General features: G+C 37.3%; 1 protein-coding gene and 1 pseudogene across 3 annotated transcripts; one reads left to right on the top strand and one right to left on the bottom strand.

Annotated features, from left to right (window-relative positions):
* Positions 1-36815: 36815 nt before the first annotated feature.
* Positions 36816-39536, bottom strand: LOC149155163 (uncharacterized). 3 transcript variants are annotated; one of them, XM_089445122.1, is made up of 2 exons: positions 39066-39536; positions 36816-37561 (listed from the first exon to the last, which is right to left on the bottom strand). In XM_089445122.1, the coding sequence occupies exons 1-2, from the start codon at positions 39250-39252 to the stop codon at positions 36855-36857; spliced, it is 894 nt and encodes a 297-aa protein (XP_089301248.1). In that variant the 5' UTR covers positions 39253-39536; the 3' UTR covers positions 36816-36854. The 3 variants fall into 3 exon arrangements, with proteins under 3 accessions (XP_089301248.1, XP_089301249.1, XP_089301250.1); XM_089445123.1 differs by having other exon boundaries at positions 36822-37561; positions 39150-39520; XM_089445124.1 differs by having other exon boundaries at positions 36827-37561; positions 39206-39510.
* Positions 39537-39600: 64 nt separating this feature from the next.
* On the top strand, positions 39601-40828 carry LOC149155164 (non-specific phospholipase C2 pseudogene; annotated as a pseudogene).
* The last annotated feature ends 31261 nt before the right edge of the window (positions 40829-72089 follow it).

A 72089-nucleotide genomic window follows, 5' to 3' on the forward strand; every position in this document is an offset into this window, starting at 1 on the left:
TTTTCTTACTATGCAATATTAATAAATTTGATGCATTTTGTTCATCATTATTTTCCGATCATCTTATATACACATACAAGACTAATGTTGGAGATAAATAATAAAGAGTGTCCATATGATAGAAAGATTTAATGACTTTTCTTTGAAGTTTTGAAATCATTATTATAACATGTTTAACTATACACATTAAAGATCACACACCGCACCAAAAAAAATTCTTACTAAGGTATGTTTACACCTTCATCTAACAATACAATACTTTATATGCAGGATCCCATTATGTTAAAAACAACACAATTGATTTGGGGTTAATTTGACTCTGGATGGGAACTACCACTTATTAAATTTAATCATTGATTATACAACATAACTTAAAGTCTAAGCTATCCTTTCTCTACCCCTTATGCCTTAACTACATGCCTCGATATGACTGAGGCTACTGACAGGAACCTTCCTGAAGGCCGCAACCTACCATTGTTGATCTCCTTGGGTACGAAGACTGGATAATGACATGTGCGAGGATCCTCACCGAGAATGCTAAGCTTCTAAATCCAATGATCAATATTCGATCAGTGCAGGTTAGGGTAACCATTCCCTATCCTATTCACCGCTCAACCCAGTCATTTGCGCTAAACGTTTCTTGGATTCGAGGTTTGGAACCATGATGACAGAGGTGGGTTTCAGGTGATTCTAGCAATAACAACGACCGCTCAGGTGAGACTAATCCTGAGACCATTGTTAATCAACCGGAGATACATAAATTGAATTGAGGTTTCCCTTTATTCAGGATAATATTTTGTGTTCTACCTTCAATGCTTAATTCACACTCGTTACTGTACCTTATTCTCATTCTTCTCTTGGTAGAATCTAGTGTAGGAGTAAGGGTTTTGTTTGAACTCTACACATTTGACCTACGACACATATACCCTTTGTCCTCTAATAATGAATCTAGGTATATGGACTAGTTCTTTGTTCAGTTCCTTTTCAACACTGTAGATGGTTCTCATGCAATTTTTGGATTATCATTCTCACAGGTATTACAAGTTTCGGCAAGTTCCAGAAAAAAGGATATGGCATTTGTTGCGTCTTTCGAGGAAATTGTTGGTGAGGGTTTTCACATTAGTCTTCCCAGACACAAGGTAACCACCTGGAAATTCACAACTCACCTCTTCTTAAACTGTAGAGTTTTACAAGGCTTCTTGAAAGAAATGTTGTTGAGCTCTTTTATGTTCTCATGTAGGTGGAGTACAACTTACAGTCAAATAGAAAGAATGTCGAGCGAACAACTCAGACCTATATCCTACCTAACATGCCCAAGTTGGAGAGTTCTATTTATTATTCCTCCCTATGGATTTGTAGTTATAAATACAAATGTAACTTTTTTCTCCGTACATGGGAGGAAAAATTGTTTGGTAATTTATAGTTGTAATTTAATGAACCGTATTTCCTCTCAACACTATTTTAAATTCAAGATTAAGGTGGTTCAATTTGTATTCCATATTTTAGAAGTTTTGGGCCTTCAGGCGTGCCTCATCCATTGATATGGCTCACTCTATAAGTTATTTTTTGAAACATTATGGTCCAGACATTTTGTATACTAATTTTTCCTTCCATGTATATGTGATGTCACAAAGGCAAACCATAAGTTACTTTAATTTAACTTTCCAGGGTTAATTCCTCTCAACGAGAGTTTATATTTCATTCTTGTTTAAGCTTATACTTCACGATGTTTTCCCATTTATATATATATATATATATATATATATATATATATATATATATATATATATACACACACACATATGACTATGTTACTAGGTTGGTGAAGGCTCAATAGGGGTCACTGAGTGGGACGGGACCATTTCAGTACCTACGTATCAAGAACCATGTTTACCTTGCTCATGTTTCTCTTTCATCTCTTAAGAAAGAACTACAAGATTTATGCTCGAAATAATAGTTTCTACAAAAAAAATAGTTGGAATATTTTAGTTTTGTTTTCTTCTTTTCTGCAAGCATTACCAAATTTTATAGTTTCTATTTTAAGGTGTTTTCACCCAGTTATCGTGTAACCGTCCTTTTGTTACTAATTCATCCAAAGGAAATGATTTCCTTCACACCACAATTACCAGTGTGAGAACTCTCCTTTAATCTCAAAGGTACCCTAACTCATGGTTATCCCCTACTCATTTCATGCGGAATGCTTCCCATGGAGAAGTTAACAAACCCCATCCGCATCTGGTACACTTGGGTTTTACATTACTTGGCAACTTGACTACCTAAACATATCCTTTATAGGGTTTTATATATATATATATATATATATATAGATAAGAAAAAAATAACTTTAGCAACCATACAATCATACCATTCCTCATGGTGCACAATGCTCCCTTAATCATTTATGTCTTAGGCGTATTACTAGGTTCCTCAATTAATTAGTTTTGCTTTAATTTCAATCTCATAACATTGTCTATCTCAGCAAAACTTAATAGGTCTTGCATAATTACAGTAAATCAATACAAAATTTATTTCCTATCAAAGCACCTACTGTATAACATTCTTTATAGTTCAACTTAAGAAAAATGAAGTATTTTCTTTTCCAACAAAATTAAAACTAGAACAAACAAATAGAATAGTCAAGCATCAAACACTTATCTGAAGAGTAGCTTATCCAAAGATTCAACAAGGCAAAGACCGTGCCACCCAACCTTGAGAAGGGAAATCATGTCAACTTCTCCCCCAAGCTTCCACTCCAAAATAGTAGACAACAATAGCTAACCTAGAGTCAGATAATAGGATTCAAGACACTATAGTCCAACTTAATACTTGTTCATCTTTGTCTGTACCAGAGTTCTCCACTAGCCCTAGTCCAACTCAAGCTTCACTCCTTGGCAGTGTCTTACCCAAATTCATAGACTTATTTTTCTTTTCCTTTCAGTAAATATCAAAAGAATAACCTCCTTCTTTCCACTGAGATCCTCCCTTATCTCCAGGGAAGAGGGGGGTAATTGTTTCTAAGTGTTTAGAGGTTGGAATCCATTTTAAGTGTTCCCTCTTGAATTCTAATGTTCTCATAAAAAAATAATATAAATATTTTTTTTTAAATATATAAAACAAAGGTTTCACTAAGCTTTCCCCAAACCCAGTTACTAAAGTCTTAAGTAATGAAAGTAATGTAAATTACAATTACATAAATATATCTCTCGGATGTTACATCTTCCCCCCCTTGCGTGGAACACCGTCCTCGGTGTTTACTCTTGCCCTTAGTATGGGTCAGCGTATACTTGTTCCATAAAAATTTAATCTTCCCAGGTGGCCTCTTCAGGGCTAAAGTGTATCCATTGCAATTTAACCTGGGTGATAGCTCGCCTTCAAAACATTGTTTCTCTCTTTTCGAGAATATGTAAAGGCTCTACCACGAACTCTCTATATGAACCTTTATATGGCTTGGAAGTGCAAGTTGGTATGCTACAGGCCCTACTCTTTGCAGAACCTGGAAAGGTCCATAATAGCGAGGTGCTACCTTTGCACAACTACCCCACCTTAAGGTACTTTTCTTGGGCGTTATTCGTACATAAACATGGTCCTCTATCTGGAATTATTTGTAGGTTCTTTTCTTATCTATGTACACTTTCTGCCTATCTTGGGAATCCTTTAAGTTATGTCGAACCCTTTTACCTCCTGCTCCATTTTTTCTAACATATTGAGTCCTAGGATTATCTTATCCTCATGATTATTGCAATTAGCAGGTGTTCTACACTTTCTACAATACAGTACCTCGTAGGGACTCATTTTTAATTACTCATGGTAGTTATTATTATAATAAAATTCAACCAGGTTAAGATATTCTTCCCATTTGGTTGGTTGTTGCATCATATACATCCTTAACATGTATTCTAACGCTTGATTCACCCAGTTAGTTTTTTCATCGGTTTGGGGGTGATATGTGGTCCTAAACTGAATTTGAGTTCCCAGCGCAGTAAAAAGAACTTTCCAAAATGTCGAGGTGAATTTCACATCCCTCTCTGAAATTACTATCTTTGGCATGTCATGCAACCAGAATATCTCTTTCATAAATATATTGGCAATTTCAAATATCTTGTAAGTATATTTAACAAGAATAAAATGAGCAGTTTTGCTTAATTTGTCAACCACTACCATGATGGAATCATGTTTCCTTCTATATTTTGGAAAACCTGTTATAAAATCCAATGTAATCATCTCCCATTTCCACTCAGGAATTGGGAGAGGATGGAGCAAGCTAACAGAGTGTTGGTGTTCAACTTTTACTTGCTGACACTCCAAACATTTGGCTAAATATCTACCAATATCCCTTCTCATACCATGCGAAAATTATTCCTTATTGATTGCGGAAATTATGTTTTGGTACCTAGGATGGATAGCATATGGACTACAGCGAAATTCATCTAGCATAAATTGTTTAATTTCCTACTGGTTAGGAACATAGATTATTCCTCTGAAGGTTAACAAATATTTATCATTTCTACTATATTCTTATGGTTTTCCAAAATTTTGCACTTTTTTAGCTTGCTTCCATAAGAATTCATATTTTGAATGCTTGAGAGCAACCTCAAGCTTTTCTCATACATCAAATTTAATGCTATTATAAAGGATTAGATATACACAATGCACTTTCCTACTTAAGGCATCAGTCACACGATTCCCATTTCCTTTAAGGTGCCTTATATCAAAGTAAAATTCACTTAGGAACATGGTCGACCTATCTTGTCGTGAATTTACATTAGGCTGCTTGAAGAAACAGGTTGAAATACTATGAGCTGTCATCAAGAAGAATTTATTTCCCAATAGATAATGTTTCCATACCTTCAGGTCATGAACCACTGTGGTTAGCTCTAAATCTCAAGCGAAATACCTCTATTCATGATCCCTTAACTTACTTGATTCATAAGCTATCAATTTACCATATTGCATCAAAACCCCTCCCACTCCTTCTTCACATGCGTCAATACAAGCAATGAATTCGTTTGATGGATTAGGAGCCTTTAGCACTGTGGCTCAAGTCAATCAATTTTTTAATTTCTCAAAACTGCGTTGGCACTCAACAGTCCATTTGAAGGTTCTCCAATTTTTTTTTTAGAGAAGTTATGGGGTAAGTGATACTAGAAAACCCCTCGATAAAATAACGATAATATTTAGATACTCCAATGAAAGATCTAATGTTTGCAACATTTACTAAATTTATCCTAGAGTTGATTTTTCCTTAAGGTTTGCAATACCATCAGAAGATGTTCTTATGCTCCCCCACATTTTTTGATAAATCAGAATATCATTAATAAAAATCAAAACGAACTTGTCTGGATAAGGGTGAAATTTTCCATTCATTAAGATAATAAAGGTTGCAGGGGCATTAGTCATATTTAATGGAAAAATAACAATTTTGTAATGGTTGTAGCGAGTTCTGAATGTTGTTTTACAGATATCCTCTTCCTTAATCCATATTTGATGATAGCACGATCGTAGGTTAATCTTAGAAAACACGGTGGCAACCATAACTTGATCGAATAAATTGACAATTCTTGGAAAAGGGTACTTATTTTTTATGGTTGGCTTATTTAACTACCTATAATAAATACATAATCGTAGTGTTTCATCTTTTTCTTTACAAACAACATCATCACCTTCCAAGGTGACACGCTTGGACGAATGTACCCTTTATCGAGTATGTCTTGCAACTACATCTTAAGTTCACTCATTTCAATTATACTCATATGATAAGGAGCTTTCAACATCGGGGGCACTCCTAGAACAAGTTATATGGTGAAATAAATACATCTTCTCGGTGGTAGTCCCGAAATTTCCTTTGGAAATACATCCACAAATTTCTGAATGATGGGTATATTTTCTAGGGTAGCTAACTTGTCCTTGGAGTTAGTATAACCCATTTGTACTGGATAAATTTGGCTTCCCTTTAGGATGCATGTAATGATCCTTAATAGTAATACAAGCGATAACAAGAAAATAATACATGCAGCAAATTACAAAAATGAAATATTCAGCAAACACCCATATAAAAGTTGTAAATGGAGAACTTCATAACCATTTTATTATCTTTATGCAAGTAAAATACAATAGATGATGGAATGGTGCACCTAGTCTTGTCTAAAAGGACAAGCAGGAACAACCCCAGGTAGGAAAATGGTTGAGTTGAAGGCTGCCCAGTTGCTGCACCAATCTGCATTGTGCAACAGAGAAACTACTACTTTGTTGAAGTTCGAATGGTTATATGGTGCATTGAAACTGCCTAGAAATTTATATGATTTTAACCCCGGACTCCTTGGCCAAAACCCACAAAAAATCATAAATGGTTTGGCCCGATTTGGACTTCCCAAAATTGACCCCTAAAGGCACAATTCAATCCCCAGCAATTCTACATTATCTGCTGCAAAGATATGACTTAAATCCCCACTCTGGTGCTCAGAAAATTATGAAACTTTATATTTGGGATCCTTGTCAAAATCCCGAAAAAACCTAGAAAGGATTTTGGCTAGTTTAGACTTCTGATTTTCGACCCCCTTGGAGCCTCACCTCAGCTCTAGCTCCCAATTTCGACTTGCTAGAAACTAACTTTAAATCCACCAAAAAACTTCTCGAAAATGTTGAGTTTACCCGTGCTATCCAAACTATGACTCCACGGATGATCTCTTGGGCTAACTTAGTTTCTCCCAAGTACCACGAAAATCTTTTGTGTGGCCTCAACGTTGTTTCCCAGCCCATCAGTTTGAATTGTTGGACTGTTGTCTCAGCTGGCTGTAAAACCCTGCAAGAATGTTGGCCTAATGATACTACCTGATCTCCCCAACTCCCGGAAAAGCAATTAGATTTCTCCTTGCCTCAGTCTCCCTCTACGTGTTTCCTGGCTACCTAGAAATACACAGTTCTTGCTCTGTGTTGGTTGGTGGTGCTATGTCACTACCCCAGAACTCTTAAAATCCTTGTATAACTACCTCTCTAGGGCAGGCATAGATGGTCCCCCCAAGTAGAGGTTGAATCTCCCTCTTGAGAGATTCGTGGCTAAATAGCCAGTTGACTCGGCTAAACAATAGAGTGAACAATGAAGTTATTTTGTTTGCAATATGTATGAATGAATCCCAAAATGAGAGTTGCTCCCTCCTTATAACTCCTTGGGCCTCCCTTGCCTCATGTGGGCTCCTCCATCCACCTATTCAAATTTCCCTCCAAGCTATTCGAATGGGCCAATTCGAATTCCCATGTGGGTGGCCCCCACATTCCACTAGCAACCAAATTAAGTCAAATTGCCTCCTAAGTCCCTACGTTGAAAATGATGGTTTATCTTCCTTAGCCAAGATTGTGCAAAATTGTGTAGCAGCACCTTGTTACAAATGTGTTTGAGAAGGGACATGATAGTCCTCCCCTCCCAATTATTGCTTGCCCTCAAGAAACCTCAAAGTTGGGTGCTCCAATATGTGCTCACCCTCCAAGGTGGCATCCTCATCCAACAAGTTCTTCCAGTGCTCCAAAAATCGCTTGTCCTCAAGCAATGCCTAAACGAGCATCCTCTCTAACTATTTCTCCCCACTATCACTGTAACATGTGCCAGGGTCCCACATGTGCCACTGAATCATCTCTAACCTCAACACTGTCCTGATATGACAGAAACCTTCAATACTAGGATCCCACGCCATCTTGTCCAACATGAAGCTCCCCTCGCTCCACTCACTCTCCTGCCCGGTGGAAGTGCCAGAAGTCCCTTGCTCCATCAATGACTCACTAAAGCCTAATGGAAGATCTGTATGATCTCCCCCTGCAGTAGCTAGCACATCCCTAAAGCTTATTGAGTTGTGAAGAGTTGTGATGCCCCAGTTCCCTGCTAGTTCGAGAGCGGTGGCACCGTGTTGATGCTGCGCTACGTTGTCTGTGTCATACTCCCCATCATGCGTAGAAAGTATCCTGCTCTCCTGGAACTTGATGGTTGAATACTGAAAGACGCGAGAAAGATCCTCCCTGGGCATCTCTATGGCACCAAGGCCTACCCATCCAAATCTAACTCTGAACCTATGAAGCAATAGAGAATCTCTACCTCCCCATATGATGAAACCCTCTGTTATCTCCCATGTGTCATCCTAAGAACGAACTATATCACTCTCTACCACAACATCACTCATCATTAGTGATATATCGATCAACTAAATCCCTGCATCTCATAGGGAGACCTGCTACAACATAGCCCTAACAATCGATGGAATCCCTTTGGCCCTCATCTCTAGTCCCTGCATGCCACCCATATATAGGCTCCATACATCATGAACTAATCTGAGGCATGTTAAGTTGTCTGGTGTCTGCCATTGTGTAGTACAAATGAGCACAGGAAACCATGTGTGCCAAATATCTACCCCCTCAATGCAACCAATAGATGTGTATCTGATATGCGCAATCGACTCAATGTATGTGGATCCATCCTGCTCCTACCAACCATCGCCACTGGTTCGTCTACCCGCCCCTTGGAGAATGTGTTGATACAATGTTGAGAACCCGAATACATACTAGAAAACTATCTCAGCTGCACATGGTACCCTCTCCTCATGCATGGTCTAGACATGCCCTGTGGAAAGAGTGAAACATGTATCCCCCGTGACCAGCTCCCCAAACATAGAATTAGTGATGAATGATATCCCATCCTTGTCAGTCATCACCTCATCCCTCGATCTGTGGCTATCAACTCACGCAGCGATTCGATGCCCCGCTGAGAATTCTCCCCTCTAACGCACCAAGTGTCATCCAAATATCTTGGGTGAGCTCCCCATCCCCTACTGTTCGTGCCCACAGTGTCAAAGGAAAAAAACGAGATTGATCGTTCCTATAAGTGACGTAGAAGAGGGTCAGGAGTGTGAGTCCCCTCGGATACCATCAAGTATCGCTCATTTGTGTCCCCAGCGATCCTAGGTGAACTACACCCAAAGGTATGCCCGGTATCTTCGTCCATGGGTGTTCCTAGGGGGAACACTCCAAGACCTTGTTGTGCAACACCATACTCCTCTACATGACACCGATCATCCCAGTACTCCTGGACATGCCACTGTACACTATGGCCAACCCCTATACACTTCTGGATACCGTCAGCTGCAGCTATTCCAACCAGTACTGTCCTACTTCCTACCTGTGTCACTACACCTGTCACTCCCTGCATGTACTCATTGCGATGTGAGGCACTCCCACTCCACAACACAGTGCAACACACTACAGGACACCACCATGCATCTTCATGCCCACCTGTAGACCACTGCTCAATGCTATATGCTCCCACATATCCCTGGATATGATGGCCTAGAGCTATGTTTGTACGTGTCAGGCCACACCCGATCGGTATCATCACCTCCACCATCACATCATTATCCCCGCCGATGAATGGATCGTCCCTCCAAATCCCCCCTAAGGGATTTGAGAAGTGACTCTCCCTATGTGTCAACAATGATGCCACCACTGCTCCGCTCCTCTGCGCCCCGCATAAAAGTGAAGAGCCCTCAACTCCATGCAAGGCACTGTTTGGTGGCCTGCCAATGCCACCTCCTCTGACAACCTCCTGCCAGAGTATGATGATCACCCAATGATCCCGTGTACAAATTCCATACCAAGAAAACCAAAAGAGTCTGTCCATAAACTGGTCTGCCATTGGTGTTGACCGAGGCTACCCTAACGAAAGTGCATGCTCACGTGCTAGGTCAACTGCACCATCCTGGTTGTAGTCAACCGACATACATGGTAAATGATTGGTAGTCCCTTCTGGATCCCAATACCAGTCGGGCTTCTAGCATCCCCAGTGCGTGGAAACTCCTTTTGAGCTCCAACTGGGTTCACTACCATCTCTAGAGTCCACTCCACTGGGTACCAACATAGAATATCTCGCCACCCAACCCTAAGAGAGGGATCAAATGCACAAACTCCCGCACATAGAACAACCCCACGATGAGGGTGTTGCACCTTGTGCAACTTAGTTCGTCTCATCTCACCATCCTGGTCAATACATACAATCCGACTAGGTAACTCTGTCTCCCTCTACCTAATGGGCCATGGTAACCTAATAGTACTGCCAGCCTCGTCTAGTATGTCCGAAGAGGGCTGCTCTCACGCTCCAACGTGCACTTTAGCTGCACCAGTAGGGAATCCAAATTCTCCTCAATGTGAGTCAATTTGGTCATTGACTCGGCACAAACTGCTCTCATGCCTTCCAACTCCTTATTCTGCTGCAGAATTTCCTTTCGCACTAACGCGACCTTCCTTTTTAATGCTAGAAGGTCATCGTGAAACTGATGGAATTGTCATGGGCATCTATCACCTGTAAACTCGGTCACAACTCCAGATACCTTAGAAGCTATTGGTATCTTGTCCAGGGATGGAACCCCCTCAACAATGGTTCTTTGTGAGTAGGCTCTACCCTCTCCACCACAGTGTCGACTAGGGCTATCAAAGAGGTCTCTAATAAAGGTGACTTCTTCACCACACCACGTATATCGATGTGCTCCTCACCATCCTGTGGGCTCTGAGCATCATGCTCAACCTCCTCCTTACGTTCCTGATATCTAAAGCCAGGTCTCCGCTAGCAAAAGCACCCCCTGGTCTCACCCTCTAGTCGTCTTTGTCCTGTCTGCTCCTTTTTAGGAGATCTGGTGCCCTAATCTTGTCTAATTTCCCCACAAGATGGAGATAGTTGCACCCCCACGACCTGATCACCTCTAACATATTTTTTGTAAGGGTGAGGATGGGTTTTGATTTGGATCTTGAGGGGAGGCCCCCAAGATTTGAAAAAAAAATAAGTGGATCTTGGGGGGTAGGTCCCCAAGATCTGAAAAATTGGAATTGCCAGAAGAAAAAGAGCAGAATGCCCAATAAACAAAACCACAAAGATTTTTTTATTAAAATAGATAATAACTATAAGGACTACATTGTGGTGGATAATGTATCCTTTTACAAAATGCGACTTGTTACTTATAGTCTTTTTCAGTTATAATACAACGGGTCAATTCCATGGGTGAATGAATACCATGGGTGGATGTCACAATACCATGGGTCAATTCCATGGGTGAATGAATATCATGGGTGGATGTTACAATACCATGGGCAAATACCATGGGTGAATGAATACCATGGGTGGATGTCACTTACAATACCATGGGTAAATTCCATTGGTGGATGAATAACATGGGTGGATGAATACCATGCGTTGATGTCATTTTCTATTCGGATCATTCCTCCCTCCCTAAGAAGAAATGGTCCCCATTGCGTGTAGTTCCCTCCTGCGAAGCCTTTGTTGAATATGAAGAGCTACTGAAGAGAAGGGTTTTATGTGGTTAACCCATAACCATGATGAACAAAGATCCGAGGATAGAGATACCCTGTAATGCTTGTGACCAACTTTGATGTTGATAATGTGCGGCCTAACAAATGGGCTTCGATGAAGTGTGGGTTTGTGGATCACCCATAACCATGATGAACAACGATCTGAGGATAGAGATACCCTGTAATGCTTGTGACCAACTGTGATACTAACAGTGTGCGGCCTAGAAAATGGACTTCGATGAAGTGTGGGTTTGTGGATGACCCATAACCATGACAAACGAAGATCCGAGGATAGAGATACCCTGTAATGCTTGTGAACAACTGTGACACTAACAGTGTGCGGCCTAGCGAATGGACTTCGATGACAAGGATTTTTTGTGGTTGACCCATAACCGTGATGTTGGTAGTTGATGAAGTAGTAGCTACCTACATAGCCCAAGGTGGGAGGGCACATCTCCAATGAACCCAAACGGAATGTTGCTATGGTGAAACTGATGAATGTGAAGCAGGTGCCTACTAAAACGGGGTGGGAGGGCACGTCTCCAAAGACAACCCACTCCGAATGCTGCTCAAGAATTAAAATGGACATAATTCGATCAATATAACTCAGAATATTTATTATAACCTATTTTTGGAAACAGAAGGAGTGTTTTGCATCTTGCCATGAGTTGGAAACCCTTATCTGGACACTATAGAATCTCATATTCACATGGCAACATTTCCACCATCATAATAATTTTGAAAAAAATAGTTTATTTTAAATCAATGATATCTCCCACATTCGAACTCCGATTCGACCCATTTTTTTTGAAATTGAGCGATTTTTTGAGAGGAGCTTAGATATAAAATCACTTTTATGAAATTCCACACCAAAATTGCAAAAATAGATAGGATATCCTCTGATGCGGGAGCATGTGACTCAGAGGGAAAAATCTTCCAAATTATTCCAAAAAAAAAAAAAAAAAAAAAATCTACAGGCAAGGGAGTGGGATCCTTTAGCCTGCAATTTCTATGCTTTCTTAGTTTAAAATAGAATAAATTCTAGCAATAAATCATTCCATTGTAATAAAGCCTTCAAGCTTTAAATCATTCTGAAAAGCATGCTTTTCTTTGTATCGGATAAGGACCGAGAGGGCCTATCCTTAGATAAAAATAAAAAGGCGGAAAAGCTCTCAAGGAGACAGAGGAGAGGGGCGAGTGCCATAGTATTATTTTTGAAAAATTGTTCTCTCGGTGTCTATTTTTATTAAAACGACTCTGTAATATGCATGTGTAGATTGTTGTGTGGCGCTTCAATAGTGTTGAATCAGTGATTGGGTTCCACATGCTATAGCACTGTAATTTAATCATTGAAATCACCTTCCTTTCCATTCAAGTTTATATATGCTTTAACTCTTATTTTACAGTTGCGCGTATATTCTAGTTATACCCAGAACTCTTGCAAATTCCCATTAAGTGGCTGTGGCGGGTTGAAACTTTACAACTGTAAGTTCTTACCATCTCAGTCCGAGGCTATATCGACGTCAGGAGATCATTGGAACTGTTGGTTGTGCGCTCAATTTACAAAGTCTTCGGTTTGAAGGGAACCATATCGCAACAGGGGTCGAGTTTCAAATTTGGGAGCCGAATTATATAGATATATATATCGAACCAAACAGCATAGGGAACGGAGATATATATTCGTCAGTCCATAGCGTCCGAGCCTTTGTCCATGATAAAGTCTCGCATATAACCATAGCCGGTGCGATATACATATACGAGCCTTTGTCCATTGTAAAATCCAGCCTATAACCGTCGCCGATGCCAAAGAGGAAGGGGAGAACATACTGTGGGTATATATAACGTGGATATACATATATATTGTGTGCGTAAGTCCACCAATGGGATAATTCTTTTAACAATTCTCCGAAGAACACTGTTTGTTAAATAAGGATGATAGTGGGTTTTCTTAAGAAATGAAATATTAGTTTAATGACTGATGCACCCAGAGCTGAAGAAAGGGAAGTTGATCAAGACATTGAAGATCTTGCTGGCAGATTAGGGACATTGTTTCTAACGCCTGCACCCTCACCGTCATCCTCCATCCACGAATTTTCGTCAGAAACATTTCTGCAACATAGCTGATTTTAAATTAGCGATGTCCCCCTCATCCGGACTCCGATTCGGCCGATTTGTTTTTTTAATTTGGGTATTTTACGAAGGAATCTAGATATGTTATTTGTTTTTGTAAATTTCATTCCAAAAAATTCATATCTGATCTGCAAACTCTCCGCCCCAAAACATATTTGCAAAAAAATGAAAAAAGAAAAATTATTTCCGCTTGGCCTAAGAGAATGCTCTATGAGGGACAAAGAACATGCCTGCAATTTGTTGAAAATTGCTGCAAAATTTGAAACTGAAATATACATCAAACCGTCTTTGCAATGGAACCATAACCTGCTCTGATACCATTGATCCAGATCTTAGGGGGAAGCCCCCAAGATCTAAAAGATTGAAATGGATCTTGTGGGGGAGGCCCCCAAGATCTGAAGAATTGCAATGTTAGAAAGAAAATGACAGAACACACATTAAATAAAACCACAAAGAAATTTTATTAAAGTAGATAATAACTATAAAGGCTATATTGTGGCGGACAATCTATCCTTTTACAAAATGTGACTTGTTACTTATAGCCTTTTTCAGTTACAATACCACGGGTCGATTCCATGGGTGAATGAATACATTGGGTGGATGTCACTTACAATACCATGGGTAAATAACATGGGTGGATGAATACCATGGGTTGATGCCATTTTCTATTCGAATCATTTGTCACCCTCCTCAACTGGTCCAACCTCTCATCGTCCCAATGAATTCTACCCCAGAATTTATGCATACTGGATTTTCCTTGAGCCATGGGTTTGTCTCTAGTTTCACCCATCACTATGCACTCATACCCAAAGCTTCCTTGATCTTTTTGCTAATTTTCCATAGCTAGGCCAATATCATGCTCTGATACCACTGTAATGATTCTTAATAGGAATATAAGCAATAACAAGCAAATAATACATGCAAAAAATTACAAAAACGAAATATTCGGCAAACACCAACATAAATGATGCAAATGGAAAACTTCTGAGCCATTTTATTATATTTATGCAAGTCAAATACAATAGATGATGGAATGGTGCACCTGGGCTTGTCTAAAATCACAAGTAGGACCAAACACAGGTAGGAAAATGGCTGAGTTAAATGCTGCCCAGTTGTTGCACAAATCTACACTGTGCTGCTGAGAAACTACTACTTTGTTGAAGTTCGAATGGCTATAAGGTGCACAGAAATTGCCCAGATATTTATATACTTGTAACCCCAGACTCCTTGGTCAAAACCCACAAAAACCTAGAAATAGTTTGGCTTGATTTGGACTTCCCAAAATCAACCCCCAAAGGCACTATTCAATCCCCAACAATTTTGCACTGTCTGCTACAAAGATAGGACTTAAAACACCACCTACGGTGCTCAAAAAATTATGAAACTTTATATTTGGGATCCTTGTCAAAAACCCAAAAAATTTTGCTTGTTTAGACTTTTGATTTTCGACCCCCTTGGAGCCTCACCTGAGCTCTAGCTACCAATTTTTACTTGCTAAAAACTTCCTGTAAATCACTTAAAAAATTCTCCAAAATGCTGAGTTCACGTGTGCTATCCAATCCCTGACTCCTCGGATGATCTCTTGGCCCAACTCAGTCGCTCCCAAGTACCATGAAATTCTATTGTGTGGCCTCTATGTTGTCTCCTAGCCCAGTAGTTTGCATTGTTGGAATGTTCGCTCAGTTGGCTATAAAACCCAGCAAGAATGTTGGTCTAATGCTGCTACCTGATCTCCCCAACTCCTGGACAAACAATCAAATCTCTGCTTGCCTCAATCTCCTTTTGTGTGTTTCCTCGCTGCCCAGAAATATGCACTGCTTGCTCTGCATTGGTTGGTGGCACTATGTCACTTCCCCGGAACTCCTGAAATCCTTATAGAACTGCCTCTCTAGGGCGGGCACGGATGGTCCCCAAAGTAGGGTTGAATCTCTCGCTTGAGATATTCGTGGCTAAACAACTTGTTGAATCAGCTAAACACAGAGTGAACAATGAAATGATTTTGTTTGCAAGATGTATGAATGAATCCTAAAATGAGAGCTACTCCCTCCTTATAACTCCTTGGGACTCCCTTGCCTCATGTGGGCCCCCCCATCCACCTATTTGACTTTCCCTCCAAGCTATTTGAATGGGAAAATTCAAATTCCCATGTTGGTGGCCCCCACATTCCACTAGAAACCAAATTAATTCAATTTTCCTCCTAAGTCCCTAAGTTGAAAATGATGGGTTCTCTTCCTTAGCCAAAATTGTCCAAAATCGTCTAGCAGCACCGTGTTACAGATGTGTTTGAGAAGGGACATGACAATGGAATTTTTCAATTTATTACCTATGATGGATCGTAGCTTATTGTCTCTTTTACTACCTTGAATCTCTTGTCTATCAACTTCTTTAGTGAGGAAGTTGACTGTTTTTCACAGTTTACTAGGAACCTATGTCCCTCCAACCAATCCATTCCTATCAACACATCATAAGATCATAGAGGTAATATATTTAAACTCATCGGTAATATATTCAAACTCACCTTAATCTGTTGTCCTCACATCTACATAGGGAAACCTTCCACCTTGGCTGTTACCTTTCGCTTTTCCCAAGTGGCCAATTGTACTAGCCAAGAATTTTTAAACTTGACACTTGGTAATTGACACAATTCAACTATTTTCATACTAACATAACTCAGACTCGCACATATATCAATTAAAATAGAAATGGGATGGTTAGCTATCTTACCTTCAAATTCTACCATTGTGGATTAGTATTCAACTTGATAATCTTCCAAGGCAACCTTAATTCTCATTATGCTTCTAGCCACCTCCCCAACTGTAGTGGCTTCTTGAATATTAGTAGTTGGCTCTGTTCTAACTTGGTGAGCAATTTTTTTGTAGTAATGGGTTTCGCCATAGCCACAACGCTGTAAGGGAGGTTTATGTGACTGACTAGGATCTAGATTACTTGATGGTCCAACTTGCTTAGATTCATCTATTGTTCTTATTCTTTGCTGACTCTTTCCCCGGGGTAAACTCATATGTTTTTTGTGTGCATATTTAACACCTACAGACATTGTGTTCTTATTATTCCTTTAGAACCTTTTATTTTGCTTTTCACTCAACTAGCCTCTACCAGTTTCCCCTTTCTCCTCATCTACTTATAACATATGCGGGCTTTTCTAATAGCTTCATCCATTGTCTTGGAATTATCAAATATCAGTTTTTCTTTCATGAAAGCTGGTAGGTTTCTAACAAAGTGTTACACCTTAGCATTCTCTTCCTATATATATGGAACATTTATTAACAGAGAGGTAAACATGGTTACAAACTCATTCGTGGACTATTGTCCTAATTCCAAACCATGAAATTCCTTTTCCTTCTCATCGTAAAACCTCTTGGTTACATATTTATCTTTAAAAGGTTTCTGAAAGGTGTCCTAAGCCACTTCTTGTGCATCAATACCTCGAATCATTTAATTTCTTCCCATCATAAGGTGGATTTATCTTGAAATTGATAGATTGCCAACTTGACCTTTAAATTATCATGATATTCATAGACATAAAAATACTTATTCATATTAATCAACCAGGCTTCAGCAGTTTCTTCCATTTCACCTTCAAATTGTGGGGGCTTACTTTTTTTGTACTCACCCTGTAATTCAGCCTTTGGCCTCTTGTCCCCCCTCCGATCGAAATTATTTCCAGACTCTTCCTCATTATCCATTCAACCTCCTTCAATTTTGGGGTGGTTGTCCCATTGTCGATGCATCTCAACTTTGTTCCCATTATCTAGTCTAGGATCTAGGTTCCTTTGGTTTTCTCTATCTGAGAGGATTTTCATAATCCTTTCTTGTTCCAATCTCAAACTCTCATTGTCAGCTCTTAAATTTCCCATCTGAGCTCACAACTATTGGATTGTTTCTAGTAGCGTAACATTAACATTCTGGGTTTCTTATCCTAAGTAAATAGACATCTCTGGATTGGAACCTACATGAGGAATAAATCCATATCACATTGACGGTCCTCTAGGTGGAATAACTCTAGTTCCCCTCCTCATCTTTCTTTAGCTACCTCTTTGCACCATTACCACTTTGGTTATTTAGAGATCAAGTCACAGTGTTGCAACTTGTGGCTTGGATACCAATTGTAACATTTTTAACTATACACATTAGAGATCACACACTAAACAAAAAAAGAATTCCTACTAAGGTAGTTTTACACCTTCATCTAACAATACAATAGTTTATATGCAGGATCCCATTATGTTAAAAACAACACAATTGATTTGGGGTTAATTCAAACGTGTATGGGAATTATAGCTTATTAAATTTAAACATTGATTATAAAACGTAACCTAAGGCTTAATCTATCATTTGCCTACTTCTTACGCCTTAACAAGATGCCTAGATATGACCGAGGCTATCAACAAGAACCTTCTCGAAGTCCGGAACCTAGAGTTGTCAATCTCCTTGGGTACAAAGATTGGGTAATGACATGTGAGAGGATCCTCACCCTGGATGCTAAGGTTCCAAATACAATGGTTGATTTTTTATCAGGGAAGGTTAGTGTAACCATTACCTACCATGGTCGCCACTCAGCCCATTCATTCGCATCAAATGTTTCTTGGATTCGAGCTTTACAACCAGGATGGGGCTGCCAGGTTTTAAGTGTTTCAAGCAGTAGGAACGACCACTCAGGTGAGACTAAGCGTGAAACCATTTTTAATCAAGTGAATATGCATAAATTGAATTAAGGTTTCCCTTTATTCAGGATAATATTTTGCGTTCTCCCTTAAACACTTAATTCACACTGGTTACTGTAACTTATTCTCATCTTTCTCTCGTCAGAATCAGGTGTAGCTACAATGGTTTTGTTTGAACACTACAAATTTGAACTGGGACACATATACCCTCTATCCTCTGATAATGAAGCTAGGTGTATGGACTGATTCTCTGGTCAGTTCCTTTTTAACAATGTCATTGATTCTCATATAATTTTTGGATTGTCATTGTCACAAGTATTAGAAGTTTCGCCAAGTTACAAAAAAAGGGATATGGTAGCTCCTTGGTCTTTCGATGAAATTGCTGGTGAGGGTTTTAACATTAGTCTTCCTAGGAATAAGCTAACCACCTGGTAATTCATAACTGACCTGCTCTCAAACCCTAAATTTTTACAAGGCTTCTCAAAAGAAATTTTGTTGATCTCTTTTTTGTTCACAGGTAGGTGGTGCATGGCTTACAGTCAAATGGCAAGAAGGTCGAGCAAGAAAACCAAACCTATATCCTACCTAACATGCCAAGGTGCAAGATTTCTATTTATTGTTCTTCCCTATGCATTTGCAGTTATGAATACAAATGTAACTTTTCTATCCCTTCTTGGGAGGAACAAGTGTCCGGTAATTCATAGTTTTAATTCAATGAACCATATTTCCTCTGAGCAGTAATTTAAAGTCAATATTAAGGTGGTTTAATTTCTATTACATATTTTAAAAGTGTTGGGCCTTGTGGCGTGCGTTGGCCATTAATAGGGCTCACTATATAAGTTATTTTTTGAAACATTATGTTCCAAACCTTTGGTATACTAATTTTTCCTTTTGTGTATATGTGATGTCGCAAAGGAAAAGTGTCAGTTCTTTTAGTTTAACATTCCAAGGTAGAATCCTCTCAGCAAGGCCTACATTTCATTCTTGTTTAAGCTTACATTTTACGGTGTTTTCCCTTATATATATATATATATCTATATATATATATATATATATATATATATATATATATATATATATATATATATATATATATATATATATAGAGATATAGAGAGAGAGAGAGAGAGAGAGAGAGAGAGAGAGAGAGAGAGAGAGAGATGCATACACACACATATGAATTTGTTACTAGGTTGGTGAAGGTTCCTTAGGGATCACTGAGTGGGACCAGCCCTGGCTGCTGGTTCCGTTTGGCGACCTGCATCTAAAGCCTTCTTGTACCTATGTACATAGAATCATGTTTGCCATGTTCATCTTTCTCTTTTAGCTCTTAACAGAGGCCCGAAGGGTTATGGTCGAAACAATAGTTTCTACAGAAATACACTTGGAATAATTTTAGGTATGTTTTCTTGTTCTCTATAGGTATTACCAGATTTTATAGTTTCTCTTTTAATGTGTTTTCACTCAGTTGTTGTGTAACCATCCTTTTGTTATTGATTCCTCCAAAGGAAATGATTTCCTTCATGCCACAATTACCATTGTGAGCAATCTCCTTTAGTCTCACAGGTACCCTAACTCATGGCTATCCCATACTGGTTCAATGAAGAATACTTCCCATGGGGGATTTAACAATCCCCACATCATTCAGTACACTTGGGTTATATGTTACTTGGGAACTTGACTACCTGAACGTATCCCCTCCATGGTTCAATATATATATATACATATATATATACATATCTATATATATATATATATATATATATATATATATATATATATATATATATATATATATATATATATATATATAAGAGAAATACAACTTTAGCAGCCATACAATCACACCATTCCTCATGGTGCACAAACCTCCCTTAATCATTTATGTCTTAGGAATATTATTATGCTCCTCAATTAAACAATTTTTTATTTAATTTCAATCTCATCACATTCTCTATATGAGCACAACTCAACATCCCTTCCATCATTACAGTAAATAAATACATTTTTGTTTCTTGTCAAGCACCTACTGCATAGCATTCTTTGCAATTCACCTTAAACAAAATGAGTTCTTTTTCTTTCCAACAGATTTAAAACTCAAACAAACACATATCATATTCAAGCAAAAAACACTTATCTGAAGAGAAACTTATCCAATAATTCAACAGGGCAAAGCGAGTTCCACCCATCCTTGAGAAGAAAGATTACGTCCACTTCTCCCCCCAAGCTTCCACTCTAGAACAATAGAAAAAAATAGCTAATTTAGAGTGAGATAATAAGGATCAAGACACTACAGTCCAACCTAATACTTGTTGATCTTTGTCTGTACCAAATTTATCCACTAGCCCTAGTCTAGCTCAAGGTTCACTCCTTGGTAGTGTCTTGCCTAAATTCACAAAATTCCTTTCTTTTCCTTTCAGTAAAGATAAAAAGCAGAACCCCCTTCTTCCCATTGAGATACTCTGTTATCTCCAAGGAAGAGAGGGGTAACTATTACTAATTGTCTCGAGGTTGGACTATGTTTTCGGTGTGTCCTATTGAATTCCATGTTTCTCATAACAAAATAATATAAATATCTTTTTTAAAATATTTATAACACAGGTTTCACTAGGCTTCCCCTAAGCCCCAATTTCTAAAGTGTTAAGTAATGAAAGTGACATAAATGAAAGTAACTTAAAATAACCCTAGGGTTTTCCAATTATGAATTTTAACTTTTAAAATTTTTGAAAATAAATAAATAAATTATATGCTAATTTTGAGATGAATATTCTCGCATTTTTTCCATATTGAATTTTACATAGTCCATTTTTTCCATATAGAATCGAATCTGAATCCGAATTTGAATTTGGTAACTATGATTTAAAGTATTTTGGATCTCTCCCCACTTAATACATCTAGATTAAGTTTGTTCATCTATAAATTTACTCCAACAACAATTTCCTAGTCCACATTTAATACATCTTGATTAAGTTACTTGGTATGTTGAGTTTGATCTCTCGAGAATTTATACATTTGGATGAAGTTGGGCTATGTTGGACCATAATGTTACACTTTGGAGATCAATCTCTACATAGTTAATACATTTAGATTAAGTTACTCGGCATGTGATCAAAACCCAACCACATTGATACACTTCTTGGTTTGTTTCGCAGCAATAAATACAACTAGATTAAGTTAGTTTCACTCTGATCCAAACCCAAGTTGCTGGTTTTTTATGGAAGTAGGCAAAATTTTCTTTCAATTTCTTAAATTCTAAATGGAAAACAAACTATTTCTTTGTTGAAGATTACCAAGTCTTTCCATGAAATGGGAAGTCATAATCTTGTTTAGCATCGAAAATTTAACATAGAATAAAAATTATACCAATTTTCTTTTGATGGATATAGCCAACTATTGCAACTATAAAATGAAAACTAGAAAAGAAACTTTAAAATTAAATAAAATGAAAGTAAATAAAAATCATTATCGAGGAGTCTGATTCCTCTTGTAAATAACTCTTTGTTGCTTCCCGGCCAACCACCTAGACATGAGAAGGAGGACTAAATGGGCTTCAATGCCTTGAAAACACCCATCATCAATCAATTATAGAGAGTTAAAGTGCATCTAACATAATGAGGATCTCCTTGAATTCATTATCATCAACCAGAATTTCCCCAAACAACATTTTAAATGCGAATAAATATGCACCATCCATTGTATAGATATGTTGACCAAAACCACCATAGTGGCCAACATCTAGACCTAATAAACAATTTCATTCACCACCCCAGTCTCAGTTAAGCAACAACGTTCCCTTATATTTTCGTGTTCATCCCCGCAATGTCATGTTAAATGTATTGGGTTGTATGAGAGCAGAAGAGCATCACTGAGAATTCCACCCTCTGGTGCGCTATTGAGCCAACTTGATCCTTGCAATTGATAACACTGCATCATCATTAGGCATGTAATAGTTTCTTTGTACTCGCCAACCCAAGAACCAAACGAAGAGCAAGATGAAAGGGGTTAGTGTAAGAAACAAAAGTTGAAGTCCCATATTTAGACAATAGGGCTAAGTTAGTGGACACTAGATAATGGATTGGGTGTGGGCAAAATAGGGCTAAGTGTGTGAACATTGTATTGCTTATTATATTGTGTTATTTATTTTCCATAATTCTCTCCATATTTGTTGCTTCAGCAACATAGTTTAGAATGACAAGTTTTGTCCTATAACTTTAGGATCTATCATGAACTGTTAAAGGTTTTGTTATGTATCTATGGGTAGTTGAGATAAAGCTTTTATATGTCATGGGAGGCAGAAAGGATAACATAGTGCAAAGGCTGATTCCATGATCTAAAAGATGAACCCCATGTGCATAGAGTATGGATACCAAATTAAAACTCCCCAAGTCTTTCCATGGCCCGGGCCTTTGGAGATTTCTGTATCAATGAATTTGGTGTTATCGTTTTCCCTAAAATTACATACAGACAACTAACCAACACAAATGAATTTATCGTGCATACAACTGATGGGGTAAAATCTTCTGCCATGTAATTTTTTTCTATAAAAAGAAAAAGGACTAATTTTATCCCCATATTGTCATTCTTACTCAACATATGCCCAATTTAGAACTACCAATTTTTCATTTGTCCATAAAATTTCATGTTGGTGAAAACATACATATACCATAGGATTAAAATTACATATACCATAGGATTAAAATTACATATACCATATGATTAAGCTTACATATACAAGAGATATTACAAGCAACACATTCAATGTTTACTTTTATCCCCACACATTTATTTTGTAGTGGATTCGAGGTTGACCCCTTATAGATGCATACAATCAAGCAAAACATACAATGCATCATTTTAATATAATATAGGAAAAACACCAAAAACAACTTACATGAGAAAATGAGGCTCTCTCTAGGTAGTCACATCCATCTAGATGGATTTATTGTAGGCTTGGACATGCTAGTTGAAAGTAGTAAACTATAATGACTTCTGAAAAATAATCCTTGAACAATGGTATAGGCAATCTTAGGACAAAAAAATGTTTCCATCCATATGTACACAATACATATATGTAGAGACAAAAGAAATCCAACTAGGACAACAAGACTGAGTTACAATGATGACTTATTTTCATTGTTACGGTGATGACTTGGTACATCTATTGCTTATATCCAAACCAAGTGTAACTCAACAATTCATAAGCCTTTGTATCAAATTCACAAGCTTGGGTATTGTATTAAAAAAGTGTCGAAAATTCGTAAATCAGGGGATATCAAACGTAACTTGGTGGTGCTTGTTGAGGATAACTTTTGCACAAAGGAGAAATTATTAGTAATAACAACACCAAAAGAAGTTGGTCCTTTCAAACTAGGGATTGCATCATCAACCATCAAAATAAATGCAAATTTCCTAGCATCAATGATCAAAGTACTCACCTTTGGTAAAAAGAAGGCATGAATCTTTTTTCTTCATCTAACATTTTTTTTCAAATGTATCCCTTTGTTTCTTGTCTAAAATGAAAAATTTACAATAACTCATGTTGAATTAGACGAAAAACATGAACCATATTAAATTTCTTTAAATGATCCATATTCTTGACCTAAGATATCCATAGATTTGATGCCATAGTTTATTTGTGGAGCCGTTTCCAGCAACCAATGCTTGTTTTCTTATTGTTGTAACTGTATATTTGTCAAGATCTCCTTCAACAACTTTTGCAACTGGTTTGTATTTTTTCCTCTTGAAACCCTTTCAATCATATTTTATATTAGAATGATGCTTTAGCATTTGTTGTCTATGGTTTCTTCTTTAGGCCCAGTATATACATACTCCACATCTTTAACACCTCCATCATGCACTATCATTGTGATTGCTCCTTTTCCTTTGACCATGTGTTCCTTATTATCTCTTGAAGCAATTGTCGCTTGGCGACTTTTATCATCATTCAATTACACAAACAACTCATTTTCTCATGTCATGTGGTCTATGTAATATCTCCTTAGCATATTTTTGGTCAATAGTGAGGTAATAGAGAATCTAAGATCTCTCTTCTCTTCAAACTTTTTCATGAGAAGATTCATACTTCATTTCTACAATTCTTTTGATAATGAGCAAGTTTTCCACAATAATAGAACTTGCATTCAATACCAGGGCTGAAGTTTCCTCTTCTTTATTATTTGAAGTTGTGATCTATTTGACATAGTCTCTTGTCTCTTTGGTGGCCAAAACTTTGTGTTCATTCCCCCTTGCTCTTTAACACAAAGGAATGTTTACAACTTTCTTCTTTGTCATATAGCTTATTTTTTTGCTCATCCGATAAGAGCAGTTGTCATAACTGATTAAATGTCAAGGGCATAGGTCATGTAGATGAGCTGAGACAAAATCTATTTCTTTATTTATGAGGCATTCACGTTGGTATAATTAGACAAGGTATTTAACTTGAATATAGGCATCATGATTTGTAAGGCTCAAGGAAGCATTATTGCAATAAGATTGCATTGTAGCATGGTCCTTGCCTTTTGTTGATATTTTTCTATCTTTCAACAATTGCCAAAGAAGCATAAATTGGCCTTACATCCTATCATCTTAAGGCATTTCCTTTGCAACATCTAGTGCAATTTCTAGTTATATATTTCCCTATATATCAAATGCTATACATACCACATTAAAATTTAAATTATTAAAAAAAACATGTAAAAGAAATACAAGAATATTATTGAGATATGAAATCTATATAAATATAAACAATTTTAATAAGAACCAACATAGAACCATCCTACAAAATAGAAATTTAGAAAGTAATTACTTTATATTGTTAAGTGTAAATTAACTGGAAAAACAAACCAACATAGATTCATCTTAGATCTAGATCTAAAAAGCCCCAAGACTAGTCAAATATCTCCAAGGTGTAAACATTTCCTTCGTCTTTGCTTCTGAGATATTTGATTCCTCTCAATGATTGGGATATATGGAGTTAAGATGGATCTAGGTTGGTTAAGCCTATAAACATGTGTATTTTGGAATAGGGCTTCTAGAATTTTAATTTATTTGTAGGAAATTATTAAGTAGATGGTAGAAACTTAACCTCCACAACATATTCTAAAATTTTCTTAATATATACACAGATCAAAAAATGACATTTTTTTTTCAAAATAAATAATTATAATTTTTTCTCTTTCAATTAAATTCATGAATTAAAAAATATGAAATAAACAAATATCAAATAATATTAATAATTCATAATATTTACCTATAATATTATAACAAACCTATTAATAATTTAATATATATAACTTCATTCGTTACCATATTCCATTACCAACTTTGACACCTAAATTTATCTAAAATATTATAAAACAATAATATAACTTCACTCGTTACCATATTCCATTACCAACTTTGACACCTAAATTTATCTAAAATATTATAAAACAATTCTATTCGTCACTCTATGGCATCTTTTTGCAGGGATGATTTAAGATAATATATTTTATATTTGCAATCTCCAAAGCAACGTGGTAGTCTTTGATTTTTTCGTCAGTCCACTGATTTCTCGCGGGGGAATTTAATATTTTTATATTGTACTTTTTAGTTTTTGCGAGATAAAGGGTTCTCGATTTGATCCCTAGTGAATAGAAATCAAGAGTGACAGCTTCAAAAGCTGAATAATATATATTCCCTTTCCACCAATATTCACTCCCGTGATTTGAGAAGGAAAGGATGAGTAGCCAAGTTGCATCACTAAATTGGAATCTTCATAGTTTCTATTTATCTCATCATGCATCCAGCCAAGAATCTACACGATGTTTTTAACATTTTTTTATTGATATGTTTTTAAGGTATTTTGGATGTCTCCACACTTAATACATCTAGATTAAGTCGGTTGGTCTGTAAATTTACCCGCACAGCTACTTCCTGTGCACAGTTAATACATCTCATTTAAGTTACTTGGTATGTCGAGTTTCATCTCTCCGGAATTAATACATTTGGATGAAGTTGGGCTGTGTCGGACCGCAATGTTACTTTGGAGATTGATCTCTCCACAGTTAACACATTTAAATTTTTTTTGGGAGTAGGCAGATCTTTTCCACTTAATTTCTTAAATTCTAACAGGAAAACATACTATTTCTTAATTGAAGAATACAAGGTCTTTCACTGAAATGAGAAATCAGAAGTCTGAAAAAACCAGAGCTTTTCAGCATCCAAAATTTAACATGAAATCAAAATTATCTAAATTTTCGTTTGAGGGATATAGCCTGCTATTGCAACAATAAACTGAAAACTAAAAAAGCCACTTTTAAATTAAATAAAAGGAAAGTAAATAAAAATCATCATCGGGGACTCTGATTCCTCTTGCAAATAGCTCTCTGTTTCTTCCCGGCCAGCAGCCTAGAACCGAGGAGGCTCAAATGAGCTTCAATTCCTTGCATTCACCTAACATAGAGTTGGAGTTCATCTAACATAAGAGGATCTCCTCGACTTCATTACCGTCCAGCAGAAGTTTCCCGAACAGAACAGCATTTTAAGTGCCAATAGATATCCACCATCCACTGTATACATAGATTGACTAAAACCATCGTAGCTGTGGCAAACATCTAGAATCAATCTAGCTCCAATCAACAATTTCATTCGCCACCTCAGTCTCAGTTAATCAGCCACGTTCCCTTGTATTTTCGTGTTCATCCTCCACAATTTCGTCTTGAATGGATTGGGGTGTATGAGAGCAGAAGAGCCTCACTGAGAATTCCACCCTCTGCTGGGCTCTTGAGCCAACTTGATCCCTGGAACATGCAACACTAAGAGCCAACTTGATCCTTGCAACACTGTATCAGCTTTAGGCATGTTACAGTTGTTTTGCACCCGCGAACCCAAGAACCAAACTAAGAGCAAGATGCAAGAGGTAATGTAAGAAACAAAAGTTGAAGTCGTGGATTTGGGCAATAGAGCTAAGTGAGTGGGCACTGGATAATGGAGTCGGTGGGGGGGGCAGCTGTGGGAATAGGGCTAAGTGAGTGGACACTGGTTAATGGAGTCATTGGGGGTCGAGAAAGCAGGTCACAAGGAGAGTACTTGAGTTACCAGGAGAAGGAGAAGGACAAGGCTTTACATCTAGACACTAGTCATAAAGGTTCAATAGAGCCAGGAAGGAGGAGAGGGCGAGAATGGTCGGGCAGGGGAAGACTATGTAGTCAGAAACGAAAATGGAAAAGCAATAAAAGACAAGACTGGAAAGAAACTTAGCCGGTTGATCAGAAACCAGAGAGAAAAACTTGTTCCAAAAGGAAACAATCAAATAGAACGAACAAGCATGGAGATGAAGTGAATTTATCTGCAGTGTTGCCCATTTTCTACAGTAAGCTGATGTCTCTAGAGAGCGTCGCCCGCCACTAGTAGTACATAGTGAGACGGTTGCCATACGCCCTCACCTGGCTAGCACCCCATCCGGCTGGGAACCCATGTTTGGCTTACTTAATTGGGTCGTGCTCCATGCTTTCGGAAGCAGTTTCTCACAAAAGAGAAATGAAATCAACAATATTAAAATGGGCATAATGCTAATTTCAACATTGTTTTCACTCAGAAAGATAGATTTCTCAGAGGTCGCTTCCCACTGGATCGCTGAATTTTGCAAGTATACAGTAATAGGTTCAAGGGTCAGGAAAACAACGAACTTTAAGCCGTAAGTCAATTTTTGATAAATATTGCGGTGCTCTTTATTATAATTATTATATACATAGAACCGTGGATTAAGATAAATACAATGCAGTACACACTCAAGTTTGTATATTTTCAAAATTAATATCAAATAAAAATGAAGAAAAACGTTTTATATGAGATGAAAATATTATGATTTTTTCCTATAAAAGTTTAAATTTCAATTAGAATAGTATTTCGTTTTAAATATTGATTAAGTGGTATTTTAAATTTTAAATTTCAATTAGAATAGTATTTCTTTTTAAATATTGATTAAGGGGTATTTTAAATAATATATTTCAGGTGAAACCTTTTAATAATGATTGTAAATGATATTATTTTTATTTTTATTAATATTATTAATGTGTTTATTTTTTTATTTTGTAATATAACAAAATTGACTTAAAATTCAGTAAACATTTATAATGAAAGTAACAAAATATTTTATGAGAAAAAAATATTTTCTTTTTATTAACATTATTCATGCGTTTATTTTCTTATTTTGTAATATAACAAAATTGACTTAAAATTCGGTAAACATTTACAATGAAAATAACAAAATATTTTATAATGGAAAAAATATTTTCACAATATAACGTTATATTAAACTATATTTAAAAATTAAAAATAAATTAAATAAAAAAATAAATAATATATATGTATATATATATTATAGTATTTTAAAATTTAAATTATTTTATATTTTTTTTAAATATATATCTATTAAATAACTATAAAAGTCAAATTTTGATGTTTGGTACTTAATAGGTTATGATTTTTTATCAATAACAACAATTAATTAACTTTATTTTGAATAATACTACATAATTGTTATATTTATTATTAATAAAGAATTAAATTATAAAAATTAGGAAAAATTTGCACATATAATTCCCGTTAATGTTTTAATAGTGATGAATAAGTGTAATTTGTTTTGTTTAAATTACAATTATGTTTTTAATGAGAGATATTTCCAACTATCTTTGAAAAGAATAGTAATAATAAGAAAAAATTAACTTTTCTCTTTTTTCCTTTAATGATTGAATTTTTATGGTATAATTATTTTGTTATGAATAAAATTTATCCATATTCTAACATCATTAATTTCTCAATCTTTGAAGACACCTACTTGACAATGCATAAATTAGAAAACAACCTTAAAAATAACTACTATCATTAATTTCTTAATCTTTCAAGACACCAATCTCACAATGCATAAATTAGAAAACAATGTTATAAATATAGGAAGAGACAAATTTCTTCAACCACCATGAAATAAATTTAAAGAAACTTAACATAAATATCATAAATCTGAAATACATATAAGTTTAAATAATATATATGCAAATAAATTTATTTATATCTTATTGTTTATTTATATATTTTAATATATTTTTTAATTAAAATAATTTTATCATTTTAATAGAACTTTATTTAATATTATTATAACAATATCTACGTATTATAATAACTAATTACAAAAGTGTAAATTTAACAGCCACCCCTGAAATTAAAAAAAGACATAAAAATTCTTAACATGCGTTGCCTTTAACTTTTTTAATATCTTAATCTATTTACTTTTGGTTCGCTTGGTTGTCATCTCAGCCCAAGTGGGATGAAGTACATTGGATTGAGCCCTAAATTGGATTAAGTACACTGGTTTGAGCCCATGAGAGTGGGGATTTCTGACAAATCATTAAAAAAGTGGGTTTAGACTAATTCAAAGATGGCTCTTCTTTAGAGTTTCCTAATTCCGAGCACCTTTGGCCTGTGGGCGTCTGAATCCTCAAGTAAAAGGGGTGTCGTAACTTAACTTCTTATCACTGTATCATAAACGTAATCTTTTTAGAGAGACTATTTAGATTTAGATTAAGAATCTTTAGATTGATTTAAATTTCTTAGTTGGAACAACAGAGACTATTAGAATCCACCCTACTTAAGCTTCTTCTAGGTTAGTCTCTATGCCCCAGCCAAACTCTGTCTATCAACACGTCTAACTCTTGTCTAGCCTTGTTAATCAAGCTTAGTTGTACTGCTGGTAGTCCATAGTGTAGGTTCCATTGAGTAAGTGAAAGCCTTAAGCAAGACATGGTAACGCTCCCTTTCCTTATATATTCGATTATTTATGAGAATTAGTTGGGCTTGCGGACCCGGAAAGCTGCGGCTAAAGGGGCGAATCACGTCGTAAATGTAGACTTCGTAGATTTTTGACAAACCATAAAAAAGATGGGTTTACTCTAATTTAAACATGGCTGGCCGGGCTGTGATCTCAGCCCAAATCCGATGAAGTACATCGAATTGAGTCCTCCAAATTGGGGATTTTTGACAAATCATCAAAAAAAAAAGAAGAAATGGGTTTGCACTAATTTAAACATGGCTCTTCTTTAAACATGGTTCTTCTTGAAAAATCATAAATGTAGATCTCGTAGATTTTTTACCAATCATAAAACATGGGTTTACACTAATTTAAACGTGGCTCTTCGTATACATTGATAGAAGTGGTTAGCGTTTAACTTTTTTCAGCTGTGGTTGAGACTGAATTCGAATCGTACGACCACCCATAATAAATTCAAAACAATCAAGAAAAAAAGTAAGTAACGACAATATGCATTACATCAACTTGCACTTAAACATACACGAACCCTATGGACTACATATGACAAACTATTTTCCCTTTTCTTTATCCTGCAGCTTCGGACATACCAGGGTCATATAAAATATATCGTAGTTTTCAGTAGAATACTGTTGGAATTTTCTGATAAATCCCATAACAAACAGACAAAAATCGCACTCTGTTTTTACACAGAAAAACAGAAAAATTCACTTGCTGGAAACTGTGTTTCAGCAACACAGTTTTTTTGTTCAGTTGCTGAAACAGGTGTTTCAGCAACGGTGTTTCAGCAACACAGTTTTTTTTCAGTTGCTGAAACAGGTGTTTCAGCAACGGTGTTTCAGCAACGTAAAAATTTTGATGTCAAGTATTTTGAGTTACGAGCTGTTTCAGCAACGCTGATCGTCGTGTTTCAGCAACGGTGACGGTGTAACAGCAACAGGAAAAATAACTTGCGTTTATTAAAAGTAAACTAACTGTTACAGGAATTTCATAAGAGATTGTGCTTAAAAAACGCTGTTGTTTTACACAAATAAGATCTGTATTCTCTCTTAGTAAACAAACATAAAACAAATTACATACAAATCTGCACTGCTGTGCATTTTTGCCTTTCCGCTCTCTGCTACACTGTTGCGTTTACACTGCTGTGCACTGCCGTGCCTTTCTGGAAGAATTTATCTTCACGCTGCTGCGTGCTCTTCTCTGCTGTGTATCACTCTACTGCTGTAGCTGCTGCTTCTTCTCTCTAACCTTAAAAACAGAACTGCTGTGCGGTATTTATATGCTGAAAAATATCTGATTAAAACAATAAACTATTACAAAATATCTTCTAATGTTTATCTCAGAATTTATTGCAGCAAGGCGGTGATGCCTTTATCAAAATCAAGTCGGCTGTCTGCAGGGGAAATCAGCTGAAACTTTAATGCATATTTATGTGCAAAAATATCAAAGGCGACTTGGCTGCACCGAACACCTTTAACATTTACTGCAAATCAGATTCATGTACAGCTGTTCATTGTTGCAGTTGGAATTAAATTCCAACACTCCCCCTTAATTTCAACTGCTGCATACCCAGACATTTTCTGAAATGATCAAAACCTTTCTTTGCTAATGGTTTTGTCAAGATGTCTGCAAGCTGATCCTCTGTTCTGCAGTGCTGCAAAACAATCTCACCATTGTTAACCAATTCACGTATGAAGTGATATTTGGTGTCTATGTGCTTTGTTCTTTTATGAAAAACAGAGTTTTTAGACAATGCTATTGCTGAGCTATTGTCACAGTAAATGGTTGTGCCATTTTCTTGTTCATGACACAAATCTTTGAGAACTCTTCTCAGCCATACTGCTTGGCATGCTGCTGCTGTTGCTGCCACATACTCTGCCTCTGCTGTTGATAAAGCCACAACTGGTTGCTTCTTGGAAGCCCATGAGATGGCTCCCGATCCCATATGAAACACATATCCCGATGTGCTTTTCCTATCATCAACACTTCCAGCCCAGTCACTGTCAGTGTAACCTGTCAACATGAAACTTTCAGAAGAGGAGTATAAAATACCAAACCCCTTCGTTCCATTCACATACCTTAGAATTCTCTTGGCTGCCTGCCAATGAGTCTCTTTCGGTCTTTCCATAAATCTGGAGATTAAACTCACAGCGTGCATAATGTCCGGTCTAGTTGTAGTCAAGTACATAAGGCTGCCAACTATGCTCTTGTACAATTTTGGATCAAAATATTTGCTGCTGTCTTCTTTGGTTAATTTCACCCCCACTACTGTTGGAGTCACAGCAGCCTTGTTGTTCTGCATGTTAAATCTCTTCAAAACAGCTTCTACATATTTATCTTGAGAAATGAAAACACCATTTTCACTTTGGTCTACTTCAATTCCAAGAAAATATCTTAAGAAGCCTAAGTCAGTCATTTCAAATTCACTCTTCATGACTGCTTTAAAATCAGCAATGAGAGAAGCATCATTGCTAGTAAAAATCAGATCATCTACATATAAAACAACAATAATAATCTTACCGTCATTCTGCTTTATGTAGAGTGTGGGTTCACCATCACACTTAGCAAACCCATTCTCAATCAGATAAGCATCAATTCTGCTGTACCATGCTCTTGGAGCTTGCTTCAGCCCATAAAGAGCCTTCTTCAGTTTACAAACTTTATGCTCTTGTCCTTCAACTTCATAGCCCGGAGGTTGATCAACATAAACCTCTTCTTTTAACACTCCATTCAGGAATGCAGATTTAACATCCATCTGATAAATCTTCCATTTGTGTTGTGCTGCAATAGACAACACTGTTCTCACTGTTTCCATCCTTGCTACTGGTGCAAAGGTTTCATCATAGTCTATGCCTTGTTGCTGCTTGTAGCCTTTCACAACAAGCCTTGCTTTGTGCCTGTCAATCTTACCTTCGGCATTACTCTTGGTCTTATAAACCCACTTAACTCCAATGGCATCTTTGCCTTTAGGGAGATCCACTAACTCCCATGTTTTACTCTTCTCAATTGCACCAATTTCTTCATTCATTGCTTCAATCCATTTATCTTCATTTACAGCATCTTCAAAATGGATTGGGTCATCAATATGACAATACAAAGCGAATAATGAATTCAGACCGGTATTGTTACTTACCTCTCCTTGTTCATAAATCTCACTCAGATTTCTGAATCTTGGTCTTCTTGGTGTGCTTGGAGTTCCATCCGAACTTGAGGGTGTATTTGATCCCTGTGCTGTTTCAGCAGTTGCTGTTTCAGCAGTTGCTGTTTCAGCAGTTGCTGTTTGTGGTGTAACAGCAACTGTTCTTCCTTGACTTCTCAAGGCTGTTCGGATTCCAGCTTGTGGTGTGGTTTGTTGTACTTGCTGTGGTGTAGGAGGAGCCACCAAGGAAGGATTATTTGCTGCTGTCCCTTCCTCTTCTTCTTCATGAGACACTATTGTCTTCACATTCACTGTTTTATCCAAGCTTCCATCCCAAGCTTCATCTTCAATGAACTGCACATCTCTGCTTACTATTAACTTCTTGGTGGATGGATTATAGAGTTTGTATGCCTTTGACTCATCACAATAGCCAATAAAGACACACTTCTCCCCCTTACTATCAAGCTTTTTCCTTAGCTGATCCGGTATATGTGCATATGCCACACAACCGAATACTCTCATGTGAGTGACAGTTTGCTTTTGACCACTCCATGCCTCTTCTGGTATTCTGTTCATAACAGCTTTAGTTGGGCATCTATTCAAGATGTAAACTGCGCAAGTAACAGCTTCTGCCCAATACTCATACGGCAAATGTTTTGCCTTCAGCATACTTCTGACCATGTCAAGAATGATCCTATTCTTTCTTTCAGCAACACCGTTTTGCTTAGGTGTATACCTTGCTGTGAACTGCTTTTGTATGCCATTTTCTCTGCAAAAACGCAGAAATTCTTGGGAGATGTACTCTCCTCCTCTATCTGTTCTGAGCACTTTGATATAATGCCCACTCTGCTTTTCAACAAGAGTTTTGAAGTGGCGGAATTTCTCAAACACTTCACTCTTCTGTTTCAGCATATACACCCATGTCTTTCTGGTGTAATCATCAATAAAAGTTAAAACATATCTATTTCCAGCAAATGATGGTATTTGCATCGGTCCACACACATCAGAGTGAACTATTTCCAAGGGTGCTTTTGCCCTTATACTCTTTCCTGCTGGAAAGCTTTCTTTATGTTGCTTGCCCAAGATGCAGCCTTCACAAAGGCTGTCCGGTTTCTCAATCAATGGCAATCCCTTTACCATGCCCTTTCTGTGCAACAGATTCAAGCCTCCGAAATTGAGATGTCCAAATCTCAAATGCCACAACCAATTCACATCTTTCACCTGTTCTTGAAAGACTTCTTGTGTTACAGCCGCAATAGTTCTGCCTTCCTTCAAATCTGCCCTGAGTTTGAGAGGAAACATTCTATTGCTGGTCATTTGCACCTGTGCAATGATCTTTTTACTTGGAGGTATGTCTCTGATAGTACACAAATCATCTTTGAAGAACACGTTGTAACCTTTGTTCATGAGCTGTCTAATGCTCAAAAGATTACATTTCAGACCAGGTACATAGTATACAGCTTGCACAGTCATATGTTCTCCATTTTTTGCTCGAATATTGACACTGCCCTTACCTTTGACAGTTATCTTATCATCAGTCCCTGTTGTTACCTCAGATTTCACATTTTCATCCAGATTGGCAAACATTGCAATATTTCCAGTCATGTGATTACTACAACCTGAGTCTAAGAACCAAAAATCATCTTGTTTGTCTTGTGCTATGTTACATGTTAACAGCACATTCTTTGGGTTCTTATCTTCTTCATTTGCAAAATTAACATTCTGCCTATTGTTCATGTCATTTTGTTTTTTCTTGCATTCATTGGCATAGTGTCCAAATTTTTTACAATAATGACATTGGACTTGGGATTTGTCATACCTTTGTCCATGAGCTTGCTGTTTGCTTGAACCTTCAGCTTGGTTCTGATTGCAGCTCCTTCCGCTTGTGCTAGCAGGGTAATTTCTGCCTCTGTTTTGGCTTCTTCCACGACCTCTGTAATTTGCTCTGCCTCTACCTCTTCTTTGGCCAAAAGACATCTGAGTCTTGAATGCTTGCTCAAAAGAGGAATCTGTTCCTCTACTCAGTCTGTGTTCATGAGACAACAGAGAAGCACTCAGCTCATCTACCGTGAACTGTGAGAGATCTTTTGTTTCTTCTATTGCCACCACAATAGATTCAAACCTTGAGGGTAAACATCTCAAGATTTTCTCTACAATCCTTCTATCTTCAAGAATCTCACCATGAGACCTTATCTGGGTTATCAAGCCAATAACCTGAGTGAAGAATGAATCTATTGTATCAGATTCCTTCATGCTGAGATTTTCAAAGTCTCTCCTCAACATCTGCAACTTTACAGTCTTCACCTTCTCCATGCCTTGATAGACAGTTTGGAGAATATCCCATGCCTCTTTGGACTTTTTTGCTGCTGCAATCCGCGGAAAAACACTTTCATGTACTGATTGGAAGAGGAAAAAGAGGGCTTTGGCATCCTTCTTTCTGTCACCCTTCAATTGGTCTCTTTCTGCTGCTGTCAAAGCAGCCAGTGCTGTTGCATCTGCAGGTTCAGCATAACCTGTTTCAACCAGCTCCCATACTCCTTGAGAAGCAAACAATGCTTTCATTGTTATGGACCAATAACTGTAATTTTTTCCATTAAATTGAGGCAGTTGGGGATTTGTCAAACCTGTTCTAGTATCTGCCATCTTAACCTGTACTGGTAAAGAAAAGATACTGACTGTATTTTTAAAAAACAAGCAAAAACTTTCTCTGCTGAAAAATCTGCTCAACAAACTTCTTACAGCTCCTACAGTGAAAAACAATCTCTGTTTTTGACTCACTGAGTGCCTAGACTAGCTCTGATACCATGTTGGAATTTTCTGATAAATCCCATAACAAACAGACAAAAATCGCACTCTGTTTTTACACAGAAAAACAGAAAAATTCACTTGCTGGAAACTGTGTTTCAGCGACACAGTTTTTTTGTTGAGTTGCTGAAACAGGTGTTTCAGCAACGGTGTTTCAGCAACACAGTTTTTTTTCAGTTGCTGAAACAGGTGTTTCAGCAACGGTGTTTCAGCAACGTAAAAATTTTGACGTCAAGTATTTTGAGTTACGAGCTGTTTCAGCAACGCTGATCGTCGTGTTTCAGCAACGGTGACGGTGTAACAGCAACAGGAAAAATAACTTGCGTTTATTAAAAGTAAACTAACTGTTACAGGAATTTCATAAGAGATTGTGCTTAAAAAACGCTGCTGTTTTACACAAATAAGATCTGTATTCTCTCTTAGTAAACAAACATAAAACAAATTACATACAAATCTGCACTGCTGTGCATTTTTGCCTTTCCGCTCTCTGCTACACTGTTGCGTTTACACTGCTGTGCACTGCCGTGCCTTTCTGGAAGAATTTATCTTCACGCTGCTGCGTGCTCTTCTCTGCTGTGTATCACTCTACTGCTGTAGCTGCTGCTTCTTCTCTCTAACCTTAAAAACAGAACTGCTGTGCGGTATTTATATGCTGAAAAATATCTGATTAAAACAATAAACTATTACAAAATATCTTCTAATGTTTATCTCAGAATTTATTGCAGCAAGGCGGTGATGCCTTTATCAAAATCAAGTCGGCTGTCTGCAGGGGAAATCAGCTGAAACTTTAATGCATATTTATGTGCAAAAATATCAAAGGCGACTTGGCTGCACCGAACACCTTTAACATTTACTGCAAATCAGATTCATGTACAGCTGTTCATTGTTGCAGTTGGAATTAAATTCCAACAAATACGTTCATGATACGACTGTTTCTGCTTTCACTGGAATACCCCTCTTGTTACTGCCCCTCCTGTGCCCCTCCTGTTACATTTACTGCCCCTCCTGTTACTGCCCCTCCTGTTAATACACCTCCTATTACTACCGTTCCTCTTACTTCCCTTCCTGTTACTGCCTCTCCTGCCCCTCCTTTTACTGCCCCTCCTGTTACCGCCCCTCCTGTTAATACCCCTCCTGTTACTAGCCATCTTGTTACTGCCGCTCCTGTTGCATTTACTGCCCCTGCCGTTACTGTTACTGCCCCTGCTGTTACATTTACTGCCCCTCCTGTTACTGTCCCTCCTATTGCATTTACTGCCCCTCCTGTTGCATTTACTGCCACTACTGTTACATTTACTGCCCCTCCTGTTACTGTTACTGCCCCTCCTGTTAATACCCCTTCTGTTTCTGCTTTCACTGGAATACCCCTCCTGTTACCAGGCTCAAGCTCTGACGGATCTGTTGCCATTTTGTCTAAATATTCCTGAGGTTTCACGCGGAAAGATACCGGTACACAGAAGTATAAGAAGATTAAACAGAGAGGCGAAACAGCTAACAAGAGGTAGAACATTCTACGCACAGTCATTGCTTTGGAAATGCTGAGAAATGTCTTTGAGACCACCCCACTCATGCCTCGTTCAACGGACACCCCAAGGCTGGCCGCCTTGGCCCGGAGTCTAAGAGGGAAAATCTTGGCTCCCAGCACCCAGTTAACAGGCCCCATTCCAACTGAGAATATCAAGAAGTAATTATATTTAGTATAGTTCAGAAATGCAAATTGATCATCCAAAAAAATGTTGAAAGAAAAAGACGAGTTTCATGCCGGTTGGAAAGCCAGAGGAGGAAAGAACAAATAAACACAAAATGGTTAGCTGCTGCTTAATCACTCTTGATTCTCCCATACTTGATTCATTCACATACATCTACTTACTGGGCTAGTTTTTTCTTGTTTTTTATTACAATGACCCAGTTACAAATATATAAATACCAAATTTAGTAAATATGAAATTATGCATACTCTAACTATGCCGGACTCTTCTGCACCGACTACTTCATACAAACTCACACTCTTAACTATTAACCTTTATTCTCTTGGCTGTTAACCTTTACCCTTTACCCTGGATAATATGTTAAAGTTTATTGAACTCGGAAAAATCGATCACAGTAACTCATAATATATTTTCTTAAAAACGACTATACACCAGCTTTAAACCTAAAACGACTCTACGCCAGCTTTAATCCTAATTTGTTTCTATGGCAACGCCCTTGCCTCCATCCATCCTAAATTCAAAAACGTGTGAAAAATAAAAAAGTAGGAACAATATACACGGGAGAAATACAAAAGAAAATGGTCTAGCTGAAAGCATGGAAACAGTTGAAATTCACATTTTCTCTACACACAAAGGGCTTTGCATCAACTTTGAATCTAAGCCGTTACAGTAGTAACCTTGCCAACCACTTATTCGAATTCGAAAAAATCGTAAATATATTTATGAAAAAAATTAACAAAAAAAATTTAGACTCAAGAAAATATGTTAACTGCTGAAGATTTAGAGGTATTTGGCAGCCCTGACTGCTGAAGATTTAGAGGTATTTGACAGTCTTGACAACTTTTCTCCTGATAGACTCTTAGTTGGTAATTACAGGTGGAGTCGTTAACAAAAAAAATTTAGACTCAAGAAAATATGTTAACTGTTGAGAGGTATTTAGCAGCCCTGACTGCTGAAGATTTAGAGGTATTTGACAGTCTTTTTTGCTTTTCTCTTTATAGACTCTCTTAGCTGGTAATTACAGGTAGAATGGTTTTCCTTGAATAAAAGTGATGAGCCAGCATATATTCTCAAATAATGTTCAATAATAATTATCGCATGCTTATTTGAAAACTAAATCATAATTTTTTTTTTCCAAAACATACTTAATGCACAGAAGAAATATAAAGGAAAACTACCAAACTGGGAATATTAAAATGAGTATTAACGGTATACGTACATAAAAGACAAAATAAGGCTTAAGAAATGAGTATTGACAGTATACATAGAATATATACAAAGAAGGCTGAAGAAATGAGCATCGAAAGTATGTACTATATATGAACCAGAACAAACAGAGCAGGAAAAACTCTTATGGGACAAGTACAGCAACAACAGAAGTAAACTGCCGAAATAAGTTCAGTATGCACAGAATAAAAATGCAAAGAGCCTGATGAAATAAATATTGACAGTTATATACACACAATAAATACTGTAAAAGTTGCCAAACTTGTCATATCCAGACCATCTGATCGGTCGTCTATTCCAATCAAGTACTCCAAACATACCATAGCCGAACAGAATTGAGATGGTGGAGGCCAAAACTGCATATGCAATCACAAACCTGTTTCTGGGAATCTTCTTCGTTGGCTTCGAACTATCCATATCCATGGCCTCTTGCCCTTTCCCACCCTCAGGAATCTAGAGCTCCAGCAGCTGACACCATTGTTGCTGTCTGTGTTTGCACTCTAGAGGATGGGGGATCCTTGATTTATATTCTTATCGCGCACCTCTGGGAGTTGAATCCAAGATCAAAATTTGGTTTTGTGGGGATAGATATTGACTCGGTTAACTGAAGTCTTCCCACAAGATGACAACATGCGGTGGCAAGGCCTATTGCCACCTCTATAGCCCCATTAATACACCCTCTAAGGACGCTTTTGGAGAAGGACTGTGACATCAGTTTTGACTGTCAATTCGTGGATATAATTTCTCCGGCAAATACTTTCCGGGCTTTCCGGGGATTGGGTTGATGTCTTTGTAAATCATCCATCCATGACTTATGCCAATGCCAGATGCCTCATCCCCATGTGCATGATACATGTGAACTGATCCATGACTTATGCTAATGCTAGATGCATCATCCCCATGCGCATGATACATGTGAATTGAATTAATTTAAACCACTACCCAGATTTGAATTTTCCCAATAAGTTTTGAAATTTTCCCACCCACATTATTTGAATTTGGCCATGGATGAAGCGACTCAATCCACAAATCGATGCCCGCCCACATTATTTTGAATTTGGCCGTGAATGAAGCCGCTGAATCCACAAATCGATGGGGTTACAGGCCAGGAGTCGAATCCCATATCCACCACTGATCCCAATTCTACGAATCTTTTCTTCAAAGACGAGGCAGAGTATGTGGATCCGGATCAGGGGCACTCATTTCAGGCCATACGAGAACAGATTTTTGGCTCCGAGAACACCTACAGAGATCCTGCACCCATGAACAGATTCGCCAGCAGGCAACTTCCTTGGGGGCTCCCAACATGTCTCAGATTGTCATGAATGGCTTCAGACCCGAGGTTGTTCCCGTATATAACACTCTCGTAAGTGAGTTCGCAGTGTTCGATCGGTGGTTTTCTTCGGTACCAGCCTTGACTCAATCCAACAGACTCTACGTTCATTCTACAACTTCCCATGGAGCCACCAGCAATATCCCCAAGCTGTTGGCCAACGGATACGGACAGAAAACCGTCTTTGAATCAATAGTCGAGTCGGGTTTCTCGTTCGGGATTTATTACCAGAAGGTCCCGACCACTCTGTTCTACAGAAATCTCAGAAAACTCAAGTATATTGGTGATTTCCACTCCTACTCGGCTCAATTCAAGGCCCATGCCAGGAATGGGAAGTTGCCCAATTATGTAGTTGTGGAGCAGCGCTACATGGATTCCAAGCTCTTCCCCGCCAACGATGACCATCCTTCGCACGATGTAGCCGAAGGCCAGAAATTCATGAAGGAGGTGTACGAGATGCTCAGATCCAGCTGTAACGCCCTGGCGTTTTGGGCAGGGCGCGCTCCACACTTCACACGGCGGAGGCTTGACCCGCGGGCAAAACGGGCAGGTCGACTCGTGCACGGTGACCCGACGGGCGGTTGGCGGACAGCGGTTGGGCGAGGCTTGGTACGCAGGTGCGGTCACCCGACTGAGCAAACAAACGCACGGGACAAGTTCGGGTAGACAAACGAAGGACCGGGCGACATATTGGTTGGGCGATCCAAGGGCGCACCGCACACGAAGGGCGGGCGACCCATGGGCGACCCACGCCGAAGGACGAGACGACCGGGCGATGACACACAACTGTGTGAAGGGCGCGGGCAGAGTTCGATGAGGCGCGACAGTACATACGGGCGGAAGTTTGTATAGCGGGCAAGCCGGGTGGGCGTCCCGTCATGTGACAGAAGAACGAAACAAAACAGCGGGCGGAAGTTTGTATAGCGGGCGAGTCGGGTGGGCATCCCGCCATGCGACGGACGAACGAATGGAACAGCGGATGCGGGCATGCAACGAGGACGTGTGGCGGGCGATGTGAACAGGCAACAATGCGACGAAGGGACGAGCCAACAGCGACGTAACGTGTGCGCTCATACACTTAACAGAATAATGCGATGACAGTCCGAAGGTTTATAAGGGGCGAGGGCGGCCTTGCCTTAAGGCAAGGGCCGACCTGCCCATAAATTATTAAAGGGCTTCAACGCACAAATTCGGGGGTCGGCTTGGGTGTTGACACCCCTCAAGCAAATGAGCAAGGAAGCGTATATATAAGTGAACGCTGAGGTTCATTTGGACAACCAACGATCAACGCACTTCGCTCTCTTGGTGCTCGCTCTAGAGACAAGAGAACAGTAAGTGCGCACTTCTCATGCGCATTTGGTGAATAAGGTGCGCAGTTCAGCCGAGATCAATTCGGAGGTCGAAGAGGTCACGGTAAACGGTTTGGTGCAGAAAATAACGTGGTGGAGTTTGGGAGCTCGGGTGAGCTCGTGTCTACCGTGGGTATCTTTGTATTGGACTGTTGTAACGGCAATCTTGCCTTGATTGTAATCTTTTAAGTGTTGGCCATGGGTTCTAGCCCGGCACACTTGTAAATTGAAGATCTTCATATATATAATATATTGGGCGGACTCTACCGGGAGTTGCCCCTCCCGTTCTAAATTATTGTTGCAATTGTCTCTCGGTTTTAAATTGCATATAATGATGTTATGAATGGATATGAAGTTTTATGAAGATTAATATTTACGGTTATAAGTGAAGGCATGTTTATATCGGTTTAAGGTTGGTGATATTGGTTAAGGCGTAGTCCATAAACGGGAACTTGTTAAAAAGTGAACGTTCGGTGGTGCCGCACCCCGCCGGGAACGGAAAAAAATTAACCGTAGACTTGGGGGCGTGACAGGTGGTATCAGAGCTCGGTCTAGAGCTGGTGAGCGGGGTTGCTCACACACTTGGAAGTTGGCAGTGGACAAGGTTCTTGCAGGTGACTTGGGGGAAGCCGATGAATGGTCAATACAAGGTCACAAAAGAAGATGGCCACTAACTCTCAAGCCGGGTCTAGCCATACAATGAAGGATCCCGCAAAAGATCCTCATCTTGAGTTCATGGAGAAAGTGATGGAAAAGATGGAGACTTTAGAGTCTTCTTGGCACCAAGACGTGGATTCACTTACAAAGGAACGTGAAGTTGTCTTGAAGGTCAGAGAAGAACTTGTAGAACTCCGCACACGACATGAGGAGCTCAAGACACAATATGAATACACAGATCTTCTGTGTACACAATTGGAAGAAAGGCTCAAGGAAGTCGAAGATTCGAGATACCAAGGCCTTGCAGAAATCACAAACTTGAAAAAGACTCTTGACAAGGTGAATAAGAGTCTTGATCAAGCCCAGGACGAGATTGCGGTATTGAAGAAAGCCATGAGGCATAACTCAGGTGGAGGAGTACCTCATGTAAAGGTCAAAGAACCGGAATCATATGATGGTACAAGAAGTGCGAAGACTCTTGGTAACTTCTTATGGGACATGGAGCAGTACTTGGAACGATTGAATCTACCTGATGGAGAGACACAAGTCAAGGTAGCCGCTCAATTCCTAACAAATGATGCCAAGATGTGGTGGCGAAGAAGGGTGGATCAGATTATCAATGGTAATGCTGAAGACATCACTTCGTGGGGAGACATGAAGAAAGCTTTGCAAACCCATTTCAGTCCTCAAGATGAAACATGGGAAGCAAGGACAAAGATCAAGTTCATCAAACAAACCGGGAGCTTACAAGCATATTTACGAGAGTTCTCAAGTGCAGCTTTGGAACTTCCCGACATGGCTGAAAGGGACAAGGTGTTCAACTTTATTATTGGGTTGAAGCCTTGGGCACGCAATGAGGTGAAGAGGCAAAAAATTAGAACACTTGAGGAGGCTTTTGCTGCGGTTGACAGGTTGGTGGACCACTATGATGAGACTTCTAATAAGGAAAAGAAGCCCGACAAGCCGAAAGACAAGAAGAAGGAGGAGACTCCGAAACCAGATGATGGTGCAAAGATGAAGAAGCCTTTGAAGTGTTGGTTATGCGAAGGACCACACACGGTGAAAAATTGTCCATCTAAACCAAAAGTGACCGCTGTCACACAACCTGCTGAGGAGGATGACAATGCTTCTGTAGGGATGATGCAGATACTTGGTGCAGCTGCTACTACGGAAGTAGCTTCTAGAAGAGATCCGGAAAGAAACAGGTTGGAATATGTTCAAATGAAGATTGGTGGAGCTGATGTACTTACTATGGTTGATAGTGGGGCTTCACATAACTTCATGAGTGAAGACACCGCAAGGAGACTTGGACTGAAATTTGTACCTGTGAAGGCACAAATGAAGACAGTGAATGCTCCTCCTATGGCAATCATTGGTATGGCCGAAAAGGTAGACACTACACTTGGTGAATGGGCCGGAAAGGTGGACTTCACCATAGTGCGGATTGATGACTATGAGGCAGTATTGGGGATGGAGTTTATGAAGCAGTTTGAAGCTATGGTTGTGCCACATTTGAGGAAGCTCTTCATTTATGATGGAAGAGGTGATGTACCCATTGGTGTTCCAACCATTGGTGTGACAAAACCTGATCATAAGTTAGGAGGAATGCAGATGGAGGACGAGATAAAGGTAGACAAGCGGTTGTCTACGATGGAGGCAAAGGTTGCAGAACAATCCGAGGTCATCCGTGCACTTTCAGATAGCATCTTGGACTTATCAAGAAGGCTAGAGTTGGTGGAGGACGACGATGATGATGATGAGCTGTTTGTGAGGCCGAATGTCCGAAAGGAAGATCGAGAAGCATATCTACAAAGGATGGAAGTGGAGGATCCCGATAGGTGGATCGAACTGATTAGTGAGAAAGAGCTTCCAGGCTCTTCTCGCTCCAAATTTTTCTAGATAACATGGAGGAAGGGGCTCATTGTTAAGCTGCTCATGGCAGTGAGCCCTCAACTTGGTTGAGCAGGTATGGTGATTCTAAACATGCTGCAGAAAGATGGGGTTTCCATGGACCTGGGCATGGAACCATGGAGATAAGCGTTGACACATGGTTAGGATGTGTGGCACTTGTCATGCATGGGCAGATTGACTCTTGAAGATGTCTTGGTGAAGGAGTCACTAAGACGGAAGGTTGTCGGGATGACAACGTCTTCAGGTGGAGGAGAGTGTAACGCCCTGGCGTTTTGGGCAGGGCGCGCTCCACACTTCACACGGCGGAGGCTTGACCCGCGGGCGAAACGGGCAGGTCGACCCGTGCACGGTGACCCGACGGGCGGTTGGCGGACAGCGGTTGGGCGAGGCTTGGTACGCGGGTGCGGTCACCCGACCGGGCAAACAAACGCACGGGACAAGTTCGGGTAGACAAACGAAGGACCGGGCGACATATTGGTTGGGCGACCCAAGGGCGCACCGCACACGATGGGCGGGCGACCCATGGGCGACCCGCGCCGAAGGACGAGACGACCGGGCGATGACACACGACTGTGTGAAGGGCGCGGGCAGAGTTCGGTGAGGCGCGACAGAACATACGGGCGGAAGTTTGTATAGCGGGCGAGCCGGGTGGGCGTCCCGCCATGCGACAGACGAACGAAACAAAACAGCGGGCGGAAGTTTGTATAGCGGGCGAGCCGGGTGGGCGTCCCGCCATGCGACGGACGAACGAATGGAACAGCGGATGCGGGCGTGCAGCGAGGACGTGCGGCGGGCGATGTGAACAGGCAGCAATGCGACGAAGGGACGAGCCAGCAGCGACGTAACGTGCGCGCTCATACACTTAACAAAATAATGCGATGACAGTCCGAAGGTTTATAAGGGGCGAGGGCGGCCTTGCCTTAAGGCAAGGGCCGACCTGCCCATAAATTATTAAAGGGCTTCAACGCACAAATTCGGGGGTCGGCTTGGGTGTTGACACCCCTCAAGCAAATGAGCAAGGAAGCGTATATATAAGTGAACGCTGAGGTTCATTTGGACAACCAATGATCAACGCACTTCGCTCTCTTGGTGCTCGCTCTAGAGACAAGAGAACAGTAAGTGCGCACTTCTCATGCGCATTTGGTGAATAAGGTGCACAGTTCAGTCGAGATCAATTCGGAGGTCGAAGAGGTCACGGTAAACGGTTTGGTGCAGAAAATAATGTGGTGGAGTTTGGGAGCTCGGGTGAGCTCGTGTCTACCGTGGGTATCTTTGTATTGGACTGTTGTAACGGAAATCTTGCCTTGATTGTAATCTTTTAAGTGTTTGTCGTGGGTTCTAGCCCGGCACACTTGTAAATTGAAGATCTTCATATATATAATATATTGGGCGGACTCTAACGGGAGTTGCCCCTCCCGTTCTAAATTATTGTTGCAATTGTCTCTCAGTTTTAAATTGCATATAATGATGTTATGAATGGATATGAAGTTTTATGAAGATTAATATTTACGGTTATAAGTGAAGGCATGTTTATATCGGTTTAAGGTTGGTGATATTGGTTAAGGCATAGTCCATAAACGGGAACTTGTTAAAAAGTGATCGTTCGGTGGTGCCGCACCCCGCCAGGCATGGAAAAAAAATTAACCGTAGACTCGGGGGCGTGACACCAGCCCTCAGTGGAATGAGACGCTATTCCTTGTAACTTATGACGAGCACGTCGTATTCTTCGATCACATTCCCACACCTGTGAAGGACATTTCCACACCTGTGAAGGACATGCCTAGCCCCGACAACATTATCGGCCTCGACCCCTTCTTTTTCAAATTCGATAGGTTAGGGGTTCGAGTCCCCACTATCGTGATTTCGCCATGCATTGATAAAGGAACAGGTTTTGACTCTCTTGGCGCTATCTTCTTCCCTTCATCCATAATTCGATTATTTTCCATAACATTGAGTATTATATTAAATAAATTATTGTTGTAGTGGTACATGGGGCTAACGGACCATATCCATCGTCTCAGTTTGAGCATTCATCCATTGCTGTAACACTCAAGAAGTTATTCACTCTACAGTTCGATTTCCTGAGTTTGATAAAAAATAATAATCTATCCAATAAACTATCTTTCACCTCGTAAAAATTAAAATAATTTTATTTCTTTCTTTTCTCTTCCCGGCTTTTATGCATTCTACCTTTAAAATTCATCCATCCTACATGAATCTTTGCACCGAACATGAATTTTACACGTTAAAGTGGGTTGCGGCCAGTTATGCCTGCCCTCTTTTCTTTCAAGATATGCGTTATTGAGAACAACATTAATTTAATACCACTAACCCTAATTTTGGTTAAGATTTATACGTTAAACGTTATTTTCATAAATAGTGTCATTGAGGGAAGGGAATGGGAATGCCATAGCGAATTTTATTAATTAATTTTATATCAAAGGAATAGGAATTATGTGGAGTTAGTATGCGATGCAAGAAGTTAAACCATCACTAGATGCTTGGAAAAGATTCACTACGTTGATTAATATCTTCTCAAGATTTATTGTGCTAATTAATATCTTTTATAATGGGGATATATTTCAAGCTTAGATTGTATGTGAGTTAAGAAAGCAAACAATTACTGGAAGCTTTGTAAGGATTCATTACGTTGACTAATAGATTCTCAAAATTTATTATGCTCATTAATATTTTTAATTTATAAAAAAGGTTTGGGATTATATTGCAAGCTTAGATTTATTACTCTGATTAATGTTTCAAGATTAATATATTTTAAATTTGCTTTATATGGTTGACCAGTTTTATTGGTTTTATATGTTTGATAAATTTTATTTTAATTAGTTATATGGAAAATTGTTTACACTTTTTGTATTTTAAGGTTTTCCAAGATAAAGTATGAATGATATTTTGTCTCAATTTTTTTTTTACATAGATGTGAATTTCAATATTTATATTTAATTTATTTATATTTTTAATAAAAATGTAAAAACAATATTGTATGGTTATAAGGAATACGCCTTGCTATTTTGAACTATTATTAAAAAAAAAATAATAAATTAATTAATTAATAAAAATGTATATTATTATCAAGCAACAAATAAAATTTGTGTGTGAGAATAAAATATCAATCTACTCATATTCATTTATGGGGATTTTTGAACTCTAGGCTATTTAACCTTATATGGTGCCACAAACATTTTTTTAGCCTTGAATACTTTACTACGAGGTACCGACTACTACAAACATTGTTCTACCTCATATCATCATTCTTACTGTATTGAAATTCCTTGCTTTATATTTCAATAGCTATTTCATTAAACGTAGAAATTATGAATGCAACTACTAAATTAAATTCTCTTTAATGTGAAAACATAAACATGAAATCCTATAAATATGAAGTTCAATTAGAATGGATTCCAAAGTAAAAGAAGTAAAAGTTGCAATAATTTAGCAGGAATTTTACAAAAATATTTTGAAAGATCACAAAGGGAGAAGAGATGTATTTGTAAAGGATATTTAACAATGTTAAAGTTTTTGGTATCATGGGTATGCATGTGGGAGGAATGAAGGAATGGAGGCAAGTCCCGAATTGAATCCTCAACACCATTTCTTTGCCAATTTTATAATATGCTTTTAATTATTTTTTTCTTCAGCAAACTCAGGAAATGCCCAAAAATTTACTTAGAAGTTGGATTGAACCATTGTGATGGTTGATGTTTCAATGTAGCCCCTTAAAAATGAAGGTTGTGATGAAGAAGTGGGGCATTTAAAAAGGAGGAGAAAATGAAGAAAGAAAATAACAAAGATGAGAGAAGGAAGCAGTATGCTTGATGATCATAATAGAATAAGACATTGACTTGGTTCCATAATGAGACAAGATTTTTTTTAAGCCATAGTCATCTGCAAATTTCCTACCAGTGAGTAATATTACACCCAATCTGTGTACAACCCACCCTTTTCTAATCAATTCCTTCATAATAAAATCTCCATAAAATCTGGTTTTTCCATTTGGGCTTTACATGGATAAAAATGCTCTATGTTTATGGTTCATTGAAAATCTATGTGGTCAACGAATTACTAAGACTAAGTGTTATGTTCCTATAATTTAAAACATATGTCATCACGTATTTTTATTCAATGGAATAGATGGAAGAAACCCATAGCTCAATCCTCCAATTGCTTGATTGGTGGAATGGAGAGAATAATTAAGTGTTGTGCTACTAGGTCACTAGAAACATTAGTAAAGAAGCACTATTGGTACTAGATGTTATTCCATGTTAATAATCAACAAGTTGTTCTAGGTTGTGTGAACCTTATGAACTAATCCCCATAGTTCAGTCACTAAAAGTGTTTGACTTTTGAGTTGCTAAAAACCTACAAGACTTTCCCTCATTCCTTCATTCAATGGATTCAAAGTTGAATTAATAATGCACTAACTCTTGTCCTTTCTTATGATTTGTGCGTTAATTCTTGGTTTAAATGTTGTATAAATGCATTACAAAATAAATTTCTACTTCCATACTATATATATTTCCCTAGTTAAGAATTTCCTTATTCTATCCATTCAAGGCATGGACATTACCTACAACCATTGTGTTGGACAATCGAATTTACCAACAACAAAGTGATTTTAAATTAGTGATTATGTGTTATTTCATGATCGTGATGAGTTCAATTATAATAAGAAGAGTATAACATCTTACATTTTGTTGGGATGTATAGTGATTGAAAAAAATATATTGTCAATAGAAAAAGATGGAATTTAAAATTTTTAATGTTAATTAAATGAATTTAATAAATAAATATTTTTAATCTTTAATTAGTTTTATTTAGATATAGCAATGTATAATTGTAACATCCCTTGGTTGATCTTTCATGTAAATAAAAATAACACCAACTTCATGGGATATGTATTCCAAATTGAATAGTGATTAACATCATAATGGGCATCACTTGCAACTTATTAATGGCTATGAAAATTGGCAAAGGCATTGGAAAAGACAAAGAGACAATAAATGGCATTTAATTATGAAAATAAAGGAAAATAGGAGAAAAAAAGATGAAGAGACAAAGATTTGCATGCAAGAGAAATTAAAGGAAAATGAAAAAAAGGAGACATCAATGATAAAAAGGTGTCAAAGAATCAACTCATGGCTTCTACACAACTTTTGTCAGTTTAGCATTTGGCTCTCTTACACTCTTGCACAATTAGAGCATTATTGGAGCACTCTAGCATTCACTTGAAAATGGAGAAGCAAGAAAGGGAAAGCAAGCAAGTGCAAGGAGACAGTTGGATCAACAACTACAACAGGCTTACTTTGCAGGTAACAAGTTGCATGTGTGATCTCCTTATTGATTTTTGGATGCATGGTATATGCATGTGCTTCCTCAGTTATGTGTTGTCATTGGCATGGAGATTTTCCTAGATTGAACGTGGTTTCAGCCTTGCCTTGTCATTTCCTGGATAGCTATGGTGTTGTGGGTTTTCCACTTGTTTTTCTGATTGGTTATTAGGTTCCCTATGGTTGTGGATTGGAACAAATTCTTTGGAACCCTAGAACAACTTGGGTTGAGTTACTAGTTCCTGGAGCCTATAGGTTAGGACAAATTCTCTAGAGCCTTGGGGTTTGAGTTACTAGTCATTGGAGTCACAAGTTGGAACAAACACTCTGGAGCCCTCATTTAGCTATGGGTTGAGTTACTAGTTCTTGGAACCTTGGACAGCTTGGGTAGAGACCGATGTGGTTGATCTTAGTGATTTTGGGACCGTATAGGTGATATCACTATGGTTGTGGGTTGAGGTGGTTTGGCTTCTAGAAGTCCTAGTTGATTTTGGTTTGATTTATCCCTTATGCTCCCACATTCATGCTTGGAATGTGGCACAGGGGTGATTGGATGAAAGAGAGATTTCGTTCAACTAAATCTATGGTCTGGTGGTACGTGGAAGTCCCTGACTTGGTTAACATTTTTATACGTTAGTATGAGATATTTTCCTATTGTGATCTATGAGCACTATAATGATTATGTTGGTGATTTTATGGTTGATTTTCCATGGTTTTCATTTTGTTTATATGTTGGTTATATGATATATTCTATCTATGTCTCTTGACACGTTTTGATAAGTTGCTAGATGGTTGATGAATGCATGGAATAACAAGTGTTATTACAACTATGTTGAGAGGGTATTAGACCTTCTTGGTGATTCTCGATGAAGTGCAAACTCTTATGATTAGATATGCATTCATGACATGTAGCTTCTATGTTTACTATATGTTTGATGAAATGTATATCATGGATTAGGCATGTTTGGGTCAAGTTATTGCTTGAGACTTGATTGGTTGCCCTTGTCATCATCTTGTTTTTGTTTTTGGAATGTTACAAGTAGTTTTGTGTAGTGGTCTAGAGGCTAGCCTAAATAAGTGGATAAGATCTTAGAACCATTGACAAAAAACTAGAGTTTTTGGGTCATAACTACATGGAAGCAGGTCTATGCGTGTAATTGGGACCTCATAAATGCACTGATGTTGTGTTGTGCGTGTTGTTGGGGAGTTACCCTTGTGAAAATAACTCTATCTCAGGGATTGATCACCTGGGGTGGTTTCCAAGCTCCTGGGTGGTTTGTAGTCCATAAGGAATGTCTGTAAGTTGTCAGTGTGTCAGCCCCACTTCCATAATTGGAAATTGGAGGTCAGGTCATATCATAGTGACATTATTTTCATGTTTACCTTGCCAAGCTGGTAAAAGTGGGTAGACGTGGGAGGAGGCGTTACAAATTGGTATCAAAGCGAGGTTGTAGCACTAGACCTTAGAGTAAAAGTAGATAATCATAAAGGTTTGTGTGTTGGGCATGCAAGTATGATGGTGAATGGTTTTTATATGCATCGAAGTTATATGCATACCTTTCATTCTATTATTGTTGTGGATACATGCATGATAGATGTTATTTGATTAGTGCAGTCATATGCAAGTGCATCTGCTAGTCATGCATGATAGTTAACTTGTTGTTATATGCATTGTAGTCATATGTATGATGATTATTGTCATTGTGGTTAAGTTCTTGATATTATTATGTATCATGCTAATTTGGATTGGCCTGCACAGATGGTTATGGTTATTATATTCATGTATGCATCAATATACTTATGATAATGTGTTGTACTAATAGGGATTGAGTTATGTAGATGTGATAGCCTCCACTGAGATACACTGAGGTATGATCTTGATTATGTCTTCTATTTGGTTTATCTAACATGGTATGATTGCAGGAAATAGAACACCAAATATTAGTGGACAACAGTTCAAATGACTCCCCTTACAGGCTTGATATGAAATTAGTGTAATGGGAAAGGTCAATTGATCAACAAGGAGAAGAGTACTCTCCTGGTATAGTAGATACACTGAGAAGTTTGAAGGAAAAAATTAGAAGTTGTAAGGCAGATAATAACAAGTTGGTTGAGGCATAGGAAAGACTTGCCAAAGATCAGGAAAATCAAGAAAAAGTTAATGTAGTCATCTTTTAGAGCCTTTCAAATTTGCAAAAGTAGGGACAGTTGAGGATCAATCATGGAAATGAAGAAAAGACAAATGGTGATCCAAGTGGATGTTGGTGGTCACCCACCTATTCCACTGGGCCCCCCACCACTGTCTCTTTCAGTTTTTCAGTTTTGTTAATTGTAGCACAATTTAATATTTTTGGCAGGTTTTCAGGTCTTGAACTTTCGGAGCCATTTTGAGGCCACAAACAACATTTTTTTTGGCCCTAAACGAGGTATTGTGCATGTCAAATGGAGATTGTATGCCAAAGTCACGACCCCGGGAAGTTGATGTACCAATTTACTAAAATGGGGCCCATAGTTTTGGCACTTCATCTCTTAGGGTTAGGTTTTTGGATGTTTAGGGTTTTCCATTGCTCCTCAATAATAAATAGGTCTTCGAGCCCCATTCTAACACAATTTAGAGGCATGTAGTATCACATCTCTTCTCAGAGATAAGATAACATCAGTCAAGCTAGTCTTATCTCCATTATGTTTGTAAGCATATTTTAACATTTGATATTAATGAAATGAAGTGTTTTTTCTACTGCATCTCTATATTAATGGTTATATATGTAATTTGTTGCATTCCTTTTTAAATTTGGATCAGTGGTATCCAGGGGGTTTTCTCTTTATTTTTTTTTCTTTTCATGTCCCCAATGAGGTCAAAATATAAGGAGTTAGGGCTTGAAGTGGTCAAACCTTTACAAGCCCAGCCTCGCAAATCCCGACAGCCTCCCATGGCGAAAGAGAAGAAAGATGAAGGGGTAGGAGATCCTTTCAAAATCTTGCTCAAAGAAGCCCTCGAATGACAGAGGAACGCGATGATGGACAAGTTTTCCCAGATCCTTTAGTGACTACCCAAAGGCGACGCATATCCTTCCAGCAGCTACTCTGGAAGCGCCACACCCTTCAAGGTACAACTTAACTTTGACATCCCCACATTTGAAGGTCAAATAGATGTGGACGCCGTAGAAAAAAGGTTAAATATGCTAGAAGGATATTTTTTTGTTCATGATTTTTCCATCCAGGAAAAGATTATTTTAACACTTCTCAAAGATGCCCCCCATGTTAAGGACTGGTGGGAAATCTACTATGAGAAGAAGGACGAAAGTACACCCTCACCATTTTCAGCCGCACCCACTTGGAATTCATTTTGGGGTGCCATCAAGGAGTAGTATTACCCTGTCGAGAGCTATGAGGATAAATACCTAAAGTGGATCACACTACAACAGGGAAGGGACCAAGATGTGTTAGAGTTTACCAATGTTTCTGTACGAAGTTGGGTATTAAGGATTTTAAGCAGCAATGGGTACTCAAGTACCGGCACTGCCTACACATGTACATCCATGACGATATGGAGTTCATGGACATCTCCTCACTTGACACAACATACCTATACACTGTCAAGATTGAGCATAAGTTTAAACAAAAAAAGGAAAGACTTTGGATCTATGAATTCGAAGTAGGGGAAAGGCGCCCCCAAACCGCATAGCAAAGGAAAAAGCCAAGGCGGGGAAACCCAGGATAACCAGCTGAAGCCGCAAGCAAAGAATAACAACACGAAAATAAAGAAGGACAAGGGAAACTGGTGCGAGTTCCATAAGAGCTCCACTCATAACACAAGTGTGTGTTGGGCCAAGAAATCACTGGTGGCCGAGTTGAAGGGTTTTGAATTAGACACATGTTTTGACTTTGATTCAAACCGACAAGGGGAATGACAAAGGGAAGAAAATCATTGATGCAGAGCCCAGTGCTACTGTGGCTACCACCAAGATCTAGAAGATTGAGCCTGAATATCCAGAGGAGGGGGAATGCCCCTTCCATTGACAGATGTGGGTGAAGTGTTCTATACTGTAGTTTTGTTGACAGTGGGAGCCAAAAGAACCTCATTTCAACAGAGGTCGTAAAGGGGTTGGGCCTACTGACTGTAGCACATCCATAGCCGTACACCATCAGGTGGCTTCACTAAGGATGACATCTTCGCGTTAGCCAACACTGTCACCTTCCCTGTAGCATTAAGCCCTTCACGAATGAGGTATTGTGTGAGCTTTCTCCTCTTTAAGTTTGTGATGTATTATTAGGACAACCATACTTGTGGAAGCGACATGTTGTATATGACTCTAGACCTCAGTTTGTTATTATTTCTTTGGGTAATAACTTATACAAGATACCCGAGGTAGCCCTGCCTACCATCATCTCTTTGGTCTCTACTAAGAAATTCAGTAATATGATCTCCCAAAATGGGAAATTTATTTTCTTTCTGATTCAATCTCAAAGTAAGGGGAAGATTGTAGCCACATCCATGACCATTGGGAAGGGTTTCTCCATGCAACAAAAGTAGGTTGATATGGTCATGGAAGAATACAAGGACACATTCTTGTCACCCATTGGGGTACCCTTTCACTTTCAAGTCAAGCATTCGATCGATCTGACTCCTGAAGCACCTCTACCCAATGGGCTAATATATCATCGCTCCATTATGGAAAATGAAGAGATCAAGCAGAAAATACAAGATTTTCTACAAAAGGGCACATCCGACCAAGTTCCTTGCCTTGTGGGAGCCCGATTGTACTTGTATAGAAGAAGGATGGGACTTGGAAGCTTCGCATTGATTATTGGGCACTAAACAAAATCACTGTTAGGAATAGGTATCCAATCACATAGATTGATGACCTTCTGGACCAATTCAATGGGACCAAGTATTTCAGCAAGATAGATATGAAGTCTGGACATCACTAGGTTTGAATAGAGCCCACAGATGTATGGAAGATTGCCTTCAAATCCAAGGAAGGCTTTTTTGAATGGTTATTTATGCCCTTCAGGTTAAAAAATTCCCTTGCTACTTTTATGAGGCTATTGGATGAAATCTTGCGGCCCTTCAACAACTCATTCATGCTTGTTTACCTGGACAACAACCTTATCTTCAGCAAGAGTTGGGAAGAACTCTTGAAACACATTCGACAAGTCCTTCGAACCCTTCGGCAACAAAAACTGTAAGCCAACTTGGAGAAATGCACCTTTGGCATGAGTCAGGTCCAAGATTTGTGTTACATGATAGACGAACGTGGTATGCATGTGGATATGACTAATCGAAGTTATTCGGGATTGGCCAGCCCTGACCACCTTAACAAATATTTGCATCTTTTTGGGCCTTGAATTTTTTTATCAGAGGTTCGTATTGGGATTCTCCCACATCACTTGTCCTTTGATTCAGATTACTAAGGGTGGGGTGAAAGCAGATTTTTTTTGGTTTGAGTCCCAACATAAGGTGTTCATTGAGTTGAAGCACTGCCTCTACTTGACATCGATGCTCACATTATGAGACCTGTAACAACCATTTCAACTTGAGACAAACGCCTATGACTATGCTATTGGTGTAGTCCTCACCCAACATGGGAATCTAGTGGACTATCATAGTGAGAGACTTTATGATATAATTTAGAAGTACCCTACCTATGGTAAAGAGATATATTCCATGTGCATGCTTGCCGGCAATGGAAGCATTACATTCTGGGGAAGGACATGGTCATCCACACCAATCACTGACCTATTTAGTTTACACAGACACAAGGGAAGTTGCAGAACAATCGCTATCACAAGTGTTCTAGATACCTGCAACAATTCCATTTGAACATTAAATACAAAAAGGGCAGCACCAATCATGTTGTGGTCTCTACCTCAACAGGCTCCCAGTTGCAAAACTGACTATTTTTCTCAACTCTTGTGGCCACGAGACCTCTGGATGGATGCAACAATACAAAAATGATCTAGAGTTCACCTCCACATACCAGGGCACATTATTATGCTACCTGGTCCACCTTTGTGTTCCTTCAAGCGAGCGTGCCAAGTTGATTTGGGAAGCGCACTATAGTCGGGCTGCATCCTGCCCCCATTCATCTTCTGTCCTTCCCATCTTTACTTTACATCCTTTCCATGCCACCTCCTCCCCTTTCAAATTTAAATTTTAGAGGCGAGGAGACTGTGTCGCCGGTCAGTGTCACACATCCTCTCAATCTGTCCATCATCCTCACCCACTCCATGCGTCCTTCCCATTTTTTTACTTTACGTCCTTTCCATGCCACCTGCTCCACATCAAATTAGAGAAAATAAGAATAAATGGGACCAATGACCAGACCTTTATGTATATTATAGAATCCAATTTATTTATAATTTTAGATTAAAATGTAAGATAATTGTAATATATATGGAAATGATTATGGTTATTAAAGTTTTTTTATATTAATACAAAGAAATATATATATATATATATATATATATATATATATATATATATATATATATATATATATATATATATATATATATATATATATTGAAATAATATATTACATTACAATATGTATATATGAATTATACAATCAAATTTATTTATAATTTTAGAATAAAATGTAAGATAACTATTATGTATAGAAATGGTTATGGTTATTAAAGTTTTTTTATATTAATATAAAAAATATTAAAGTAAAAAGGTTTTTTACTTATGATTTTGATAGGTAACAATAAAGTATTTTATAATTTTTTTTTTGTTGACAAAGATTTTATAGCATGTTTTCAACTTAAAAGAAAATAATAATAATATTTTTACTTCCTACAATATGATTATCTATAAATTTATAATTTATATTATTTTTTTAAAATTATTATCAATATTTTTTAAAATGGAATGTATTAATTCTATTTAAAAATTAAATAAAATAGAATTTTTTTATTAAAAAATAATTAATTCTATCAATTAAAATTTTGATTTTCTTGTAGGATATCAATATATATACATATATATAGTTCTGTAGTGATAAAATGGTATTTTCACCAGACAACAATCTGAAACAAGAGTGTGATTTTTTGTTGTTTAAAAAACATTCTTGGATGCTTAGACGGATTTAGTACTTGTTTAAAACACATTTTTGAATACATAAAGGGAGAAGGTACTATCAAAAACCCCAGGGGCACTAGAATTCTACAGATTAGACAAGTTCAACTCACGTTTTTAAAAATCTCTACCAAATTATGAAAAAAATCATTTTGTCTATAAGTTAGACTACAACTATCCTTATGCTTGGGGACTTCAATGCTAGAACTGCTACCAACCAAGACACTCTACTAAGTAATAACACTAACCCTAATTCCTTGTGATTTATTGAGGATTATGACTTATCTAGTAAATTCAAAAGATATAACCAATAACTTATTTGGTATCGAGTTAATCAAGCTTTGCAACTACCAAGACTTGATTATTTGTAACAATATTAGTAAGTGGCCCAAATTTGGCCAAATGAATTATATTCATGGGCTTGGAAGCAATGTTATGGACTATGCAATATCTGATACATGGGTTCTCAACTGTATTGTTAATTTTGACCTCCTAGATGACCATGAGCATGATTCTGACCACAAACCTTTATTCTTGACCCTAAATATTGATATGCACACCAACCACATGAGAAATAAAGGTGAGAGCCAAACGAACACTCATTTTGACAAAAGTAAATTGGATCTATTCTTAAAATATTTAATAAGGGAATTAGGTCTCTTAACACATAATGATAATATGATCACATCTACCACAATTTTACTACAACCCTCCCCACTACCATTAACAAATTCTCTACCGAGGTATCATATAAAAGAACGATAAAACTTCCAATCCTTGGTACGATAAGGATTGTAAGTTTGTCAAGAAAGTGATTAGAGATGCTCCTAAAGAGAGTATAGAACTTGAAAAAATAAGAGTGTATAAAGCTCTTATGAAAAGGAAGAAAATGTGTTATATGAATAAGAGGCATGAGTGTCTTCTTCACCTCTCTAAAGTTGAGCCCATAAAGTTTTGGAGGAATATTCTTGTTTGTAAAATGAAAGAAGATAACTCGATCCTCTTGAAGGATCAGAATATCTATATTAAGAATCTTTATGACTCCTCGGGCACCATGGGAAACATTACAAATACTCTTATAAAGGAAGATATCTTTTCTTTAGAAGATGTCAAGTTCAAGATTAAGAAGCTTGCTAATAGGAAATCTAGGAATATTAAAGGGTACTAATCTAGGTGGATCCCTAATGGCACAAAAATAAAGGTTCTCATATTGCAATGAAATTAAGACTAGATTGGAGAACTCGTCGTAATTTTTCCAATACTGCAAAAGAAGCATCAATTTGGGTTCGTATGTAGAATTTATGTTGAGCCAAAATTGCACTCCAGCCAACTTAACAGCTAAAGTTGGGATAGCCTTGCTAAATGTGGTGAAGGTATTAGTTAGGGTTAAAGTTAGGAGCACTAGAAAATATGGTGGCACCTTGCTAAATTTAGTGGCATTAAGTAGCCAAATAGTAAAAAGCCATGTGGCCGAATCAGATGGTTCCACTTAGCACCCCGTTGGTGGCCTTTTGGTCCAATCCAACCAAATAAACTTTGTGGCAGTTATGTACTTGGTGGAGAGTTTTAAATTAAATGGCAAACAAATATAACCAATGGCCCACAATTTAAATTAAATGGAAAATGTTATAACAAAACACATATACTTAAACTCGTTCAGTGGTTAGTTGTTTAGTGGTTAGCAATTGGCTTATTGGCTTAATACACACACACATATATATATATATATATATATATATATATATACAACATGAATTTTAAATGATATCTATATATATATATATATATAGATATATATATATATATATATATATATATATATATATATATATATATATATATATATATATATATATATATATATATATATATATATATATATATATATATATATATATATATATATATATATATATATATAACGGTTATACAAATGGTTGGCAATTAGATCAACAAAAAGTGACAAAATTTCGGCCAAAAATGGCACGACAATTTGACTAATTTAATATGGAAGTCTATCAATAGTTTTTATATGCAGTCACAATTATAGGAAATGATTACAATGAATGTCGACAACTGGTTTATGGTGTAACGATGATGTAATATAACCAAAAATAAATAGTTCGACGACAACACGATGAAATGCGTAGTTCCAACCCAACTATAAAAATCAACGATTATATTTTGTTTTAACAAAATTTATTAATATAACACATGATTGTTAGCATTGCAATAGACATATGACATGTTGTAGAGGTCGTTACAATAGTCAGTCCAATTGTATGTTGTTTGTGTTATAAATATGGGGTCGATAAGGTTGGAAGCCCCAACCTCCCAACCAACCAATGACTTTATTTAACCATGTCAACCAATGTGCTAAGTGGGGTGGATGTTAGAATATCCACCGAAATAGTGGTATATAAACTTGTAATTTCATTAATCAACGGACTGATGGAGGGGTCACAAAGTGAAGCTGTGAGCAGAGGCTAACAGGCAGAATTCAAAGGTAATGGAACCATGACCTGGTGGGTGGAACTTTGCCATGGCCACGCATGTTGAAACATCATATTATGGTGGAATATTCCCAAAAATATTCTTAGAATATTATTTTTAAATGCTATTGAGGAATCTTAAATATTCTCAATGGGGTCCAGGTATGAAAATGGCAAAATATAAATGAGTTGATACACATTTTAACTATAATTTCACAAGGATTTCAATGGAATGGTTTATTTTTGCATATGAGTAGTGGATATCTAGACTCATGGCAGAAGCTCACATTTTTTATTAATTGCTGGACATGACGTTCGAGACAACAATGCACCTTTCAAAAGTGGCTTATGTTTATAGCCAAAAGTCTTAAAAGGGTGAGACATACCTGCTAGTGTTGTGATTATTATGTTTTGACAATGAAACTTCAAGTCAACCCTTAGATTGGAGGTATAATGATGTATTTTTCCATGTACTCATTTTAATTTTTGTTGAGATGAATGAAGTGACCTCCCCTTGTATTGAAGTAGGGCTCGGAGATGAAGTCCACGTTGGATGAACTCTATTGTCAAATTTGTGTGTGTGTTTTCTTTATGGTATCCTTTATATTTCTTTTTATTTAAGTATTTTCGTACATGTCTTTTACATTATCTTGCATGCAATTCTGCTAAAATCAACCAAAGAAAAGATCTTGGATCTTGCTGGTATCAGAGGCATACTAGATCAAGTTTGGTATCAAAGTGATTTTCTTGCTGATGTGAATTATGAGTATGAATAATACTAAGCTCAAAAAGGGTGAAGGAAAACTTAAGTCTTTTGACCCAGATATTGGACATGAAAAATGAATAAGGAAAATGGTAGATGATGATGCTTCTAGTGGGAATGAGAAAGATTTTGTAAATTCCTTCTACAACATGGAAAATAAGGTAGATAAGTTGTTTGTAGAATATGAGAAGAGATTGGCAAAAAAACAAAAAGAAGAAAGAGAAAGTAGAGGACAATGCTTCAGTAAATCAACGAAATGGAGGAGAACCTCTTGAGCCTCCATCTCCACTTTCAAGTGAATTTTCCACTTCTTCATCTTATTTCCACCATTCTACTAATCAGCATAGCGATTATTCTAAAATTCCTTTTTTTTTTAAGTTGGATGTAAAATTTGATTTCCCCATGTTTAACGAAGAACCTAATGTAGAATAGATAAACAATTGGATAAGACAGATTGAAGTATATTGCAGAATACAATAGATTGAAGAGGATGAGGCAAAGATCCATTCTGTATCTATTTGACTGGGAGGCACAACTCTTGTACTATCAGATTTCCCCTCTATAAAGAAACATAACCAATTTTTTTTCCAATTCATAACTTAATTTATTCGCATTAACATTCTAGACTAAATGAACTTATCTATAACAATAGCTCCTTTATTGTCATAAATACACCCATCCTCTTCCAGAATTACTACAAATATCTTAGGTTTGACCTATATGCCTTATGGAAGTAAGATCGACTCCACTTTATGTGTTTATATAATTGGTTCACAATTATCCTAATGTTGCTACCGTGATTTGACACCTACCATGATTACTCCTAGGTTCACACACCTCTTTGCTAAGGTTATATTTTAGTGTGGATATAATTCGATGGTTTCACATATTGCAATGTTTTTTTTATGATATACACGTTATAATTTTTGGTTAACCGCTCAAACGATATATGGTCGTACTTAGGACCTCATTAATTAGCACTAATGTTTATGTTTCTTAAAATATATGTCTACGTACCCCCTCCATGGACATTTTTTTACTCAAGACACCTCGCACTCTTGGTTTACTTGTGGACCCCTTTGTCCCACCTATATATTATAAACCGAGCTAGTAGGGGTTTTCCATGACACCCTCTTCATGTGATGAGGCAGGGCACCCATGTGATGCATTAGGGTTTTCTTGGTAATTGTTCAATGGTGGCGATGTGCTCCAATAGTAATCAATGGTGTAGCTAAACTTACAACCCTGATTCATTTTGTTACTGTAACCCTGCCTCACATTCCACCATTCTGCCACCACGTTTAGGGTGAGGAATTGCAGAGCTACTCTGCACAGTTTATGGAAAAACCCCAAAATGATACCCTTGTTTCGTTTGCCCTGGGCTACTGTATGGATGCCATTGTATCTCTCTCTATCATACTCAACTGCTTATACATATCTTCCGTATATGCGTAACTTTCTTATATGTGTATATCTTTCGTATATTCATGTCTTTTATATATGTGAATCTACACATATCTTCTGTATATGCACAATTTCTGTATATGTGCAATTTATGTATATGGAATTTGTGCATATACGATGAAGATACATAAACGACGTGCATATACGGAACATATGCACATATAAGAAAGTTAAGGATATACAGAAGATATGCGCATATCTTCCATATATGCACAATTTCCGTATATGCGCAATTTTCATATACATAAATTGCGCATATACAGAAATTGTGCATATACGGAAGATATATGCATATCTTCCGTATATACATAACTTTCTTATATGTGCACATTTCCGTATACATGCAATTTCTATATATGGAAGTTGCGCATATACTGTAGATTCACATATATAAAAGACATGCATATATGGAAGATATACACATATAAGAAAGTTACACATATATAAGATATGTGCTAGTACTGGTGTTGTACTGATTTTCTCTTTTAAGGTGTCGAAGGTTTTCTGCTGTTTTCCTCCCAACTTAAACACCTGTTTCAATCCTATTAAAGCATATAATGGAGCTGCAATCAAAGAAAAGTTTCCAATAAACTTTATCCAGTATTGTGTTGCTCCTAGGAAACTCCTAACCTATGTAGGAGATTTGGCTGTAGGTCAGTTCACAATGACTTCAACCTTAGAGGGATATATCTTCAATTCACTACCCCCTACAACATAACCCAAATAATTTAAAGATGTTCTGCCAAATTCACATTTTGATAGTTTTACATAGAGATTTTCTCTTTATAAAACATCTAAAGTCTTCTTTACATGCTTTACATGGTCTTCCCATGTCTTACTAAAAACAAGAATTTCATCTAGATAAACAATTACAAAATCATCAATAAAAGGTATGAGTACATCATTCATGACTCTCATAAATGTAGTAGAAGCATTAGTTAAGCCAAAAGGCATAACCAACCATTCATAAAGTCCTTGCTTCATCTTGAAAGCAACCTTCCATGCATCCTCGTCTGCAACTCTGGCCTGATGATAGCCACTTCGTAAATCTAACTTAGAAAAGTAAACTGCTTCTTTTAATTGATCTAACAAATCATAAATACGAGGAAGAGGATAACGATTCTTGATCGTTATTTTATTTAGTGCTCTATAATCAATGCACATTGAATCTCCACGAACCATCTTTCTTTCTCACCAACACGACTGGAGATCCACATGGTGATGTGCTTGGTCGTATAAACCTTTTTTCGAGCAACTCCTGTACCTGCTTCTTTATCTCTGCATTCTCTAAAGCTAACAACCTATACATTCCAATGTTAGGTAATGGAACATCTTAGTGCAAATAAATATCATGTTCTATATTTCGCTTGGGCGGCAGACCTTTAGGTTCTTGAAATAGAACATCATACTCTAAAACAACTTTAACTAAATCAACTTTCTGTTTAGAATGACAACCTTCAAATGCATTGGATTTTTACATTTGCCTTTATAACCATTAGTAAAAATTGCTTACCTGAATTCACAATTTTTTTCATCTATACCGAATTTATGAGAGAATAGTTACCCTTGAGTTTATGAGCTCTTAAAATATATTCTATTCCATCTTTAGTGAGTTGATACTTATTTTCAGCTCTATAGAAAATAGATTTCCTATCATACAAGTATGGACTTCCCTAAACAATATCAGATATATCCAATGGAACTATATCTAACTAAACCTCATCTACAAATGTTGATCTAATAGCAAACCTAAGTTTACATTGTGTCGTTACTTGTAGCTTTTTTCTATCACACACCCAACCTAATGGATATGGCTTCTCATGAGGTTTTGTTTGTAATCCCAACTTGTTTACAATTTTCTTAGAAATCAAATTTACTTGTGATCCACTATCAAATAAAGTATCAATCTTATTATGCTTGGAAATTATTCTAATACGAAAAAGCTCATTTCTTTCCCTCTCATTATTTTCATTATCAACAGATTGTGAAGAATTACTTATGGATGCTTCTGAATATTTACCTTTAATACATGTGGTTGTAATTGTTGTTTCATCACCAGAATTTGATCCCACGTCTTACTAAATAGCAACATCCTTACCACTGAACTTCTTAGGTTTCCATTCTGGATGCAAAGACCAACAGTGTGCCTCATCATGTCCTTCTTTCTTGCAATGAATGCATGAAGTTTTATCCCTCTTTACAGTGTTTGCTTTCCTCTCCTTCCATTTCAGTTTCTTCTTTTCCTTGCTCTTGCTTACAAAATATTTAGATGATCCCCCCAACCTCTGGGTTTACATTCTTACCTCTAGCTTCTAAATGTGGGGCTTGAACTAACACATCATCTAAGCTAGTGGGATTAAACATGAGAATAGTATGCTTTAAATAGCTATGAAGACCACCTATATACTTCAATAAAGTCTCAAGTGAGTCTAATGATATACCTAGAGTTAAAGCTCTCTTTCTGAATTCCTGAGTATAACTTTGTACAATTTGACCCTTCAACTGACAAAGAGTTTGCCAACTCATCATTACCTACTGCATGTAAGCTAAAGGATATAATTGCTTTTTGATAGCAGAAACAAATTCATTCCAGGTAGAAATGATTTTACCATGTTTTTGCAGATCAGCTTGTGTCTTGCCTTCCCACCATACTAGTGCAGTTCCTCCAAGTCGAAGGCTAGCCAACTGAATCTTCTTCCTTTCCAAATCAACGTTCTGTACCCTGAAATATACATCAATTTGTCTTATCCATTTATCTAGCTTTTCTACATTGATTTCTACATCATAAATTGGCAAATCAAACTTCACATCTAATTTGATTAAAGAATTCTTCTTCTTCTTCTTAGAAGAGCTAGTATTATGCGAAGAAGATGATGAGGATGATGAAGATGATGATGGAGGAGATGGTGGAGGAGGCATTCCTCCTTTTCCTTTGCCTCTAGAAGGGAAACTATAAACTCCAAATACATCTCTTCCACCATAGCTCAGATTGTCATAAAACTTTCTATAAATTGAGATTCTAATCCCAATGGACATTCTTTTTCCATTCTCCTCTAAGAATAGACTCTTCCAATCTCTGGATTAGCCTCAAAAAGTTCTCCTTCTCCTAGTCTGAGTTTTAATCTAGTTAGCATTCAAAATACAACACGAGCTTGTCTAACCTTAACAAAACCAAAACCAAATTCTCTGATACCACTTGATATGGAATGATATCTTCAATCAAGAAAAAGGACTTGCAGGCTCATGTGTAGGAAAATGCCTATATTACTTAGTGCAATGGATCAAAAATATTGCGAATAATATAGAGAATGAATAGTTATAAAACATAATAAGCATACATCAACACAATTGAAATAATGAAGGAGTTCACCAGACCCCCTGGCTATGTCTCCTGGTCCAAGCTTTTAGTGTCAACCTCTATACATGATTTTAAGAGTAGAATATTACAAGTGTAAGATGAAACAGAGTCTCCACACAATAGTGACAAAAACAACAGATATTCACTTGAAATCCTCGAGTCTAGTTGAGTACATAGCCTCTCTTGTTTTCCCTCTATCTTTTGCTTCCTTTTTGCTCTCTTTGTGTTCTCTTGTTCTGCCATTGAGTGGTTTTTAAGCCTCTCAGTCCTGTCTATCCACCTCCCCTCTTCGAGCTCTCTATCTTCTGGCATTTGTCCGTTCACCTCCCTTTTCGGTATTAGACACATTTTGTTAAAACAAAACGCTTAAGGCACAAAGAACTCCTTTTAGAAACGAAAGGATGAATGGGCACTGGGAAACTGACTGTTCAGCCTTCCTCCGCCATAAATCCCCGATATAACGCATATTTGGTCCACATATGATATTATCAGAATACAAAGAAATACACAAAAATCATAGAAATCATGACAGAAAATTTTTATTAGAACTCAAATATAATATGAGACTATGTTTATAATCCTTTTGGGTCTACTTTATCGCATGTCGCATGTCGCATAGTGTTTCTCCTTTGTATTGCCGTGATGTGCTGCTGTGATGTGATATCGCAATCGGCGATCGCATATCACAAGTCCTCGAGCACTCAGTAAGTCCATCCTTTGTATTACAGTGATGCGATATTGCGATGCGATATCGCGGTTGGCTATCGCATATCGCAAGTCCTCAAGCTCTAAGTCCATCCTTTGTATTACATCAATTCGATATTGAACTCTAAAGCTCCACCGTTGATCTACGCTCGTTAATCTGACAGCTGTCGGCCATTTCGGGTGGCCCATTTGTATGAGGATTACCCACCCGAAAAAGGTGGTTTTCTCTCTCCTACGCCATGCTACGTGTTGGCCAGTGTATGGATTCGGGTGAAGCCCTTCCCATACCACTTATCGCCTGTAGCCTACCCAAATTACCATTTGTCATAGAACTCAAATCCTTCGCTTTTTAATTCATAAATACCTCGGGCTTGCTGAAAGCCTTCACGCCTGTGTTAAGTCCTCCCATTAGTTTATTGCGATGTGATTTTGGCAGTTAATATGGACCGTTGATTTTCGCACTCGATCAACGATTCATGTTGTTTCGCTTGGAATCGCTATCACATTTCTCTTAAGGCTACGGTCCGAGCACAATGCTTGCTTTCTTCTGATGTGATATCATTTGATGACTTTTTAGACTTAGAGGTTTTACTCAAGATCCATTTTCGATCACAGTCACAGTATTTGAGTACCAAATGTAGCTTAGAATCCTTGATACCCAACTGTGTGCAAAGGGTATGAAAAATGTTTGTGAACTCTGGTACATCTTGGTCCCTTCCCTACTGTAGCGTGGTCCAATTTATGTATTTGTCCTCATAGCTTTTGACAGGGCAGTACTGCTCCTTGATGGCATCCCAGAATGAACTCCAAGTGGGTGCAGCTAAAAATAGCGAGTTCGTACTTTCATCCTTCTACTCGCAGTAGGTTTCCCACCAATCCTTGACATGGGAGGGTGCTTTGAGAAGAGCAAAAATAATCTTTTCTCGACTAGAAAAATCATGAACAGAAAAATAACCTTCTAGAAGATTTAACCATTTATCTACAACATTTACATCTATCTGACCCTCGAATATGGGGATTTCAATGCTAACTTGTACCTTAAAGGGTGTGGAATTTCCAAAGTAGCTGTTGGAAGCCCGATGTGTCACCCGTGGGTAGCCGTTGAAGGATCTAGGAAAATTTGTCCATCATCATGTTCCTTTGTCGCTTGAGGGCTTCTTCGAGCAAAATTTTGATAGGATCTCCTGCCCCCTCATATTTCTTTTCATCTGTCATGGGAGACCATTGGGATTTACGAGGCCGGTCTTGCACATGTTCGACCAGTTCAAGCCATAACTCCTTATATCCCAGCCTCGTTGGGGACATGCAAAGAAAAACAAAGAAAAAAATAAACCGCTCTAATACCACTGATCTGGATTTAAACAAGAATGAAATAAATGACAGATATAACCATAAATACAAATATGCAGTAGAAATAATACTTCATTTCATTAATGTAAAATACTGAAATATGCTTACAAATAGAAATGGAAATAAACTAGCTAGGGTAATGGTAGCTTATCTCTGAGAAGAGATGCAGCGGCTACATGACTCTGAACTATGTTACAATGAGGCTCGAAGGCCTATTTATTGTTTTGAAATAATGGAAAGCCATAAACATCGAAAAACCTAAGCCTAGGAGATGAAACACCAAAGTGTGGGCCCCGTTTCAGGTAAATTAGTACATCAACTTCCCGAGGTCGTAACTTTGGCATACGATCTCTGTTTGACACGCACAATAGCTCGTTAGAAAGATCTATCCAAGGACCACAAATTTGTGGAGAGGAACATTGGCCAATGGACCATTTTGCTCCCATATTTCCCAAAAAATGTCGTTTGGGGCCTCAAAATGACTCTAGAAGTTCAGGACCCGAAAAACTACTAAAAATAGTAAATTGTGCTACAATTAAGGAAACTGAAAAACTGAAAGAGATAGTTGTGGGGGTCCATGTGGGATAGGTGGGTGGCCACAAACATCGACCTGGATCAATTTTGGTCTTCAAGGGTTTTCTTGGTGGTTTTATAGGTTCTTTATGTCGTTTTGAAGGGTTTTCTTGCTAGGTTTTGTGATTTTGTTTTTGTAGTTTTTGAATAGTAGGATTTTTTCAAATCAATTTATTTTATTTTGCAAAAAAAAAGAGGGAAAAATGACAAGAAGCCTATCTTGGCTTCAACCACTGGGTCATTGGTGGGGTTAATGGACAACTGGATTGAGTTCCTCCATCTCGGTTGAGCTTAGAAATATTTCGTCGAACTCCTTTTTTTCTCATGCTCTGAGAAAAATGACTTATGCAGGTTGCGGCTAGGGGTTGATCGAGCTATATGGTTCGATCGAGCCCTATGGCTGGGGTCAAGCCATAGGGCTCGATTGAACCATATAGCTCGATCTAGTCATAACTCTATATCGAGCCTCTAACTCAGGCTAAAAAATGGCTTGATCGAAGGTCTTTTTAAATGCTCGATCAAGCTATTTTTAAGCACCTAAACAACTAGATTAAGTTCTTAAAAATTGCTTTATCAAAAACTTAAAATTTTCTTGATCGAGCACTTAAAATTTCTCAATCAAGCATCCTTTTTCCACCAAAAAATGCCCTCGCTTTGCCAAAAGGTGTAACCCAACTCCATGCGCTCACCCAACAATTAATAAGAAGATCGATTGCTAGAGTCTTGCAAAGACTAATAAAGCATGGACTAAATTCAAGAAAACCAAAAAAGTGTAAAGGTCGTTTAGCGAAGAAGTCAAAATCTTCAATTAATGTATGCTTGTTCTTAAAAAATTCTTGAACTATATAATTTGTAACCGATAGTAATGAAATAAATTTGTTTGTTTGTAACTTTTGTTTTGCTTCACATTGGGACAACAACCTCACCCAACTACAAAACTTACCAACACCTCATTCCTCATCCCACTTAGCTTTGAGGGTATTGCACAAAAAATATTAGAATAAGTTTTATTTGGAAAGTAAATAATCATATAAGATTATTGGGTAAAATGTGAAATTGAATAAAGCGTCAATTTTTACTATGTGAAATGTTGCATGAAATTAGAATACTTAAAAAACAAAAATGTTTCCTGTAAAAGTTATGTAAATTGACATTATAGTTAAAATGTGTTTGTGTGTAAGTAAATTGATATGAGTTAAAATGATTTCATGTGAGGTAAAATTTGTCTAAATAAATTTGAATAAGTATTTCAAATATATAAAGAAAAAACTATATATATGTATATGACATGCTTTTTTTTGAGGTAAATTTTAACAAAGGGAAAATAAATAAATATGCATACATATATAGATTTGAAATGTTTTTCTCTAGGTAAAAAGAACATGTTTAATGATAATAATATTTTAAATGGAAAATAATGCTTCAATAAATTACACAAATATATATCATAGTTAAAATCTGGGTGTGAAGTAAATTATATCAAGGTAAAAAATAATGAGCATTGATGATATTTTAAAATTTAATTCCTACTTAATGATTTCATTATTTAAATGATTATTAGAAATATGAGTGCATAATATGGATGTATAATTTGCTTGACTTCAAATTATTTAAATATACAAGTTGTAGCCCATTATAAGGAAAGAAGAAAGAAAACAAACTATAATTTAAATGTAAAAGAAAGTTACAATATTTTAGATAATTTAAACTAGTCTACATCCATCTTAAACCTGGATTTGTCAAGCCTCTATAGTATCAAATATGTACAAGCGCAAATCTATTTTTAGTGCAAAAATTGAGGAATGGTTTGTACCTGGAAATATTTGATCCCTCTTAGCACTTGATAGAGCCAGGTTTAAAACAAATATAAGTTGGTAACTATTAGAGTAAATTATAACGTAATATATTACACTTTTTCCCATATATATTATTTAATGTGTAAATTGGTTTATGATACACACACACACACACACACACACACACACACACACACACACACAGATATATATATATATATATATATATATATATATATATATATATATATATATATATATATATATATATATATATATACCGTACTTTTCTCTCTTGACAATGATAAAGTGAAAAGAAAGGGGAAACGAAAATAAAGAGAAATGACGTCTTCATCATGATGATGTTTTAAATGAAAATTAGGAAGGTGAAGAAATGTTGTGATTGAGGGATGACTACAAAACAAGGAGATCAATCATTGCAAAGGTCTGGTCAATGGTCACACTTATTGTTCTTTTTTCTTAATAACAATATATGCACATATAGGTGATGTGAAAATTGGATGCAGATTGGGTGGCAAAATCATGACTGTAATTATGGTGAACATCGCTTATGGAAAGTGACATCAGGAAGGACCAAGAATGTATTTGTTTGGTGACATTGAGCATGGATTAATTTACCAACGACGAGGGACAGAATTTGGATTTCTCTTTACCACTCAATCAAATTCTTTTAACATTTTGATCCTTTATACTTCCCATCAAGGAACATTTTGTTTAAATTTTTTCTCTTCCAAAATGATGTTTACATAATAAATTCACCCTTCACAAATAAAGATTTGATTAAAAAATCACTCTTCAATTTAAGGAGTGTTAAAACTATTGGCCTAGTCACTTCATGATTATGGATAAAGGGTTGGTAAATATTTCAATTTAGAATGGAGTATAAATTCCACAAAATTTACAAAGGGTCTCAGTGTTTTAATCCACCTGCATTCACTTCAATCATCTACTTACCCCTTCTGATAGTTCTAAAATATCTCAAACCTTTTGAGTTATGTGATTTGATATATCTTCCTACTTGAATTTAATATATCTGCCTTCTTTAGTAATCGACTTATTATTTTCTTCCTATTTGGGAGCTATCTCAAATGTTTATTAGATAGTTTCCATTTCTGTGGAATTTTGAATTTTCAACTTTTTGTAGTTGACGATAATTATTTAAGGGTGCAAGCACCATATCTCTAGATTGGTATAAGTGAACACATTCGTCCCCACCCTCCTGGATTCTCAAGAAGAATTTAAAAGTTTCAGAGGTGGAAGGAAATGAATTAAGAATACCGTGGGAATGTGAATTTCAAGTATACTTATTTCCTTTCGTTCGTTGTTAATTAGAGAAATTTTGAGGTCAAAAATAGGTCTCAAAACAAAAGTGTACAACCAAAATCAGCTTTATAAGAACCAATATGATTCATCATGATGATGTCAACCATGGGGTATGATTCACCATTTTTGGAGTAAAAATGTAAAAAAAAAAAAAAAAAAAAAAAACTTTTTCAACTCATATTTTCAACTTATCTCCCTACTGTTTTACTCAAATTCAAGTGGGAGCACTCATTGGATACAAAATTTAATTTCTCATCTAAGGAGTGCCCATATTTTATACTTTTGATGGACCCTACTGCAAAAGATTTGAGAAATACATGTAAAACCTGATTGCAATCATTCTTTCCATGTATTTATAATTTTTTGTCTAGCAAGGTCCATCAAAAGTATGAAACAAGGGTACTCTTTCGATGATGAACTACATTATGCATATAGCGAGTGCTCCAGTGCGAAATTTGAGTAAAACTGTAGGGAGATAACTTGTAAATAAGAGTTGAAAAAATATTTTTTTCTTTTTTCCCTTTAAAATATGATGACATAATCTAATATTATTTTATTATTTCCATTAGTATTCAATGAATAATACTCTTTAGGAGACTGATTTTAGAACTCAAAATTTCTCTAGCGACTCTTCATTTTCTCACCAAAAATCATCATAGACTTTTTCTCATTGTAATTCGCTCACAAGTTGCGAGATTTGAGTACTTGTGATCCCCTTTCAAGCTTCCCATGTCCATAATGAAAATGAGGCACTTACTACATATTGACATAAGCAATGCGCTATTCAAAACTTTTCCTGGAGAACTATGCGATGTACACTCCTTGAAATACTGAGTGTTAAGAAACAATTCAGAAATGATCTCGCTTCTTAATTCAATGGAAATCTAATAAACCTCCAAGTAATAGATTTGACAAAAGCCTCCAGGAAATAGATTTGAAAAATGTTTCACCTTGCATATTCTTCCAAGTTCTTTTGGGAATCTTATTGGACTTGAATATTTATCATTGAGAGGTTTCCCCAATTCGACCATTTCTAATGAAGCATTAGGAAATATTTAGACCCTAAATCACTTAGGCCATAAAGGTAATGAAGCATCAAAAAAATTGGTTCTTCCTTTGGAATTGGGATCTTAATAGTTGGTTCATTAAAATTAAACAATGTAATTTCAATTTTGAAGGAAAAATTATATTATATTATATTTAATGGATAGAATGTTCACTCAGGAAGCTTTTAAAACTCCACACAATCATCGTATGAATTGCATCAATAACATATTTACAACTAGTAACGATGAAAACCTACATGTTTAGTTTCTTATAAAATACATGGAGGTTCTTATCCAAATCATGTCACGAGATTTGATATTGCTAACAATTATGTTGATTACAAAATAATGAAAATAGTGTGTTACGTTATAATAGATCGTACGTGGAGATATTTTAGAACATGGTGCAAGAGCTATGGAATATTTATGATTGGATTTAGTTGGAGTACCATGACCCACTTTTTTCTTGGATGTGTAAGGTACCAATGCAATTGAATCATCAAGATGTTGATCCTCGTGATTTGATTGTCTTGCACTCTATTCACCAATATGAGATTGGAATCCAAGAATTTTTAGGTTGATGAGTGGATTGGGGTTTCTCTCTAAATAAGTTAGTTAGACTCCCAGTAGTTGAATCAACAATAAACATTTTGAGTGAGAACATTTATTATGAAGTAAATGTCTAGTGCCATA

The sequence above is a fragment of the Pinus tabuliformis genome, chromosome 9 (assembly GCF_031772625.1).
Source record: "Pinus tabuliformis cultivar Carrire ecotype Pingquan chromosome 9, CPIR1, whole genome shotgun sequence".
In the NCBI taxonomy this organism is placed as follows: domain Eukaryota; kingdom Viridiplantae; phylum Streptophyta; class Pinopsida; order Pinales; family Pinaceae; genus Pinus; species Pinus tabuliformis.

Excerpts from the sequence above, each read along its gene's own strand:
- LOC149155163 (XM_089445122.1), bottom strand. The coding sequence starts at position 39,252 with ATGGATATGGATAGTTCGAAGCCAACGAAGAAGATTCCCAGAAACAGG. Across the intron at positions 37,562-39,065 it reads CAACTTTTACAGTATTTATT|TTGGAATGGGGCCTGTTAAC; the intron begins GTGTGTATATAA and ends TGATATTCTCAG.